This window comes from Oncorhynchus clarkii, unplaced genomic scaffold (genome assembly GCF_045791955.1).
Source record: "Oncorhynchus clarkii lewisi isolate Uvic-CL-2024 unplaced genomic scaffold, UVic_Ocla_1.0 unplaced_contig_8380_pilon_pilon, whole genome shotgun sequence".
NCBI classification, from domain to species: domain Eukaryota; kingdom Metazoa; phylum Chordata; class Actinopteri; order Salmoniformes; family Salmonidae; genus Oncorhynchus; species Oncorhynchus clarkii.
In genome coordinates this window covers 274,746-342,500 of record NW_027257949.1, presented here as the reverse complement: position 1 = coordinate 342,500, position 67,755 = coordinate 274,746, and the positions used below count along the sequence as shown (strand labels likewise).

General features: G+C 45.3%; 1 protein-coding gene across 1 annotated transcript; it reads left to right on the top strand.

Moving 5' to 3' along the window:
- Positions 1-14,359: 14,359 nt before the first annotated feature.
- On the top strand, positions 14,360-63,905 carry LOC139394179 (girdin-like). The gene is made up of 11 exons (XM_071142221.1): positions 14,360-14,428; positions 14,478-14,591; positions 14,772-14,829; positions 17,644-18,561; positions 29,770-29,814; positions 39,800-40,137; positions 54,275-54,291; positions 60,043-60,806; positions 62,741-62,877; positions 62,973-63,082; positions 63,686-63,905. The coding sequence occupies exons 1-11, from the start codon at positions 14,360-14,362 to the stop codon at positions 63,816-63,818; spliced, it is 2,703 nt and encodes a 900-aa protein (XP_070998322.1). The 3' UTR covers positions 63,819-63,905.
- Positions 63,906-67,755: the final 3,850 nt, after the last annotated feature.

Genomic DNA, 67,755 nt, shown 5'->3' with positions numbered 1-67,755 from the left:
CTGGTTCTGAGCCTACAAGGACCGGAGCCTGATGGTTCTGAGCCTACGAGGACCGGAGCCTACTGGTTCTGAGCCTACGAGGACCGGAGCCTGCTGGTTCTGACCCTACAAGGACCGGAGCCTGCTGGTTCTGAGCCTACGAGGACCGGAGCCTACTGGTTCTGACCCTACAAGGACCGGAGCCTGCTGGTTCTGACCCTACAAGGACCGGAGCCTGCTGGTTCTGAGCCTACGAGGACCGGAGCCTGCTGGTTCTGACCCTACAAGGACTGGAGCCTGCTGGTTCTGACCCTACAAGGACCGGAGCCTACTGGTTCTGACCCTACAAGGACCGGAGCCTGCTGGTTCTGACCCTACAAGGACTGGAGCCTGCTGGTTCTGACCCTACGAGGACCGGAGCCTGCTGGTTCTGACCCTACAAGGACCGGCGCCTGCTGGTTCTGACCCTACAAGGACCGGAGCCTGCTGGTTCTGAGCCTACGAGGACCGGAGCCTACTGGTTCTGAGCCTACGAGGACCGGAGCCTACTGGTTCTGACCCTACAAGGACCGGAGCCTGCTGGTTCTGACCCTACAAGGACCGGAGCCTGCTGGTTCTGACCCTACAAGGACCGGAGCCTGCTGGTTCTGACCCTACAAGGACCGGAGCCTGCTGGTTCTGAGCCTACGAGGACCGGAGCCTACTGGTTCTGACCCTACAAGGACCGGAGCCTGCTGGTTCTGACCCTACAAGGACCGGAGCCTGCTGGTTCTGACCCTACGAGGACCGGATCCTGCTGGTTCTGACCCTACAAGGACCGGATGCCTGCTGGTTCTGACCCTTCAATGACCGGATCCTGCTGGTTCCTACCCTATAAGGACCGGAGCCTGCTGGTTCTGACCCTACAAGGACCGGATCCTACTGGTTCTGACCCTACAAGGACCGGATCCTACTGGTTCTGACCCTACAAGGACCGGAGCCTGCTGGTTCTGACCCTACGAGGTCCGGAGCCTACTAGTTCTGACCCTACAAGGACCGGAGCCTCTGGTTCTGACCCTATGAGGACAAGAGCCTGCTGGTTCTGACCCTATGAGATCCGGATCCTGCTGGTTTTGACCCTATGAGGTCCGGATCCTGCTGGTTCTGACCCTATGAGGTCCGGATCCTGCTGGTTCTGACCCTATGAGGTCCGGAGCCTACTGGTTCTGACCCTATTAGGTCCGGAGCCTGCTGGTTCTGATCTATCTGATCTGGTGTCCCATGTCTAAATCAGTCCCTGATTATAGAGGGGTCCAGAGTTGAGTTGGAGGGTTTTCAACGATCCCCATGATAATAAAGGATCCCCTTGATTATAAACGATCCCCTTGATTATAAAGGATCCCCTTGATATTCTACAGTTCTTAGAATGAGTTCTTAGAATGAGTTCATATAATGACTATATAGAATCAGTTCATAGAATCAGTTCTTATAATGAGTTATTTTTCTCATTCTATGAACTCATTCTAAGAACTCATTCTAAGAACTCATTCTATGAACTGTAGAATAGATTCAGCATCCTAAGAACTCATCCTAAGAACTCATTCTATGAACTCATTCTATGAACTCATTCTATGAACTCATTCTATGAACTGTAGAATAGATTCAGCATCCTAAGAACTCATCCTAAGAACTCATTCTAAGAACTCATTATATGAACTCATTCTATGAACTCATTCTAAGAACTCATTATATGAACTCATTCTATGAACTCATTCTAAGAACTGTAGAATAGATTCAACATCCTAAGAACTCATCCTAAGAACTCATTCTAAGAACTCATTATATGAACTCATTCTATGAACTCATTCTAAGAACTGTAGAATAGATTCAACATCCTAAGAACTCATCCTAAGAACTCATTCTATGAACTCATTCTATGAACTCATTCTTTGAACTCATTCTATGAACTCATTCTATGAACTCATTCTATGAACTGTAGAATAGATTCAGCATCCTAAGAACTCATCCTAAGAACTCATTCTAAGAACTCATTATATGAACTCATTCTATGAACTCATTCTAAGAACTCATTATATGAACTCATTCTATGAACTCATTCTAAGAACTGTAGAATAGATTCAACATCCTAAGAACTCATCCTAAGAACTCATTCTATGAACTCATTCTATGAACTCATTCTATGAACTCATTCTATGAACTCATTCTTTGAACTCATTCTATGAACTCATTCTATGAATGAGTTCTTAGGATGAGTTCTTAGGATGCTGAATCTATTTTTCCATACATGAAGAGGCGGTTGTGTTTCCTTGAGTGCCTGGAGGTTGATATGACACTATAGGGTGTGTGTGTGTGTGTGTGTGATATGACTCGGGAAGATGAGAACAAATGGATACCCTCGTTATTCATTCACACACAGCTTTTAGATGACTAAAGAGTAGTCTCTCCAATTCAGGGGCTTTATTGGCATGGGAAACATATGTTTACATCGCCCAATCAAGTGAAATAGATAATAAACAAAAGTGAAATAAACAACAACAAATTAACAGTCAACATTACAGTCACAGAAGTTCCAAAAGAATAAAGACATTTCAAAAGTTATATTATCTATATATACAGTGTTGTAACGATGTACAAATGGTTAAAAGTACAAAAAGGTCAAATGAGATTGTTTGTTCTTCACTGGTTGACCTTTTCTCGTGGCAACGGGTCACACATCTTGCTGCTGTGATGGCACACTGTGGTATTTCACCCAGTTAGATATGGGAGTTGATCACAATCGGGTTTGTTTTTCGAATTCTTTGTGGATCTGTGTAATCTGAGGGAAATATGTATCTCTACAATGGTCATACATTTGACAGGAGGTTAGGAAGTGGAGCTCACTCTCTGTCTCTCTCTCTCTCTCTCTCTCTGTGTGTGTGTGTGTGTGTGTGTGTGTGTGTGTGTGTGTGTGTGTGTGTGTGTGTGTGTGTGTGTGTGTGTGTGTGTGTGTGTGTGTGTGTGCGTGCGTGCGTGCGTGCGTGTTTGTGTGTGTGTGTGTGTGTGTGTGTGTGTGTGTGTGTGTGTGTGTGTGTGTGTGTGTGTGTGTGTGTGTGTGTGTGTGTAATAGAGCTCAATCCTAGCCGGCTACGTCCCCTCTAGCTACGTCCCCTTCACCTGTCTCTACTCTATTCAATACAGAAGATGGATGGTACACACACACACACATACACACACACACACACACACACACACACACACACTAAATACAAGAGATAGATGGTTTCCCCCCAGGCTGAGAATCACAATCATTTTAACTGGATTAGATCTGTCTCTATCTACGGGGCCTTGAGTTTCTGAGGAAGAGGTGTGTGTGTGTGTGACAGAACATGTGTGTGTGTTTGTGACAGAAAGTGTGGATGTGTGTTTGTGTGTGTAACAGAAAGGCTTGTGAGTGAGTGTGTGTGAGCGATAGAGACAGAAAGTGTGTGTGTGAGTGAATGTGTGTGTGTGTGTGAGAGTCAGAATATTTCATTCCCCAGTTTCTATGTGTGTGTATTTCAGGAAATGGCTTCCTGGAAATCTAAAGCAGCTGATTGATGAGCCCCAATCGCTGATTGGAGCTCTGACCCCTCCCTCTCGCCAGGGTACACAACTGTCTCTGCTATTACCAGCTCCTCCTCCAGCTTGATAAAAGCCAGAGTTCCTTCCCCCAGAGAAGAGAGTTTTTCTTTGTATTTCCTGTGTTGGTTGTTGGTCAGTGAAAGTTTTGTTGATACGATTTTGTAGCTGCTCCTTCGGGAGCCCGAAGGACTTAAGTGTTTTTTTTTATTATTGCAATTGTTCACTTAAAGTATTAGTAATTTATTCTGTTTTATTTGTTACTGGGGGGGGGGGGGGGGCACCTTGGGAGTGTTTAGGCCAGAGGCCTGCAGGCATACATAACCCGTAGCATGTACTCTGTCTATGTACACTAGGTAAGACCTGGGCGGCCCCTGTATGTTGGTTAGTGCACCAGGTGGTGCTGAAGGCTAGGTAAGACCTGGGGGGACCACCCCCTCCCTGTATGTTAGTTAGTGCACCAGGTGGTGCTGAAGGCTAGGTAAGTAGTGGGAAGGCAGGTAAGGTAGGAGAGGGGACTCTTTACTTTGGTTCCGTCCAGCCCCTTTTTCCCCAATTTACCGTGTTAATTAAGGGTTCCGTCCAGCCCCTTTTCCCCCACTTTACCGTGTTAATTAAGGGTTCCGTCCAGCCCCTTTTCCCCCACTTTACCGTGTTAATTAAGGGTTCTGTCCAGCCCCTTTTCCCCCACTTTACCGTGTTAATTAAGGGTTCTGTCCAGCCCCGTTCCCCACTTTACCGTGTTAATTAAGGGTTCTGTCCAGCCCCTTTTCCCAACTTTACCGTGTTAATTAAGGGTTCTGTCCAGCCCCTTTTCCCCACTTTACCGTGTTAATTAAGGGTTCTGTCCAGCCCCTTTTCCCCACTTTACCGTGTTAATTAAGGGTTCTGTCCAGCCCCTTTTCCCCACTTTACCGTGTTAATTAAGGGTTCTGTCCAGCCCCTTTTCCCCACTTTACCGTGTTAATTAAGGGTTCTGTCCAGCCCCTTTTCCCCACTTTATCGTGTTAATTAAGGGTTCTGTCCAGCCCCTTTTCCCCACTTTACCGTGTTAATTAAGGGTTCTGTCCAGCCCCTTTTCCCCCACTTTACCGTGTTAAATAAGGGTTCTGTCCAGCCCCTTTTCCCCACTTTACCGTGTTAATTAAGGGTTCTGTCCAGCCCCTTTTCCCCACTTTACCGTGTTAATTAAGGGTTCTGTCCAGCCCCTTTTCCCCACTTTACCGTGTTAATTAAGGGTTCTGTCCAGCCCCTTTTCCTCCACTTTACCGTGTTAATTAAGGGTTCTGTCCAGCCCCTTTTCCCCACTTTACCGTGTTAATTAAGGGTTCTGTCCAGCCCCTTTTCCCCACTTTACCGTGTTAATTAAGGGTTCTGTCCAGCCCCTTTTCCCCCACTTTACCGTGTTAAATAAGGGTTCTGTCCAGCCCCTTTTCCCCACTTTACCGTGTTAATTAAGGGTTCTGTCCAGCCCCTTTTCCCCACTTTACCGTGTTAATTAAGGGTTCTGTCCAGCCCCTTTTCCCCACTTTACCGTGTTAATTAAGGGTTCTGTCCAGCCCCTTTTCCTCCACTTTACCGTGTTAATTAAGGGTTCTGTCCAGCCCCTTTTCCTCCACTTTACCGTGTTGAGGGAGAATCCATTCCCTGTAAACTGTATTAGGTTTCTGTGCCTCTGTCGTCCTTCCACCTACGATCACATACGGCCTTCACTCCACAGGGAGGTGAGATGTAGTAGGGTGTCGCGTTCCCTCCTCCAAGAGCTGTACGTAACTGAGACAACGTGTGTGTGTGTGTGTGTGTGTGTGTGTGTGTGTGTGTGTGTGTGTGTGTGTGTGTGTGTGTGTGTGTGTGTGTGTGTGTGTGTGTGTGAGAGAGAGAGAGAGACAGAAAGTGTGTGTGAGAGAGTGAAGCAGAGAGACAATGAAAGAGGGATAAAGGCACTATGTCTAAAACCAAATGAAGGAAGTGTGTGTTTGTGTGAGTGAGTCTCTGAGGCAGTGCCAGGGGTCACAATAGACTCACAAGTAAACTAAAGTAGGAATCTATCAGAGGGAAGAACTCTGGGGGAGGGAGAGAGGAGGAAAGAAGGGGAGGATGAGAGGAGAGAGGCAGTAGTGGAGAGGATGAGATGACTCACCTTAACCATTCAGAGTTAATGACTCACCTTAACCATTCAGAGTTAATGACTCACCTGAACCATTCAGAGTTAATGACTCACCTTAACCATTCAGAGTTAATGACTCACCTTAACCATTCAGAGTTAATGACTCACCTTAACCATTCAGAGTTAATGACTCACCTTAACCATTCAGAGTTAATGACTCACCTTTAACCATTCAGAGTTAATGACTCACCTTTAACCATTCAGAGTTAATGACTCACCTTAACCATTCAGAGGTAATGACTCACCTTAACCATTCAGAGTTAATGACTCACCTTTAACCATTCAGAGTTAATGACTCACCTTAACCATTCAGAGTTAATGTCTCACCTGAACCATTCAGAGTTAATGACTCACCATAACCATTCAGAGTTAATGACTCACCTTTAACCATTCAGAGTTAATGACTCACCTTAACCATTCAGAGTTAATGTCTCACCTGAACCATTCAGAGTTAATGACTCACCTTAACCATTCAGAGTTAATGACTCACCTTAACCATTCAGAGTTAATGACTCACCTTAACCATTCAGAGTTAATGACTCACCTTAACAATTCAGAGTTAATGACTCACCTTAACCATTCAGAGTTAATGACTCACCTTAACCATTCAGAGTTAATGACTCACCTTTAACCATTCAGAGTTAATGACTCACCTTTAACCATTCAGAGTTAATGACTCACCTTAACCATTCAGAGGTAATGACTCACCTTAACCATTCAGAGTTAATGACTCACCTTTAACCATTCAGAGTTAATGACTCACCTTAACCATTCAGAGTTAATGTCTCACCTGAACCATTCAGAGTTAATGACTCACCATAACCATTCAGAGTTAATGACTCACCTTTAACCATTCAGAGTTAATGACTCACCTTAACCATTCAGAGTTAATGTCTCACCTGAACCATTCAGAGTTAATGACTCACCTTAACCATTCAGAGTTAATGCCTCTCCTTTAACCATTCAGAGTTAATGACTCAACTTAACCATTCAGAGTTAATGACTCACCTTAACCATTCAGAGTTAATGTCTCACCTGAACCATTCAGAGTTAATGACTCACCTTTAACCATTCAGAGTTAATGCCTCTCCTTTAACCATTCAGAGTTAATGACTCAACTTAACCATTCAGAGTTAATGACTCACCTTAACCATTCAGAGTTAATGACTCACCTTAACCATGTTAATGACTCACCTTAACCATTCAGAGTTAATGACTCACCTTAACCATGTTAATGACTCACCTGAACCATGTTAATGACTCACCTTAACCATGTTAATGACTCACCTTAACCATTCAGAGTTAATGACTCACCTTAACCATGTTAATGACTCACCTTAACCATGTTAATGACTCACCTTAATCATGTTAATGACTCACCTTAACCATGTTAATGACTCACCTTAACCATGTTAATGACTCACCTTAACCATGTTAATGACTCACCTTAACCATGTTAATGACTCACCTTAACCATGCTAATGACTCACCTTAACCATTCAGAGTTAATGTCTCACCTTAACCATTCAGAGTTAATGACTCACCTTAACCATTCAGAGTTAATGACTCACCTTAACCATTCAGAGTTAATGACTCACCTTAACCATGTTAATGACTCACCTTAACCATTCAGAGTTAATGACTCACCTTAACCATGTTAATGACTCACCTTAACCATGTTAATGACTCACCTTAACCATGTTAATGACTCATCTTAACCATGTTAATGACTCACCTTAACCATTCAGAGTTAATGACTCACCTTAACCATTCAGAGTTAATGACTCACCTTAACCATGTTAATGACTCACCTGAACCATTCAGACCTTTAACCTTTAAACACTTTTTGACCTTTTGGAACAACTTTGAAATGCAACGTTTGAGAAACGGGAAAAGAACGTCGAATTGTGATGTGAGGCGGTGAGACCTTGTTGTCCTGCTGTTCCCTCATGCAGACCATCTGCCCATGCTGTTATCTCACCTGGACTTTACATAATGGCAGCTCTGTTTACTATCTGTGTGTGTTGCCCTGCTGTGTGTGTTGCCCTGCTGTGTGTGTGTTGCCCTGCTGTGTGTGTGTTGCCCTGCTGTGTGTGTGTGTTGCCCTGCTGTGTGTGTGTGTGTGTGTGTTGCCCTGCTGTGTGTGTGTGTGTTGCCCTGCTGTGGTTGTGTGTGTTGCCCTGCTGTGGTTGTGTGTGTTGCCCTGCAGTGTTTGTGTGTGTTTGTGTGTGTCTGTTCCCTCAAGGCTTGAATTCAGTGGGTTTGAATCGGTGCCATCCGATGAATTTTTGTGCTGACTGTGCAGAAACTGTGCTGATCCATGTGTGTTTGACTTCCTCATTCTCTGGTAATGCTGGTAATAGACACACACACACACACACACACACACACACACACACACACACACACACACACACACACACACACACACACACACACACACACACACACACACACACACACACACACACACACACACACACACACACACACACACACACACACACACACACACACACACACACACACAGAGAATCAGCACTTTTAGAGAACAATGAACTAAAGTGGTCCCAACCTGAAAGTAACAAAGTGAGGAAATGGAAAGGAACTTTAGTACAGAACCCTCAGTTCCCTTTAATAGAACCAACATCAAATATATTTTAGGACAGAACCCTCTGTTCCCTTTAATACAACCAACATCAAAGATATTTTAGGACAGAACCCTCTGTTCCGTTTAATACAACCAACATCAAAGATCTTTTAGGACAGAACCTTCTGTTCCCTTTAATACAACCAACATCAAAGATCTTTTAGGACAGAACCTTCTGTTCCCTTTAATACAACCAACATCAAAGATCTTTTAGGACAGAACCTTCTGTTCCCTTTAATACAACCAACATCAAAGATCTTTTCTCTCTTTTCCCTTTTCTCTTGTTAGTATAGATGTGGTCCCTCTTGTTAAATATAGATGTGGAGTGGTCTCTCTTGTTAAATATAGATGTGGAGTGGTCTCTCTTGTTAAATATAAATGTGGAGTGGTCTCTCTTGTTAAATATAGATGTGGTCCCTCTTGTTAAATATAGATGTGGAGTGGTCTCTCTTGTTAAATATAGATGTGGAGTGGTTTCTCTTGTTAAATATAGATGTGGTCCCTCTTGTTAAATATAGATGTGGTCTCTCTTGTTATATATAGATGTGGAGTGGTTTCTCTTGTTAAATATAGATGTGGAGTGGTCTCTCTTGTTAAATATAGATGTGGAGTGGTCTCTCTTGTTAAATATAGATGTGGTCCCTCTTGTTAAATATAGATGTGGTCTCTCTTGTTAAATATAGATGTGGAGTGGTCTCTCTTGTTAAATATAGATGTGGAGTGGTCTCTCTTGTTAAATATAGATGTGGAGTGGTCTCTCTTGTTATATATAGATGTGGAGTGGTCTCTCTTGTTAAATATAGATGTGGAGTGGTCTCTCTTGTTAAATATAGATGTGGTCCCTCTTGTTAAATATAGATGTGGTCTCTCTTGTTAAATATAGATGTGGTCTCTCTTGTTAAATATAGATGTGGTCCCTCTTGTTAAATATAGATGTGGAGTGGCCCTGTGGCCCACGAGCCCTGTGATCCTCACTGAACTTCTGGAGAGAGTTTGCTGCACTGAAAGTAAAGGGGCTGAATAATTTTGCATGCCCAATTTCTCAGTTTTTGATTTGTTAAAAAAGTTTGAAATATCCAATAAATGTCGTTCCACTTCATGATTGTGTCCCACTTGTTGATTCTTCACAAAAAAATACAGTTTTATATCTTTATGTTTGAAGCCTGAAATGTGGCAAAAGCTCGCAAAGTTCAAGGGGGCCGAATACTTTCGCAAGGCACTGAATATAAACTAATCTACACTGTGGTAAACTAAACTAATATAAACGAAATATACAAACTCATCTTCACTGTGATAAACAAACATGGTTCTCAGAAAATAAGTCTGTGGTCACATGGTGATGGTTGGTGTCGTACTATTGGTTAGAAGGTTTCCCCTTTAATGAGGTTGACTGTTAAAACTGTCTCTGACATTAGACTGAGTCACACAGAGACTCCAGCTGTGCAGCGAACAGACACAAACCTACAACTGAGATATCAGCAGACTTTACAACAGTAGAAGTTACAACAGTAGAAGATACAACAGTAGAAGTTACAACAGTAGAAGTTACAACAGTAGAAGTTAAACAGTAGAAGATACAACAGTAGAAGATACAACAGTAGAAGTTACAACAGTAGAATATACAACAGTAGAAGATACAACAGTAGAAGATACAACAGTAGAAGATACAACAGTAGAAGATACAACAGTAGAAGTTACAACAGTAGAAGTTACAACAGTAGAAGATACAACAGTAGAAGTTACAACAGTAGAAGTTACAACAGTAGAAGATACAACAGTAGAAGATACAACAGTAGAAGATACAACAGTAGAAGTTACAACAGTAGAAGTTACAACAGTAGAAGATACAACAGTAGAAGATACAACAGTAGAAGTTAAAAGAGTAGATGTTTTTTTGGGGACCACAAGCGTATCAAGATGTCAAAGGGAATCTATGAATACACAAATGGATTTGAAGACGAAGAACCTAATGAAATAGAGACCATGGATATTGATGATCATATTTACAACAACAAAAGACCCATCATGCCCCGCAAGAAGGATGGAGCTGGTGAACAACATTCAGGTAACAGTTTATCCTCGTTTAATGCTAGACACTGACACATACTTACACCCCTACACACACCCCTACACACACCCCTACACACACCCCTACACACACACACACACACACACACTCGGCTGCTCTTGTCTACTATCCTGTTACCTAGTAACTTTACCCGTACCTATATGTACAGCGCTTTCAGAAAGTTTTCATCAGTGTTGTGTTCGAGACTGAGACCGGGCTGGAGGGGGCTAGACCGAGTCAAGACTGAGACCGGGCTGGAGGGGGCTAGACTGAGTCAATACTGAGACCGGGCTGGAGGGGGCTAGACTGAGACGGGCTGGAGGGGGCTAGACCGAGTCAATACTGAGACCGGGCTGGAGGGGGCTAGACTGAGACCGGGCTGGAGGGGGCTAGACCGAGTCAAGACTGAGACCGGGCTGGAGGGGGCTAGACTGAGACCGGGCTGGAGGGGGCTAGACCGAGTCAAGACTGAGACCGGGCTGGAGGGGGCTAGACTGAGACCGGGCTGGAGGGGGCTAGACCGAGTCAAGACTGAGACCGGGCTGGAGGGGGCTAGACTGAGACCGGGCTGGAGGGGGCTAGACCGAGTCAAGACTGAGACCGGGCTGGAGGGGGCTAGACCGAGTCAAGACTGAGACCGGGCTGGAGGTGGCTAGACCGAGTCAAGACTGAGACCGGGCTGGAGGTGGCTAGACCGAGTCAAGACTGAGACCGGGCTGGAGGGGGCTAGACCGAGTCAAGACTGAGACCGGGCTGGAGGTGGCTAGACCGAGTCAAGACTGAGACCGGGCTGGAGGGGGCTAGACCGAGTCAAGACTGAGACCGGGCTGGAGGGGGCTAGACCAAGTCAAGACTGAGACCGGGCTGGAGGGGGCTAGACCGAGTCAAGACTGAGACCGGGCTGGAGGGGGCGAGACCGAGTCAAGCCCGAGACCGGGAGGGGGGGGGGGGGGGGACTGAGTCAAGCCCGAGACCGGGCTGGAGGGGGCTAGACCGAGTCAAGACTGAGACCGGGCTGGAGGGGGCGAGACCAAGTCAAGCCCGAGACCGGGAGGGGGGGGGGACTGAGTCAAGCCCGAGACTGCTAGGGGGGAGAGTCAAGACTGAGACCGGAAGGGGGTTGAGACTGAGCCGAGACCGGGCTGGAGGGGGCTAGACCGAGTCAAGACTGAGACCGGGAGGGGGGGGGCCAACTGAGTCAAGACCGAGACCGGGCTGGAGGGGGCAAGACCAAGTCAAGACCGAGACCGGGAGGGGGTGGGGGGGGGGAAAGACCGAGTCAAGACCAAGACCAGAAAAATGCGAGTCCAATGGGGGGGGGGGGGGGGGGGAAGACCGAGTCAAGACCAAGACCAGAAAAATGCGAGTCCAATTCAAGACCATGATTGTAATTTAGTCAAATCACCACCATAATATGAGTTGATGTCCAATATTTCTGTGTTCATATTTCAGAACATCATACAGTTGAAGTCAAAACTTTGTACACACTTAGGAGTCATTTAAAGCTCGTTTTTCAACCACTTCACAAATTTCTTGTTAACAAACTATAGTTTTTGGCAAGTCGTTTAGGATATCTACTTAGTGCATGACACAAGTAATTTTTCCAACATTTACATTTATATTGTTTACATTTTCCAACAATTATTTCACTTACAATTCACTTTATCACTCCAGTGGGTCAGAAGATTACACGCAGAAGGGCACTTTTCGGCATTTGCGCGGCAGGCCGTGCAGCTGGGCCAGATCTTCCAGGAAGTCATTGAACGAAGTCTCTCGGGCATTCGGTTGTCGTTTCATAAAATGTTTACATTTTGGTCATTTTTCCGCTTCCAGATGACGAATGGAATCTTATTGCAAATGTATAAAACATCACCAATTACGACATGGCCATTTCTCCTAAACGGAAAAGACTTTGAAGACGGAACTTGGTGAGCATAGGTTTGGCATAATGGGCAGTTGGCCCCGAACACGATGGTGTCGAGGCCTCAACGCTTTTTTTGAGTCAAGGCCATTTTCCTGGGATTAAAGGTCAAAAACGAAAATAGAGCGCTAATTTGACCACTTCACGTCAAAGTACACGAACCTACAGTGTCAGGAAAAAAAGAAACAGCCATTATTCTATCGTAATTTACGGAATTTGATTTCTGAAATAACACACACTCATTCAACACTCTGTAAATAAGTCAGTTCTTAACGTAAAGACTCAATATACAAATTCAATATTCTGACCCCAAGGAGGATATGTGTTCACTTTCAGCTTCCTGTGTCAACCGGAATCTAAATAGTTAAAATAGTTAAAAAATATCAGATCTTTTCAAAACTTCACGTGTGATTAGGCAACCCTCATGAACTGTAAATCAGTCATTTCTCCCAACAAACGTCACACACACACACACACACACACACACACACACACACACACACACACACACACACACACACACACACACACAGCAAGGAGGGAGTGACACAGTGCGGTGCTTAAAGAAACTCAGAGCCTAGGCCGTGCCGAGTTCAACGAGATGCCCTGCTTGACCGTAGCTTGCTCGGTCTGAGCGCAGCGACCGTGAAAAACTAGGCCTAAAATGAAGCGTGGCCCTAAAATTTCAGGTGCTTTTGGGGGAACCGTTACGGTTAGAAGCACAGTTCAACTTTAAGAATGTTCCTGAGGTCCTCCCGATCTGTGCAAGCCTAACCTTGACTGTGTGGTATTAACCCTTAGAAAACAGTTTGCAATGACTTCTCTCCCCATAGGAATACATTTCCGATGAGTGCTCGGTGAGTTATGTGGCTCTAGAAGGTTCTCAGACCCAGAAACAGCCTCGTACATTTGCAATAACTTCAATTCATTTTGACCTTCACGAAAATGACGACATTTAGAAAAGGCCCAGAGTCGCAAGACTAGGTGCATTGAAACTGCCTCGGCCCGTAGAGACGGACCCTAACGTTTCTGGCACATTGTTTTTTAATGCCTTTAGGGGGGTGCAAGGGGTCCACAGTTGGTGAGGGAGCACCCGGTCATTTGGACATTTTTCAAAAAATCGTTAAAAAAACAACAGAGTCGATAAACTGGGGGGAGAGTTTGTGGGATTCCACCCGTACCTTCTGCGCTTGTCGGCGATGCCTGGAGGTGGTCTTGAGGAGGACTGACTGCGCTCTCCTCCAGGTACGACAACAGTGGCGGACAAACATCTGGGCAGACGATATGCCGACCTCTTCTTCCCGCTCGGGGGAGAGCGGGAGTTGATTCCCCAGGGAACACTCAAATGGCGACAGGCCCGTGGCAGAGCCGGGAAGGGAGTTGCGGGCGTATTCAACCCACACAAGCTGCTGGCTCCAGGTGGTGGGGTTGGCGGAGACCAGGCAGCGCAGAGTAGTCTCGAGGTCCTGGTTGGCTTGCTCTGACTGGCTGTTGGACTGTGGGTGGAAACCAAGAGGACAGGCTGGCCGATGACCCAATGAGGGTGCAGAACGCCTTCCAGAACTGGGACGGAACTGAGGACCCCGGTCGAAGACCATGGCCACGGGCAGTCCATGGATCTGGAACACGTGCTGCACCATGAGCTGGGCCGTCTCTTTGGCAGAGGGTAGTTTGGGGAGAGGAATGAAGTGGGCGGCTTTGTAAAACCGGTCGACCACAGTCAAGATGACAGTGTTGCCCTCAGACAGGGGGGAGACCTGTGACGAAATCCAGGAATATGTGGGACCAGGGACAGTGAGGGACAGGCAGAGGTTGAAGTAAACCAGCTGGAGCTTGCCAAGGAGTCTTGTTCTGCTCACAGACCGTGCAACCGGTGACAAACGCGGCGACATCCGGAACCATAGTAGGCCACCAAAAGCGTTGTCGCACGAAGGCCAGGGTCCGACTGGAGCCTGGGTGGCAGGCAAGCCTGGGAGAATGGGCCTACTTCAGGACCGGAGTGGACAGCGTCAGGCACAAATATTTGGTTATCTGGGACCCCCCAGGGTACGGCTGGGACCACTGTTTCTCCCGGACCTGTTTCCTTATACCCCAGCTGATTGCCGTCGCCAAGCATGAGGTGGGAAGGATGGTCTCGAGCTCTGGGGTGGAAACTGTGGCTATAGCGGCAAAACAGGGCATCCGGCTTGAAGTTCTTAGACTCTGGCCGGTAAGAGAGGGAAAAGTTGAACAGGGTGAACAACAGGGCCCATCTTGCTTGCCTGGAGTTGAGGCGCTTGGCGGTGCGGAGATACTCCAGGTTTTTGTGGTCGGTTCACACAATCAAAGGATGTTTTGCCCCTTCCAGCCAGTGCATCCATTCCTCCAATGCCGTCTTCTCTGCGAGAAGCTCCCAATTCCCCACAGCGTAGTTCCTCTCCGTGGCATTGAGGCGGTGGGAGATGAAGGTGCAGGGATGCAGTTTAACTTCCAGGGCAGAACGTTGTGACAGGACAACCCCCACTCCGACATCCGACGCATCGGCCTCTACCACGAACTAACGGGAAGGGTCATGATGGGGCAGCAGGGTAGCCTAGTGGTTAGAGCTTTGGACTAGTAACCGGAAGGTTGCAAGTTCAAATCCCCAGAGCTGACAAGGTACAAATCTGTCGTTCTGCCCCTGAACAGGCAGTTCAGAACCCACTGTTCCTAGGCCGTCATTGAAAATAAAAATGTGTTCTTAAAACCTGTTGATGCCAGGAGTTCCTCTAGAGGAACTCCCCCCCCCCCCGTTCAGCTCAAACCGTGGCGCATGGAACGCAAAAATATTCTTAGAAATATTTAACCTCCACACATTAACAAGTCCAATAGCTCAAATGAAAGATAAACACCTTGTTCATCTACCCAGCATGTCAGATTGTTTAAATGTTTTACGGCGAAAACACACCACATATTTATATTAGACCAACCCCGAAACCAAGACAAGAGGCAGCCATTTTGTCCCAGAAAATATAAAATTATAAAAGCAGGATTAAAAAATAAATCATTCACTAACCTTTTGAAAATCTTCATCAGATGACAGTAATAGGACATGTTACACAGTACATTTTTTTTTTTCAATAATATGCCATTTATATCCATAAATGTCCATTTACATTGAGTTCATGTTCAGAAATTACTCAAAAATGTCCGCAGGAAATCTAGGTAGCGCGGCAAGATAACGTAAATAGACATCATAAACTTTGACTAAATATACATGTTCTACATATAGTTAGAAAGATACACTGCTTCTTTATGCAACCGCTTTGTTACATTTATTTTTAACGTTACAGAAATCGCACACTATTGAATATGCTGAGACGGCGCTCAGATACAAGCTACATTTCTCCGTAATGTTGGAGTCAACAGAAACACAGATTTAAGCATAAATATTCCCTTACCTTCGATGGTCTTCGTTCAGAATGTTCTGGAAGGCTTCATACTTACCCAATACATCGTTTGGTTTCAAGTCTTGCGTCTTTGTATTAGCTACTGCTAATAACATCAGCTGAAATGCACCCAAAATGTCCTCTGGTCCGGAAAAGTTGCGCATCAAAACTTCAAAATTACATATTATATGTCGACTAAACAGGTCAAACTAAGTGCAGAAGCAAGCTTTATGATGTTTTAAACACACAAAACAAATTTCAATTCAACTGGGCATCGTTTGCTCTTCCCAGGAGTGCTGGAACAAAGGAATGGCTGTGACCAATTCGCGCCCTAACGCACAGGTTTTTTCTCGCGGCACTTACTCAAATCACTCCCATAGGGCCAATTAAACGCTCTACAGAATGAGGACATCTAGTGGAAGAGATAGAAAGTGTCCCCAGATCCATAAGTGGTTGGGAAGGGTGGGGGCGATGACGTCAAAGTTGCTCCAACTTTCATGACCACAAAACTAGTTTGGAAGAATGCATGCCCTGTGAGTTCTGCTATACTTACAGACATAATTCCAACGGTTTTAGAAGCTTTAGAGTGTTTTCTATCCAATAATAATTATTATATGCATATATTAGCAATTTTTGACATTTTGTTTTCAGTTTACTAGGGGTGCCCAATTCCTCCAAAGGGGGCGTAAATCTGCCATGTCCTCAACATTAACTGACTTGCCTAGTTAAATAAAGGTAAAAAAAAGAACTGTAACTCTGCAAACTCCAGCATTGTCATGCCTGCTCCCTTCTCACCCTGGTGCTCGAAGGCGCCAGGCTTCCCAGCATTACGCACTCCTGCCTTTCCCTGTACCGCGTATTCCTCCACTGCTGCAGTGACTGTCGAATGTGGTTGTTCTGCCCGTGTGCTGACTCTGTGCCTGTCTTATTTAATGTCTGTTCCTAATTAAATTTTGACTCCTTATTAATTTGTAAACATTTCTAAAAACATATTTCCAGGAGAGTGACAATTATTTTTTTATTTCATTCAGACTAACACAAAATGGTGGTAAATTCATTTTCGGGTTACCTTGTACCCCTGCACATCCACACTGTATTGTTACCCCCCATGATATTTTTTACTTGTTAATGCTATTCGTTATTTAATCCTCGTCTGTATTTATATTTATTTCTCTCTGCATTGTTGGAAAATGACCCATGGGTCAGCATTTCACTATTAGCATACGCCTGTTGTTTTATGAAGTACTTAACAAATGGAATTTGATCGTGATTGAAATAGCTTCCGGCAGTCATTTTGGGTGCCTGAACTCATGCATGTTTAAGCAAATATTCTGTTAGAGGTTCTGGAAGTCAAGCAGTAGAACATGTGAGGTTCTGGAACTCAGTTCTGGTGTTCTGTTCCATGTTCCTTGTGTATTTCCCTCAGTGATTCAAAGAGCAACTGGAAAGAAAAACATATGTATATACATTGATCAAGTTCTAATGATAATGATATGTACTTCAGTGTATCTTTGGAGGTGGAAGAGACATTTCCCAACTGCTGCAGTGTGTCTGGGGCTGCTGTGTGTTCTCCTACTGGCTTGGATCATAGGCCTGTTACTCTCCCGTGAGTTTGATATGTTCTCATTCAAACATTCTTCATCATCAGTGGTGTAATGACCAGGGATCAATTACATTTCAATACCATTCAATTTAATTCAGAAAAAACACCAAATTCCAATTCCACACGTTTCTAATTGAAAATTATTCCAGTGTACTTCCTGAATTGACTGAAATTGAAATTGACATCAGTCTGGGTCATGTCTCATTAACTTTTCCACTTTTATCTTGGTTGTTGATTGTATTATTTCACAGAGAGAAACCAATTGACCAGTTTCGACACCCTGACCAAAGAGAGAGACCAGCTACAGACCAGTTTCAACACCCTGACCAAAGAGAGAGACCAGATACAGACCAGCTACAACACCCCGACCAAAGTGAGAGACCAGCTACAGACCAGCTACAAAACCCTGACCAAAGAGAGAGACCAGCTACAGACTAGCAACAACATGCTGACCAAAGAGAGAGACCAGCTACAGACCAGATACAACACCCTGACCAAAGAGAGAGACCAGCTACAGACCAGCTACAACACCCTGACCAAAGAGAGAGACCAGCTACAGACCAGCTACAACACTCTGACCAAAGAGAGAGACCAGCTACAGACCAGCTACAACACCCTGACCGAAGAGAGAGACCAGCTACAGACCAGTTCCAACACCCTGACCAAAGAGAGAGACCAGCTACAGACCAGTTCCAACAACCTGACCAAAGAGAAAGACCAGATACAGACCAGCTACAACACCCTGACCAAAGAGAGAGACCAGCTACAGACCAACTACAACACCCTGACCAAAGAGAGAGACCAGCTGCAGACCAGTAACAACACCCTTACTGCAGAAAGAGACCAGCTGCAGACCAGCTACAACACCCTGACCAAACAGAGAGACCAGCTACAGACCAGCTACAACTCCCTGACCAAAGAGAGAGACCAATTACAGACCAGCTACAACACCCTGACCAAAGAGAGAGACCAGCTCCAGACCAGTAACAACACCCTTACTGCAGAAAGAGACCAGCTGCAGACCAATTATAACACCCTGACCAAACAGAGAGACCGGCTACAGACCAGCTGCAACACCCCGACTGCAGGAAGAGACCAGATACAGACTAACAACAACAGCCTGACTGAAGAAAGAGACCAGCTACAAAAAGAGGCAGAATGTCTGAAACATTCTTTAGTTCAGAAAGGTGAGTGAAATTGGCTAACGACTGTTCTGTTATCAGTTCACATGACACGTACAAACAGGCAATTCTACTTCCATTTAAGGAAATATGTGAGAATAAAGCGGACTTCCGGAACCGTCCATTAGTCACGTTGACCTCTCCCCTCCCCCTCACAGGTAACACATTGACCTCTCCCCTCCCCCTCACAGGTAACACGCTGACCTCTCCCCTCCCCCTCACAGGTAACACGCTGACCTCTCCCCTCCCCCTCACAGGTTACACGCTGACCTCTCCCCTCCCCCTCACAGGTAACACGTTGACCTCTCCCCTCCCCCTCACAGGTAACACGTTGACCTCTCCCCTCCCCCTCACAGGTAACACGCTGACCTCTCCCCTCCCCCTCACAGGTAACACGTTGACCTCTCCCCTCCCCCTCACAGGTAACACGCTGACCTCTCCCCTCCCCCTCACAGGTAACACGCTGACCTCTCCCCTCCCCCTCACAGGTAACACGCTGACCTCTCCCCTCCCCCTCACAGGTAACACGCTGACCTCTCCCCTCCCCCTCACAGGTAACACGTTGACCTCTCCCCTCCCCCTCACAGATAACACGCTGACCTCTCCCCTCCACCTCACAGGTAACACGTTGACCTCTCCCCTCCCCCTCACAGGTAACACGCTGACCTCTCCCCTCCCCCTCACAGGTAACACGTTGACCTCTCCCCTCCCCCTCACAGGTAACACGCTGACCTCTCCCCTCCCCCTCACAGGTAACACGTTGACCTCTCCCCTCCCCCTCACAGGTAACACGCTGACCTCTCCCCTCCCCCTCACAGGTAACACGTTGACCTCTCCCCTCCCCCTCACAGGTAACACGCTGACCTCTCCCCTCCCCCTCACAGGTAACACGTTGACCTCTCCCCTCCCCCTCACAGGTAACACGCTGACCTCTCCCCTCCCCCTCACAGGTAACACGCTGACCTCTCCCCTCCCCCTCACAGGTAACACGCTGACCTCTCCCCTCCCCCTCACAGGTAACACGCTGACCTCTCCCCTCCCCCTCACAGGTAACACGTTGACCTCTCCCCTCCCCCTCACAGATAACACGCTGACCTCTCCCCTCCCCCTCACAGGTAACACGCTGACCTCTCCCCTCCCCCTCACAGGTAACACGCTGACCTCTCCCCTCCCCCTCACAGGTAACACGTTGACCTCTCCCCCCCCCCTCACAGGTAACACGCTGACCTCTCCCCTCCCCCTCACAGGTAACACGCTGACCTCTCCCCTCCCCCTCACAGGTAACACGTTGACCTCTCCCCCCCCCCCTCACAGGTAACACGCTGACCTCTCCCCTCCCCCTCACAGGTAACACGTTGACCTCTCCCCTCCCCCTCACAGGTAACACGCTGATCTCTCCCCTCCCCCTCACAGGTAACACGCTGACCTCTCCCCTCCCCCTCACAGGTAACACGCTGACCTCTCCCCTCCCCCTCACAGGTAACACGCTGACCTCTCCCCTGCCCCTCACAGGTAACACATTGACCTCTCCCCTCCCCCTCACAGGTAACACGCTGACCTCTCCCCTCCCCCTCACAGGTAACACGTTGACCTCTCCCCTCCCCCTCACAGGTAACACGCTGACCTCTCCCCTCCCCCTCACAGGTAACACGTTGACCTCTCCCCTCCCCCTCACAGGTAACACGAATGACCTCTCCCCTCCCCCTCACAGGTAACACTCTGACCTCTCCCCTCCCCCTCACAGGTAACACGTTGACCTCTCCCCTCCCCCTCACAGGTAACACTCTGACCTCTCCCCTCCCCCTCACAGGTAACACGCTGACCTCTCCCCTCCCCCTCACAGGTAACACGTTGACCTCTCCCCTCCCCCTCACAGGTAACACTCTGACCTCTCCCCTAACCCTCACAGGTAACACTCTGACCTCTCCCCTCCCCCGGACTTCCATTCCGTCCATTAGTTAGTGTCCCGTCTTCCTTGACTGTCTGATTGATACTTAATTCATTGTTGTATTAACGTGACTAAAGCAAGAAATGTTCAACTTATAGTGTGTCCGGACGGATGGAAGAAGCTTGGTAGCAGTTGTTACTACGTCTCTACTGAGACAAAATCCTGGGAGGAGAGCAGACAGGACTGCAGAAATCGAGGAGCAGACCTGGTGGTCATCAAGAGTGAAGACGATCAGGTGTGTGTGTGACGTAGAGAGAAAAAAAGAGAGATAGAGATAACGAGCAGTAATGACTATGTTTTAACAATGTTGTCTCTCTCCCACAACTACAGACATTTGTCAATTGGTTATGCGGGGTAAAGAACTATGTCTGGATTGGTCTGACTGACTCTGTTTCTGAGGGGACCTGGAAATGGGTGGACGACACACCACTGACCACAAAGTAAGACATTAATGAATTCTGTGTCACTATGACATCACTGTCTGGAGTATGAGGTTTGGAGTGGACAGCCTGATTATATGTGTTGTTTCTTCTACAGGTATTGGAACAGTGGACAGCCTGATTATATGTGTTGTTTCTTCTACAGGTATTGGAACAGTGGACAGCCTGATTCTATGTGTTGTTTGTCCTACAGGTATTGGAACAGTGGACAGTCTGATTCTGTGTTGTTTCTTCTACAGGTATTGGAACAGTGGAAAGCCTGATTCTGTGTTGTTTCTTCTACAGGTATTGTAACAGTGGACAGTCTGATTCTGTGTTGTTTCTTCTACATGTATTGGAACAGTGGACAGCCTGATTCTATGTGTTGTTTCTTCTACAGGTATTGGAACAGTGGACAGTCTGATTCTATGTTTGTCCTACAGGTATTGGAACAGTGGACAGCCTGATTCTATGTGTTGTTTGTCCTACAGGTATTGAAACAGTGGACAGTCTGATTCTGTGTTGTTTCTTCTACAGGTATTGGAACAGTGGACAGCCTGATTCTATGTGTTGTTTCTCCTACAGGTATTGGAACAGTGGACAGCCTGATTCTGTGTTGTTTCTTCTACAGGGATTGGAACAGTGGACAGTCTGATTCTGTGTTGTTTCTTCTACAGGTATTGGAACAGTAAAGACCCTAATGGTGGAGGAGCAGAGAACTGTGTGTATTTCTACTCCTGGTCATCAGACACAGGAGAATGGTGGGACTATGACTGTTCCTATAAATACAGATGGATCTGTAAAAAATAGGATTCTTCTGGGTTCTCTGTCTGAACTGGTAAATTGGATTCTCCTTGGTCGTCTCTCTGAACTGCTAAATAGGATTCTCCTTGGTCGTCTCTCTGAACTGCTAAATATGAATCTCCTTGGTCGTCTCTCTGTACTGCTAACTAGGATTCTCGTTGGTCGTCTCTCTGAACTGCTAAACAGGATTCTCATTGGTCGTCTCTCTGAACTTCTAAATAGGATTCTCCTTGGTAGTCTCTCTGTACTGCTAACTAAGGATCTCCTTGGTAGTCTTTCTGTACTGCTAAATATGATTCTCCTTGGTCGTCTCTCTGAACTGCTAACTAGGATTCTCCTTGGTCGTCTCTCTGTACTGCTAACTAGGATTCTCCTTGGTTGTCTCTCTGAACTGCTAAATATGATTCTCCTTGGTCGTCTCTCTGAACTGCTAACTAGGATTCTCCTTGGTTGTCTCTCTGAACTGCTAACTAGGATTCTCCTTGGTCGTGTCTCTGAACTGCTAAATATGATTCTCCTTGGTCGTCTCTCTGTACTGCTAACTAGGATTCTCGTTGGTCGTCTCTCTGAACTGCTAAACAGGATTCTCCTTGGTCGTCTCTCTGAACTGCTAAATAGGATTCTCTTTGGTAGTCTCTCTGTACTGCTAACTAAGGATCTCCTTGGTCGTCTCTCTGAACTGCTAAATATGAATCTCCTTGGTAGTCTCTCTGCACTGCTAAATATGATTCTCCTTGGTCGTCTCTCTGAACTGCTAACTAGAATTCTCCTTGGTCGTCTCTCTGTACTGCTAACTAGGATTCTCCTTGGTTGTCTCTCTGAACTGCTAAATATGATTCTCCTTGGTTGTCTCTCTGTACTGCTAACTAGGATTCTCCTTGGTCGTCTCTCTTCGGGGCAAAGAGAGGACAACTCGATGGCACCAATGTTTTCTATAGCACAAAACTCCCATCAGGATGTGTAACAAACAGTTTGGCTCCAGTAACAGAGGTGGACGGTGGGGGACGCGGTCCTTCGTTGCTACCGCATCGGGGACCCGCTCAACTGATTCCCCTGGGGGGGGGGGGGGGGGGGGGGGGGGGGAAGAAAGGGCTTCTAACCTAGGGGCACGTCCCCAGTGGCAGTCAGGGGGCCAGCCAACAAATCACACCGTGTCCTGGCCTGTATCCTCTCGGACGGAGCACAGACCCCTTCCCCCGTGCCAAAGCTCTCCCCTCAGCACTTTTCACAAGAAACTGAGACAGGAAGACCTACTTCCTGTCGTCACCAAGCACCGTCTCCAAATCTCATTGTACTGGCCGTTTGTCATACAAGGTCTTTGTCACATCCAGGCGTCATGCCGAAGGCACAGAGCAAAAATATGATGAAAGGGGCAAATATGTTACATGGTAGATACAGTATCTGACATGGTAGATGCAGTATGTTACAATACAGTATGTTACATGGTAGAAACAGTATGTTACAATACAATATGTTACATGGTAGATACAGTATGTTACAATACAGTATGTTACATTGTAGATACAGTATGTTACAATACAGCATGTTACATGGTAGATACAGAATGTTACATGGTAGATACAGTATGTTACATGGTAGATACAATATGTTACATGGTAGATACAGTATGTTACATGGTAGATACAGTATGTTACATGGTAGATACAGTATGTTACAATACAGTATGTTACATAGTAGATACAGTATATTACATGGTAGATACAGTATGTTACATGGTAGATACAGTTTGGTTGCTCCTTTAGCTTCTATCCAATAACAAACTACTTCCTGCTTATGCAGTTTACCTTGTCAAACACATGATAAAACCAAGAGAATGAAAAGAAAACAAAATAAATACAATAACAATACAATGAACTGACATGTCTACTGTATACTAGTTGATCCAAAATGGAGTCTAGAAGGACTGTTCTCTACTATATACTAGTTGATCCAACATGGAGTCTAGAAGGACTGTTGTCTACTGTATACTAGTTGATCCAAAATGGAGTCTAGAAGGACTGTTCTCTACTGTATACTAGTTGATCCAACATGGAGTCTAGAAGGACTGTTCTCTACTATTTACTAGTTGATCCAAAATGGAGTCTAGAAGGACTGTTGTCTACTATATACTAGTTGATCCAACATGGAGTCTAGAAGGACTGTTCTCTACTATTTACTAGTTGATCCAAAATGGAGTCTAGAAGGACTGTTGTCTACTATATACTAGTTGATCCAACATGGAGTCTAGAAGGACTGTTCTCTACTATTTACTAGTTGATCCAAAATGGAGTCTAGAAGGACTGTTCTCTACTATATAATAGTTGATCCAACATGGAGTCTAGAAGGACTGTTGTCTACTATATACTAGTTGATCCAAAATGGAGTCTAGAAGGACTGTTGTCTACTGTATACTAGTTGATCTAACATGGAGTCTAGAAGGACTGTTGTCTACTGTATAATAGTTGATCCAACATGGAGTCTAGAAGGACTGTTCTCTACTATATACTAGTTGATCCAACATGGAGTCTAGAAGGACTGTTGTCTACTATATACTAGTTGATCCAACATGGAGTCTAGAAGGACTGTTGTCTACTGTATACTAGTTGATCCAACATGGAGTCTAGAAGGACTGTTGTCTACTGTATACTAGTTGATCCAACATGGAGTCTAGAAGGACTGTTGTCTACTGTATACTAGTTGATCCAACATGGAGTCTAGAAGGACTGTTGTCTACTATATACTAGTTGATCCAACATGGAGTCTAGAAGGACTGTTCTCTACTATATACTAGTTGATCCAACATGGAGTCTAGAAGGACTGTTCTCTACTATATACTAGTTGATCCAAAATGGAGTCTAGAAGGACTGTTCTCTACTATATACTAGTTGATCCAAAATGGAGTCTAGAAGGACTGTTGTCTACTGTATAATAGTTGATCCAAAATGGAGTCTAGAAGGACTGTTGTCTACTGTATACTAGTTGATCTAACATGGAGTCTAGAAGGACTGTTCTCTACTGTATAATAGTTGATCCAACATGGAGTCTAGAAGGACTGTTGTCTACTGTATACTAGTTGATCCAACATGGAGTCTAGAAGGACTGTTGTCTACTGTATACTAGTTGATCCAACATGGAGTCTAGAAGGACTGTTGTCTACTGTATACTAGTTGATCCAACATGGAGTCTAGAAGGACTGTTGTCTACTGTATACTAGTTGATCCAACATGGAGTCTAGAAGGACTGTTGTCTACTGTATACTAGTTGATCCAACATGGAGTCTAGAAGGACTGTTCTCTACTATATACTAGTTGATCCAACATGGAGTCTAGAAGGACTGTTGTCTACTGTATACTAGTTGATCCAACATGGAGTCTAGAAGGACTGTTCTCTACTATATACTAGTTGATCCAACATGGAGTCTAGAAGGACTGTTCTCTACTATATACTAGTTGATCCAACATGGAGTCTAGAAGGACTGTTGTCTACTGTATACTAGTTGATCCAACATGGAGTCTAGAAGGACTGTTCTCTACTATATACTAGTTGATCCAACATGGAGTCTAGAAGGACTGTTGTCTACTGTATACTAGTTGATCCAAAATGGAGTCTAGAAGGACTGTTGTCTACTGTATAATAGTTGATCCAACATGGAGTCTGGAAGGACTGTTCTCTACTGTATAATAGTTGATCTAACATGGAGTCTGGAAGGACTGTTCTCTACTATATACTAGTTGAACCAACATGGAGTCTAGAAGGACTGTTCTCTACTATATAATAGTTGATCTAACATGGAGTCTAGAAGGACTGTTCTCTACTATATAATAGTTGATCTAACATGGGGTCTAGAAGGACTGTTCTCTACTGTATAATAGTTGATCTAACATGGAGTCTGGAAGGACTGTTCTCTACTATATACTAGTTGATCCAACATGGGGTCTAGATGGACTGTTCTCTACTATATAATAGTTGAACCAACATGGAGTCTAGAAGGACTGTTCTCTACTATATAATAGTTGATCTAACATGGAGTCTAGAAGGACTGTTCTCTACTATATAATAGTTGATCTAACATGGGGTCTAGAAGGACTGTTCTCTACTGTATAATAGTTGATCTAACATGGAGTCTAGAAGGACTGTTCTCCACTATATAAAAGTTGATCTAACATGGGGTCTAGATGGACTGTTCTCTACTATATAATAGTTGATCTAACATGGAGTCTAGATGGACTGTTCTCAACTGTATAATAGTTGATCTAATATGGAGTCTAGAAGGACTGTTCTCTACTATATAATAGTTGATCTAACATGGAGTCTAGAAGGACTGTTCTCTACTATATAATAGTTGATCTAACATGGAGTCTAGAAGGACTGTTCTCTACTGTATAATAGTAGATCTAACATGGAATCTAGAAGGACTGTTCTCTACTGTATAATAGTTGAACCAACATGGAGTCTAGAAGGACTGTTCTCTACTATATAATAGTTGATCTAACATGGAGTCTAGAAGGACTGTTCTCTACTGTATAATAGTTGATCTAACATGGAGTCTAGAAGGACTGTTCTCTCTACTGTATAACAGTTGATCTAACATGAAGTCTAGCAGGGTTCACGGGAAGCCAGGGTAGGCTGTACAAAAACATCACTGGCAGGGGAATTAATGATCATCTTGGGGGGGTCTCCGTTGTGGTATGCTGCTCTGATAGATAGTCCACGGAATTACTCTAGTAACGTCTTAAAACCCTGGTCATGGCGTCCCGACTGTGTATGGAGACCTTCCATAAGCCTCTGAAGTAGCTCCTCATGTTTTTCAATTGGACTCCCTGCAGGGAGACAACTTTGAAGAGCCGGGCTGAGTCGGCTGGGTGAGTCGTGACCAGTTCATTGTGTAATGACAAAGAGACAGAGACAGATACAGGAGGCAGAAGGTTTGAGTCTCTGATATTTATTGAAATACAAGGGTTAGGCAATGGGCAGGTCAGGGACAGGCAGAAGTTCATAAACAAGGTCAGAGTCCGAAAGGTACAGTGGGGGGAGACAGCCTCGAGGTCAAGGCAGGCTGAATGGTCAGGCAGACAGCCTCGAGGTCAAGGCAGGCTGAATGGTCAGGCAGGTGGGCTCAGTGTCAAGGCAGGCTGAATGGTCAGGCAGACAGGCTCGAGGTCAAGGCAGGCTGAATGGTCAGGCAGGTGGGCTCAGTGTCAAGGGCAGGCTGAATGGTCAAGCAGGTGGGCTCAGTGTCAAGGCAGGCTGAATGGTCAGGCAGGTGGGCTCAGTGTCAAGGCAGGCTGAATGGTCAGGCAGGTGGGCTCAGTGTCAAGGCAGGCTGAATGGTCAGGCAGGTGGTCTGGGTGTCAAGGGCAGGCTGAATGGTCAGGCAGTTGGGCTCAGTGTCAAGGACAGGCTGAATGGTCAGGCAGGTGGGCTCAGTGTTAGGGCAGGCTGAATGGTCAGGCAGACAGGCTCGAGGTCAAGGCAGGCTGAATTGTCAGGCAGGTGGGCTCAGTGTCAAGGCAGGTTGAATGGTCAGGCAGGTGGGCTGGGTGTCAAGGCAGGCTGCCAAAATATTTCAAACTACTTTCCTAATACAACGTTAGGTATTTTTAAACGTTAATAATCGATGAAATTGTAGACGGGGCAATCTGTATTCAATACATGAACGGAAAGAAACCAGCTCTGCTTTTCACGTCTTGCGCAACTCACAAAAGTGTCCCCAGTTCCGAGTTGGCCTACTTCTTCATAGCGCAAAGGAATAACCTCAACCATATTCCAAAGACTGGCGACATCGTGTGGAAGCGGTAGGAACTGAAAATAGGTTCCTATTAAATATCCAATGGCAAAGACAATTTAGTGAACGGAGAGGGGAAAGAAAAAGAAAAAAAAATCTGAAAAGTTAGTACTCGGGGTTTTGCCTGCTACATAAGTTCTGTTATACATAATTCAAACAGTTTTAGAAACCTCAGAGTGTTTTCTATCCAAATCTATCCTCTTGCTTGTGCCTGTAGGTTTCCCCTGGTAACGTTGCGACTGTAAAAAGGTTTGTAATTACCTGACAAAATCTTAGTCTGGGATTTAACCCACCGTCTCGCCGTCTCGCAACGAGAGAAGAGAAGAAATATAACTTATAACCAAAACATTTTTTGGGGGGGTGAATTTAATACGGTTTAAATGTTTACAAACTTGATGCTCTGAAATGAAAGCAACTTCTGAAAAGTTATATTACGCTGGCCTGTGTTGAATGGAGCGACGACGGGGGAGGGAGGAACGCTCAACTCAACTCAAACTGTAATCTGTGCCGCTCGGTCATGTTGTCATCAAGGCAGCTAGCTGCATCGCCCAGAGACATCTCTTTTCCATGAAATAAAAGTTTTAATGAATTGGGAAGGCAGATAAATCGTTCTTATCAAAATCAATCACTCCCCCTCCTCCCCAACAGACACCCCCCCCCCCTCACCAACAGACCCCTCCTCCCCGGTCAGTGTAACAGGAGAGGCCCTTCGTATCTGTTCGTTGGGCGTCAGGTGACCTGCTGTAAATACCATGTTGTCATCAAGGCAGCCAGGTGCATCTCTTTTCCATAAAATAAACGTTTTAATTAATTGAGAAGATAAATCGTTCTCATCAAAATCAATCACTTTTTTATGAAAACACAGAATGCTACTCATTACTCCACTCCGCTTAATTTACATAACATCTTTCCAAAGCGGAGCACCTGGCTCACGCCCAGGCGGCAGCCCTGCTCCAAGATGAATGCAAATCACTTCCCCCCCCCCCCCCCCGGTTCAAACTCTCCCCACCTGGGTAACCTGGGCTCACGCCTAGGAGGGAAACTCCTCCCACCTGGGTACCGTGGTAACCCGGGCCAGATAAACAAATCCCCTCACTGACACACTTGTTGAATTAAGCAAGAGAACATGACAACAAAGTTCTTAATGAAACAACACAAGAGAACATGACAACAAAGTTCTTAATGAAAAAACACAGGAGAACATGACAACAAAGTTCTTAATGAAACAACACAGGTGACTGTAAAGAGGGAAGACAGAGAGGGTGACAACACGGTGATGACTGAGACATTCTAGACAGCGCAGGTGAGTGCAGTTAGATAGAGCAAAGTGTTGAGTGGTTGCAGTCATACTCCTCCCAATTTTTACGCACATTTATTCATATATGCGAATCTACCACGTGTGTTTATGCAAATCAGGCACATATAATGTTCTTTATGTTAACAGAACTATTTAAATACTATTTATTTAAAATGTGTGAGTGTGTGAGTGTGTGAGTGTGTGAGTGTGTGAGTGTGTGTGTGTGTGTGTGTGAGTGTGTGAGTGTGTGAGTGTGTGTATGTGAGTGTGTGAGTGTGTGTATGTGAGTGTGTGTATGTGAGTGTGTGAGTGTGTGAGTGTGTGTGTGTGTGAGTGTGTGTATGTGAGTGTGTATGTGTGAGGTGTGTATGTGAGGTGTGAGTGTGTGAGGTGTGAGTGTGTGAGGTGTGTATGTGAGGTGTGTATGTGAGTGTGTGAGTGTGTGAGGTGTGAGTGTGTGAGGGTGTGAGGTGTGTATGTGAGGTGTGTATGTGTGTGAGTGTGTGAGGTGTGAGTGTGTATGTGTGAGGTGTGTATGTGAGGTGTGTATGTGAGTGTGTGAGTGTGTGAGGTGTGAGGGTGTGTATGTGAGGTGTGTATGTGAGTGTGTGAGTGTGTGAGGGTGTGAGGTGTGAGTGTGTGAGGGTGTGAGTGTGTGAGGTGTGAGTGTGTGAGGTGTGAGTGTGTGTATGTGAGGGTGTGAGGTGTGTAGACTGTAATGTATACCTTGACCCCCACTGAAGGCTTCCCTGATAACAGCTGGTCTGGGGAAATGACCGAGACGAGGATGGTAACCAAGAACACACACATTTTCAACCTCTCACTTCCTCTTTCTCTCTCTCCTATTCACACACACACCGTTATTACTGGTGAAGGAAGAGAGGCACTACACACAGGACTCCTCAGACACACCCCTTATTACTGTAAAAGGAACAGGACGCACACACACGCACACGCACACAGACACACACACACACACTTATTACTGGTCAAGGAACAGGGGATTTACACACAGGACTCCTTAGACACACCCCTTATTACTGATGAAGGAAGGGAGGAATTACACACAGGACTCCTTCACACTTCTTATCCTCTGATAAACAGTGAGCTGGTAGTGTTTTGTGCACTTATTGTCTGCCAGCTTGTTTTGATGTAGATAGATAATGAGGAAGAGGGAAGGAGAAGTGAGAGTAATTGTAGACCATAGGCCCTCCCTGAAAAAAGATAGAGACATCTCTGAATAAATATTCTCTCTGGTGTTCATGTCATACAGGAGACAGTAAATATAGATCTCAGGCTCTCTCTGAGAAAGACAGAGACATCTCTGAATAACTATTCTCTCTGGTGTCCATGTCACAAAGGAGACAACAGTTATTCTTTGTGAGTTCACCGTCTTGCATTGAGCTACTGTTCACCCTGCTGTTGTTTTAAACATCATATCAGAGTTTCAGATTAAACCACTGCTTAAAATATAACAGGAAGTGGACCGACTGAGTTTCAAATGGTGTGAATGACATCACCACTGAAAACCCTCTGAGGCAGATGCAGACAAACAGTCTAACACATATCTCTGAGTAACTCTTCTCACTGAGACAGATGCAGACAAACAGTCTACCACATATCTCTGAGTAACTCTTCTCACTGAGACAGATGCAGACATACAGTCTAACACATATCTCTGAGTAACTCTTCTCACTGAGACAGCAGAGAAATCATTAGACTTCTCTGCTGTTTAGATCCTGCAGCTATCAGGTTGTAGCAGTGTGAAGAGTTAGACTAGACTCCTCTGTTGTTTATGTCCTGCAGCTATCACGTTGTAGCAGTGTGAAGAGTTAGACAGGTTGTAGCAGTATGAGAGGGAGATACAGAGAGAGACAGCGAGACAGATATGGAAGGAGAGAGAGACATTTAGACCCCCCTCCCTCCCCGGAAGAGGAAAGGAGAAGTGTGAGTAAAGGTCTCTAAATAACTATTATCTCTGGTGCCCATGTCACACAGGAGACAGTAAATATAGACCATAGGTCCTCTCTGAGAAAGATAGAGACATCTCTGAATAACTATTATCTCTGGTGCCCATGTCACACAGGAGACAGTAAATATAGACCATAGGCCCTCTCTGAGAAAGATAGAGACATCTCTGAATAACTATTATCTCTGGTGTCCATGTCACACAGGAGACAGTAAATATAGATCTCAGGCCCTCTCTGAGAAAGATAGAGACATCTCTGAATAACTATTATCTCTGGTGTCCATGTCACACAGGAGACAGTAAATATAGATCTCAGGCCCTCTCTGAGAAAGACAGAGACATCTCTGAATAACTATTATCTCTGGTGTCCATGTCACACAGGAGACATAGTTTATAAAACTCTACATGGCCATTGATGGCCGCCCACAGATTGCAAGTAACACAGCTTTCCCCAAAACTCGGTCCTGGGAACCCCCAAGAGGTGCATGTTTTAGTTTTTTGACACAACACTACAAAGATAATAATTAATTCATCCTCAATCTTTGATTACTAGAATCAGCTGTGTAGTGCTACGTAACCTCTCTAAACTACACTCATGGTCTGTGACGTGTGAATTCACAGGGTCCCATTTTACTCCATGTGAATATATTGTCACTTCAATGCTTTAATCACATGTATGTACACTGTAGTAAACTAAACTAATATAAACTAAATATACAAACTAATCTATACTGTAGTTAACTAACCTAATATACAACTAAATATACAACTAATCTTCACTGTGGTAAACAAAACTAATATAAACTAAATATACAACTAATCTTCACTGTTGTAAACTAAACTAACAGAAACTAAATATACAAACTAATCTTCACTGTGATAAACAAACATGGTTTTCAGAAAATAAGTCTGTGGTCACATGGTGGTGGTTAGTGTCGTACTATTGGTTAGACAGTTTCCCCTTTAATGAGGTTGACAGTTAAAACTGTCTCTGACATTAGACTGAGTCACACAGAGACTCCAGCTGTGCAGCGAACAGACACAAACCTACAACTGAGATCACAGCAGACTTTACAACAGTAGAAGATACAACAGTAGAAGTTACAACAGTAGAAGTTACAACAGTAGAAGTTACAACAGTAGAAGATACAACAGTAGAAGATACAACAGTAGAAGTTACAACAGTAGAAGTTACAGCAGTAGAAGTTACAACAGTAGAAGATACAACAGTGGAAGTTCCACTGCATTTCAACACACATGTGTAAAGATGTCAGAGGAAATCTATGAAAACTGCGATGGATTTAGTGGCAAAAAAAAGTATAAAATAAATAAAATAGAGACCATGGACATTAATGATCAAATATACAACAACGAAAGACCCATCATGCCCTGCAAGAAGGATGGAGTTGGTGATCAACATTCAGGTAACAGTTTAACCTGGTGTATTGCTAGATGCTGACACACACTTACACCCCAACACACACACACACACACACACACACACACACACACACACACACACACACACACACACACACACACACACACACACACACACACACACACACACACACACACACAGTTCTCATTTACATAAATATTCACACCCAAGTCAATACATGTTAGAATCTCCTTTGGCAGCGATTACAGCTGTGAGTCTCTGGGTGAGTCTCTAAGAGCTTTGTACACCTGGATTGTACAATATTTGCCCATTTATTATTTTCAAAATTCTTCAAGCTCTGTCAAATTAGTTGTTGATCATTAGTTGGCAACCATTTTGAAGTCTTACCATAGGTTTGCAAGAAGATTTCAATCACAACTGTAACTTTGCAAACTCCAGTGTAGATGTGGCCTTGTGTTGTAGGTTGTCTGGTGGAAAGCAGACTGAAACAGGTTTTCTTCTTGGATATTTCCTGTGCTTTAGCTCAATTCTATGATTTTATTTTATCCTGAAAAAACTACCCAGTCCTTAAAAATTACAAGCATACTGATGCACATGATGCAGCCACCACTATGATTAAAAATGTTGAGAGAAGTACTCAGTAATGTGTTGTGTTGGATTGCCCCCCTGTGTTCCGTACAAAAAAGGGAATCGGTCTTTTCTCAAAATCTTATTATGACCTACAAACTATAATGCTCTATTGAAAGATGAAACTCTCACAAACGTGATGGGTTCTCCATTTAGGACGTCCACAAGCCTCACACGACTCTGAAGGTCCACAGTACCACTAAAAAAAAAGTGAATGGAAGTCTATACAGTGCCTTGCGAAAGTATTCAGCCCCCTTGAACTTTGCGACCTTTTGCCACATTTCAGGCTTCAAACATAAAGATATAAAACTGTATTTTTTTGTGAAGAATCAACAACAAGTGGGACACAATCATGAAGTGGAACGACATTTATTGGATATTTCAAACTTTTTTAACAAATCAAAAACTAAAAAATTGGGCGTGCAAAATTATTCAGCCCCCTTAAGTTAATACTTTGTAGCGCCACCTTTTGCTGCGATTACAGCTGTAAGTCGCTTGGGGTATGTCTCTATCAGTTTTGCACATCGAGAGACTGACATTTTTTCCCATTCCTCCTTGCAAAACAGCTCGAGCTCAGTGAGGTTGGATGGAGAGCATTTGTGAACAGCAGTTTATATATATATTTAGTGGACGTATATAGGGAGATAATTTATTTTAGTTATTTATTATATAAGGGGATACATACATGCAAAAAAATAATAATAAAATGATTCCTGATCTTTCTAATATCTCTCAGATAGAGGACAGACACTTCAGAACAAACTTCCTTCTGACTATCTGTTGTTCAATGTGTTTCTATTGGCTAATAGCAGTAATGACTATCTGTTATTCAATGTGTTTCTATTGGCTAATAGCAGTAATGACTATCTGTTATTCAATGTGTTTCTATTGGCTAATAGCAGTAATGACTACCTGTTATTCAATGTGTTTCTATTGGCTAATAGCAGTAAGGACAATGTGTTTCTATTGGCTAATAGCAGTAATGACTATCTGTTATTCAATGTGTTTCTATTGGCTAATAGCAGTAATGACTATCTGTTGTTCAATGTGTTTCTATTGGCTAATAGCAGTAATGACAATCTGTTGTTCCACGTAGTGAATCTGTTATTCAATGTGTTTCTATTGGCTAATAGCAGTAATGACTATCTGTTATTCAATGTGTTTCTATTGGCTGATAGCAGTAATGACTATCTGTTATTCAATGTGTTTCTATGGGCTAATAGCAGTAAGGACAATGTGTTTCTATTGGCTAATAGCAGTAATGACTGTCTGTTATTCAATGTGTTTCTATGGGCTAATAGCAGTAATGACTATCTGTTATTCAATGTGTTTCTATTGGCTAATAGCAGTAATGACTATCTGTTATTCAATGTGTTTCTATGGGCTAATAACAGTAATGACTATCTGTTATTCAATGTGTTTCTATTGGCTAATAGCAGTAATGACTATCTGTTATTCAATGTGTTTCTATTGGCTAATAACAGTAATGACTATCTGTTATTCAATGTGTTTCTATTGGCTAATAGCAGTAATGACTATCTGTTGTTCAATGTGTTTCTATTGGCTAATAGCAGTAATGACTATCTGTTATTCAATGTGTTTCTATTGGCTAATAACAGTAATGACTATCTGTTATTCAATGTGTTTCTATGGGCTAATAGCAGTAATGACTACCTGTTATTCAATGTGTTTCTATGGGCTAATAGCAGAAATGCCAAATTCAATGCATCATGCAATCATTTTTTTTCAATAATTTTTTTGAAACTATAAATCAAATAGCTAAATAATCCTTGGTATCTTAAAACTATTCCATATGTCGGCTCAAACCCTCCCCCACCACCCCCGGCTCAGACCCTCCCCCACCACCCCCGGCTTAGACCCTCCCATCTCCCACGGCTCAAACCCTCCCCCACCTCCCCCGGCTTAGACCCTCCCACCTCCCCCGGCTTAGACCCTCCCATCTCCCACGGCTCAGACCCTCCCCCACTCCCCCGGCTTAGACCCTCCCATCTCCCACCGCTCAGACCCTCCCCCACCACCCCCGGCTTAGACTCTCCCATCTCCCACGGCTCAAACCCTCCCCCACCTCCCCCGGCTCAGACCATCCCCCACTCCCCCGGCTTAGACCCTCCCATCTCCCACGGCTCAAACCCTCCCCCACCACCCCCGGCTTAGACTCTGGAGGGTTAATCACTATAATTGCACACAAAGTGATTCATTGCAACTTATTATGTGACATGTTAAAACCAGTTGAGTCTATGGGGGCGCTATTTCATTATTGGATAAAAAAACGTTCCCTTTTTAAGCGCAATATTTTGTCACGAAAAGATGCTCAACTATGCATATAATTGACAGCTTTGGAAAGAAAACAGTCTGACGTTTCCAAAACTGCAAAGATATTATCTGTGAGTGCCACAGAACTCATGCTACAGGCGAAACCAAGATGAAACTTCAAACAGGAAATGAGCAGAATTTCTGAAGCTCTGTTTTCCATTGTCTCCTTATATGGCTGTGAATGCACCACGAACGAACCTGCCCTTTCTGTCGTTTCTTCAAGATGTCTGCAGCATTGTGACGTATTTGTAGGCATATCATTGGAAGATTGGCCATAAGAGACTACATTTTCCAGGGGTCCGCCCGGTGTCCTTTGTCTAAATTGGTGCGTAATCTTCAGGTGCGGGCATTTTCTCCTGGGATTCAGGAGAGAAAGCACACTTCCACGAACGATATATCATCGAAGAGATATGTGAAAAACACCTTGAGGATTGGTTCTAAACAACGTTTGCCATGTTTCAGTCGATATTATGGAGTTAATTTGGAAAAAAGTTTGGCGTTTTGATGACTGGATTTTCGTTTTTTTTTGGTAGCCAAAAGTGACGCACCAAACGGAGCGATTTCTCCTAAACAAATAATCTTTCAGGAAAAACTGAACATTTACTATCTATCAGAGTCTCCTCATTGAAAACATCTGAAGTTCTTCAAAGGTAAATGATTTTGTTTGAATGCTTTTCTGGTTTTTGTGAAAATGTCGCCTGCTGAATGCTAACGCTAACGCGAAATGCTACGCTAGCTAGCTACTGTTACACAAATTATTGTTTTCCTATGATTGAGAAGCATATTTTGAAAATCTGAGATGACAGTGTTGTTAACAAAAGGCTAAGCTTGAGAGCTAGCATATTTATTTCATTTCATTTGCGATTTTCATGAATAGTTAACGTTGCGTTATGGTAATGAGCTTGAGGCTGTATTCACGATCCCGGATCCGGGATGGCTAAGTGCTAGAGGTTAAGCAAATGATTCATGAGCTTATTTAGGTTGAAGTGGTTGAAGACTTATTGAATAAAGACATTTCAGATTTTCATTTTATATATATATATATATAGCAGAAATGCCAAATGCTAAATATATATATATCTATATACAGTTGAAGTCAGAAGTTTACATACACCATAGCCAAATACATTTAAACTCAGTTTTTCACAATTACTGACATTTAATCCTTGTAAAAATTCCGTGTCTTAGGTCAGTTAGGATCACCACTTTATTTTAAGAATGTGAAATGTCAGAATAATAGTAGAGAGAATGATTTATCTCAGCTTTTATTTCTTTCATCACATTCCCAGTGGATCAGAAGTTTACATACACTCAATTAGTATTTGGTAGCATTGCATTTACATTGTTTAATTTGGGTCAAACGTTTCGGGTAGCCTTCCACAGGTTTCTCACAATAAGTTGGGTGAATTTTGGCCCATTCCTCCTGACAGATCTGGGGTAATTGAGTCAGGTTTGTAGGCCTCCTTGCTCGCACAAGCTTTTTCAGTTCTGCCCACAACTTTTCTATGTTATTGAGGTCAGGGCTTTGTGATGGCCACTCCAATACCTTGACTTTGTTGTCTTTAAGCCATTTTGCCACAACTTTGGAAGTATGCTTGGGGTCATTGTCCATTTGGAAGACCCATTTGTGACCAAGCTTTAACTTCCTGACTGATGTCTTGAGATGTTGCTTCAATACATCCACATAATTTTCTTTCCTCGTGATGCCAGCTTATTTTATGAGGGTGCACCAGTCCCTCCTGCAGCAAAGCACCCCCACAACATGATGCTGTTCGCAAATGTTGTCGGTGGTGAACAGGCGGGACGTCAGGCTTGGTATTCCTAGAACCGGGGCGATAAGTAAGTGTGAAATTGAATCTACCGTTGAAGAACGGCCATCTGGCTTGCATCCACACAATGAATGGGAGGGATAACAGAGCCCTCCAGCCAGTGACACCAAACCTCAAGAGGCAGCTTAACTGCCAGGAGTTCCCGATTACAGACATCAAAATTCCTCTCTGCAGGTGAGAGCTTACGGGAAAAGAATGCACATTTTTGGAGCTTCTGATCAGAGTGGGACAGAACAGCACCTCCCCCGTTGTCGGAGGCGTCCACCTCCATGATGAACTATAGTTCTGGGTCTGGCTGAGTGAGGAGTGGAGGTGAAGCGATGAGTTCCAGGAACGCTCTCTCTGTCTCAGGGGTCCAATGGAACAGAGTGGAGGGGGAGGTGAGAGTGGTGAGAGGTGCTGCCAGACGACTGTAGTTGAGGGGTCCAGTGGAACGGAGTGGAGGGGGAGGTGAGAGTGGTGACAGGTGCTGCCAGACGACTGTAGTTGAGGATGAAACGTCTGTAAAAATTGGCAAACTCCAGGAAATGCTATATCTGCTTCGGGTTAGAGGGCGTAGGCCACTCTGTGACTGCCATGTCTTGGTGGGGTCCGTACGTAACTCCCCCTGTGCAATAATACAACACAGGAAAGACACAGAGGAAGCATGGAACTCACATTTCTCAGCTTTGACAAAAAGCCGTTGGAGAACTTGGCGAAAGTGCTGCTGGTGAGACTCAGGGTCCTTAGAAAACAATCGGAACGTCATCCACAAAGACAAAAACGAAGTGTCCAATCACATCCCTCAGCACATCATTGACCAGGTTCTGGAAAACAGCAGGGGCATTAGTAAGACCTAAAGGCATGACCAAATACTCAAAGTGGCCAAGTGGTGTGTTAAACACAGTTTTCCCCTCGTCCCCCTCTCTGATGCGCACAAGGTGGTAGCCATTCCGGAGGTCCAGTCTGGTGAACACAGTGGCACTGATGAGTGTGCAAGGATACTTGTTCTTGATGTTATTCAGTCTAGGCCTCAGTGACCCATCCTTCTTCACAAAGAAAAACTCAGCACCCACCCCTGGGAGGAAGAAGGCCTGATAAGTCCTGCAACCAGGGAGTCCTGGACGTACCTCTCCATAGCCTCCAGCTTGGGGCGAGAGAGGTTATACAACTGGCTACAGGGGAGAGGAGCTCCAGGCTGGAGGACAATGGTGCAGTTGTACGGCTGATGAGGTGGCAGCGACAGGACGCGGTGCTTGCTGAACATAGGAGCTAGATCGTGATACTCTGGAGGAACTGATGACAGGTCAGGATGTGGTGCTGAACACAGGAGCTAGATCGTGATACTCTGGAGGAACTGATGACAGATCAGGAGGTTCTGGAATGGGGCACAGACAAGGCAGGGGCAAGGGCAGAATGTAGACAATTCTAGTGACAAAATTAATTCCAAGTGGTTACCCTTCCAGCGGTCCAGTCGATCTGAGGGTTGTGCAACTTTAACCATGGATGGCCAAGAACCAGGGGAGAGTGAGGACAGTCGATTATGTGGAAAGTGATCCTTTCCTGGTGGTTTCCAGAGAGATGCAGGATGCCAGGGGCGGTCCTCTCCCAGACACGGGCGAGGAGCTGTCCGTTGAGAGCGTTGGCATCGAGGGGTGAATCGAGTGGAACAGAGTCCAGGCCCAACTGGGTAACGACACCACGGTCCAGGAAACTCTCGTCGGCGCCTGAGTCGATGAGAGCAGGCAGGGGAAGAACCTGGCTCTGCCACACGAGGGCGCCGTCAAGCAGGGGTCTGGGGGAGAGATGGGCAGGCGATTTGGCTCAACGGTAGGTCCCCCACTACTGCCGAGCCACCACTTTTGCTGGACGCAGGGAATAAGTGGAGACAAAGTGACCAACCTGGCCACAGTATAGGCAGCTTCTAGTGCTGATTCACCACTGCCTCTCCCCTGGAGAGAGACGGGCCGAGCTGCACGGAGGCATCCAGTCAGGAAGGATATCTTGACCCGTTCACTAGCATAAGAGTTGGGCTGTTGCTCGAATACTAGTGAACATTGTACCTAAAAGGCTCTGTGTGTGGATTGATGAAGACAATGTTTATGGATTAGGGAAAAAACAACTGAATCCATTTTAGAATAAGTCTGTAACGTAAAAAAATGTAGAGAAAGTCAAGAGGTCTGAAAACGTTCCAAATGCTCTGTAGCCATGTTATTTAGACTTGTTATTCTTCTTTGTTTATTCGCTGTGTATTTATTTATTGTGTCACTATTTTCAATGTTGTATATTTAACTCTGCATTGTTGGAAAAGTCTGTTGTTTACGAAGCAAATGACAAATTACGTTTGGTTTTGATTGAAATAGGTGCCGGCAATCATTTTGGGTGCCTGAACTCTGCACTATGTTTAAGCCAATATTCTGGAAGTAGTTCTGGAAGTCAAGCAGTAGAATATGTGAGGTTCTGGAACTCAGTTCTGGTGTTCTGTCCCTTGTCAATCTTGTGTATTTCCCTCAGTGATTCAAACAGCAAATGGACACAAAATTAGACACAAATACAGCAAGTTTTTCTGGTAATAATTTGTGCTTCAGTGTCTTGTCAGTGGTGGAAGAGATACTCTGGAGCTGCTGCAGTGTGTTTGGGGCTGCTGTGTGTTCTCCTACTGGCTTGGATCATAGGCCTGTTACTCTACCGTGAGTTTGATATGTTCTCACTCAAACATTCTTCATCATCAGTGGTGTAATGACCAGGGATCAATTACATTTATATTCCAGTCAAATCAGAAAGTAAACCAAATTCCACTGTTACCTTGTTCATTGGTCATATTGTTTCACAGAGAAAAACCAATTGACCAGTTCCAACACCCTGACTGAAGAGAGAGACCAGTTACAGACCTGCGGAAACAACCTTACTGAAGAGAGAGACCAGCTACAGACTAGCAACAACACCCCGAACGAAGAGAGAGACCAGCTACAGACTAGCGACAACACGCTGACCAAAGAGAGAAACCAGTTACAGACCAGATACAACACCCTGACCAAAGAGAGAGACCAGCTACAGACCAGATACAACACCCTGACCAAAGAGAGAGACCAGCTACAGACTAGATACAACACCCTGACCAAAGAGAGAGACCAGCTACAGAAAGAGACAGAACGTCTGAAACAATCTTTAGTTGAGAAAGGTGAGTCAAATTGTCTAATGACTGTTCTGTTTGACAGTCTCTGTATCAGTTCACATGTCACTTACAAACAGGAAATTCAACTTACATTAAATAAAAATGTGAGAAAAAAAACGATGACCATTAGTTAGTACCCGTCTTCCTTGAGTGTTTGCTTGATAATTAATTAATTGTTGTATTAAAGTGACTAAAGCAGGAAATGTTCAACTTATAGTGTGTCCGGACGGATGGAAGAAGATTGGTAGCAGTTGTTATTACGTCTCTACTGAGTACAAATCCTGGGAGGAGAGCAGACAGGACTGCAGAAATAGAGGAGCAGACCTGGTGGTCATCAACAGCCAAGAGAAACAGGTGTGTGAGAAAGAGTGAGAGAGAGAGAGAGAGAGAGAGAGAGAGACAGAGAGAGAGAGTGAGACAGGGATGCAGCTTAAGCCCCACCCTCTTCGACATATATATCAACGGATTGGCGAAGGCACTCTAGAACAGTCTGCAGCCCCGGTCCTCACCATACTAGAATCTGAAGTCAAATGTCTACAGTTCGCTGATGATCAGGGGCTTCTGTCCCCAACAAAGCAGGGCCTACGGCAGCACCTAGATCTTCTGCACAGATGCTATCAGGCCTGAACCCTGACAGTAAATCTCAGTAAGACAAAAATTATGGTGTTCCATAAAAGGTTCAGTTGCCGGGAACATGAATAAAAATTCCATCTGGACACCGTTGCCCTAGAGCACACAAAAAAACTATACAGCCCTCGATCTAAACGTCAGCGACACAGGTAACTTCCACAAAGCTGTGAACGATCTGAGAGACAAGGCAAGATGGAGGGCCATCAAAAGGAAAATAAAATTGACATACCAAATAGGATCTGGCAACAAAAATCAGTTTTAGAACCCAAAGAAAGGTTAATCAGTTTTATGGTTGTGAGGTCTGGTGACACCAACCAAGAATTCACAAAATGTGACAAATATCAAATTGAGACTCTGCATACATCATTCTTAAAAAATATCATCTGTGTACAACGTAAAACACAAAATAATGCATGCAGAGCAGAATTAGGCCGATACCCACTAATTATCAATATCCTGGAGAAGAGTCCCCTAAGCAAGCTGGTCCTGGGGCTCTGTTCACAAACACAAACAGACCCCACAGAGCCTCAGGACAGCAACACAATCAGACCCAACCAAATCATGAGAAAACAAAATAATAATTTCTTGACATATTAGAAAGAATTAACAAAAAAACAGAGCAAACTAGAACGCTATTTGGACCTAAACAGAGAGTACACAGTGGCAGAATACCTGACCACTGTGACTGACCCAAATTTAAGGAAAGCTGTGACTATGTAAAGACTCAGTGAGCATAGCCTTGCTATTGAGAAAGACCGCCGTAGGCAGACATGGCTCTCAAGAGAAGACAGGCTATGTGCACACTGCCCACAAAATGAGGTGGAAACTGAGCTGCACTTCCTAACCTCTTGCCCAATGTATGACCATATTAGAGACACATATTTTCATCAGACAACACAAATCCACAAAGAACTTGAAAACAAACCCAATTTACATGAACTCCCATATATATTGAGTGAAATACCACAGTGTGCCCTCACAGCAGAAAGATTTAACTATGTGCAATTAATATTTGAAATTGGAAAACATTTTTTGGAGAAGACTATGTATTAACAATGTTGAATCTCTTCCACAACTATAGACATTAGTCAATTGGTTATGTGGTGTGAGAGAGACAGGGATGCAGCTTAATACCCTCCCTCTTCATATATATCAAAGAATTGGTGAGGGCACTAGAGCAGTCTGCAGCCCCGGTCTTCACCATCCTAGAATCTGAAGTCAAATGTTTGCTGATGATCTGGTGCTTCTGTCACCAACCGAGGAGGGCCTACAGCAGCACCTAGATCTTCTGCACAGATTCTGTCAGACCTGGGCCCTGACAGTAAATGTCAGTAAGACAAAAATAATGGTGTTCCAAAAAAAGGTCCAGTCGCCAGGACCACAAATACAAATTCCATCTAGACACTGTTGCCCTAGAGCACACAAAAAAACTATACTTACCTCGGTCTAGACATCAGCGCCACAGGTAACTTCCACAAAGCTGTGAAGGATCTGAGAGTCATGGCAAGAAGGGCCTTCTAAGCCATCAAAAGGAACATAAAATTGACACACCCATTAGGATCTGGCAAAAAATACTTGAATCAGTTATTCAGTTATTGCACTTTATGGCTGTGAGGTCTGGTGAGGTTGCCGCTCACCAACCAAGACTTCACAAAATGGGACAAACATCAAATTGAGACTCTGCATGCAGATTTCTTCAAACAATATCCTCTGTGTACAACGTAAAACACCAAATATTGCATGCAGAACAGAATTAGGCTGATACCCGCTAATTATCAATATCCAGAAAAGAGTCGTTAAATTCTACAACCACCTAAAAGGAAGCGATTCCCAAACCTTCCATAACAAAGCCATCACCTACAGAGAGATGAACCTGGAGAAGAGTCCCCAATGCAAGCTGGTCCCGGGGCTCTGTTCACAAACAGACCCCACAGAGCCTCAGGACAGCAACACAATTAAACCTAACCAAATCATGAGAGAACTCAATTATAATTACTTGACACATTGGAAAGAAATAACAAAAAATCTAGAATGCTATTTGGCCCTAAACAGAGAGTATACGGTGGCAGAATACCTGACCACTGTGACTGACCAAACTGAAGGAAAGCTTTGACTATGTACCGACTATGTACAGACTCAGTGAGCATAGCCTTGCTATTGAGAAAGGCCGCCGTAGGCAGACATGGCTCTCAAAAGAAGACAGGCTATGTGCAACACTGCCCACAAAATGAGGTGGAAACTGAGCTGCACTTCCTAACCTCCTGCCCAAATGTATGACCATATTAGAGACACATATTTCCCTCAGATTACACAGATCCACAAAGAATTTGAAAAAAAAACAAAAAACAATTTGGATAAACTCTTGGATATATTGAGTGAAATACCAAAGTGTGCCATCACAGCAGCAAGATGTGTGACCTGTTGCTACAAGAAAAGGGCAACAAGTGAAGAACAAACAAAACATAAAAACAACCCATATTTATGTTTATTCATTTTCCCTTTTGTATCTACTTGCTCATAATATCTGAAGTATCTTTAATGTCTTGGAACTGTTGTAAGTGTTTACTGTGCATTTCTATTGTTTATTTCACTTTTGTTTATTATCTAGTTCACTTGCTTTGGCAATGTCAACATATGTTTCCAATAAAGCTCTTAAATTGAATTGAAATTAATTTAGAGAGAGAGAGAGACAGAGGGAGCGAGCGAGACAGCGAGTAGAAATGGCTAGGTATTAACAATGTTGAATCTCTTCCACATCTACAGACATTTGTCAATTGGTTATGCGGGGTAAAGAACTATGTCTGGATTGGTCTGACTGACTCTGTTTCTGAGGGGACCTGGAAATGGGTGGACTACACACCACTGACCACAAAGTAAGACATTAATGAATTCTGTGTCACTATGACATCACTGTCTGGAGAAGTAGGTTCAGAATGGACAGCCTGATTCTCCTACAGGTATTGGAACAGTGGACAGCCTGATTATGTGTGGTGTTTCTCCTACAGGTATTGGAACAGTGGACAGTCTGATTCTGTGTTGTTTCTCCTACAGGTATTGGAACAGTGGACAGTCTGATTCTATGTGTTGTTTCTTCTACAGGTATTGGAACATTGGACAGCCTGATTCTATGTGTTGTTTCTTCTACAGGTATTGGAACAGTGGACAGTCTGATTCTATGTGTTGTTTCTTCTACAGGTATTGGGACAGTGGACAGTCTGATTCTATGTGTTGTTTCTTCTACAGGTATTGGAACAGTAAAGAGCCTAATGGTGGAAGAGCAGAGAACTGTGTGTACTTCTACTCCTGGTCATCAGACACAGGAGCTTGGTGGGACTATGACTGTTCCTATCAATACAGATGGATCTGTGAGAAATAGGATTCATCCTCGGTACTCTCTGAACTGCTAAATAAGATTATGCTAAGTACTATATATCGTAATATATTTTCTACTTATTCAATTTACCTTGTAAAGTACATACAATATATAACAATACAAATGTATAATACATTATAATAAAACTATATGCAATAACAACACAATGAATTGAAGAGAAGGACTGTTCTGTCTGTTGTTGAGGAAATTCACCACTAAGGAATTCACAGTCACAGAGGTTCACTGACTCAATACAATCCTAATGTTAATGTTTATTAATAAATACTTTTTAGTTTAGTCTACTTGCTAAATATTTGTCTTAACTCTTCCCGAACTGCACTGTTGGTTAAGGGCTAATAAGTCAGCATTTCACGGTAAAGTCTACACTTGTTGTATTCGTGGCATGTGACAAATAAAGTTTGATTTGATTTGAAGTCATATCAGCACGGTTGGTTCCTGCATGAGACTGACTGATACCACACCAGGCTTCTTACCTTGAAACTGAGATACTCCTTTTGGTTCCCAGAGCAATGTTCTAGGTGTACTGGGAAATTGTTTATACAGTGACAGTTTAGATTCCGCCCATGTACTGTACATTCAATCAGTTACTCGCATGAATCCAACCAAGTTGGACATTAGAAAAACAGCATAATTCTAAACATACGAGTGGATAAACACAGATAAAATGTCACACTATTATATAATAGTTGATCTGACATGGAGTCTAGAAGGACTGTTCTCTCTACTGTATAATAGTTGATCTAACATGGAGTCTAGAAGGACTGTTCTCTACTGTATAATAGTTGATCTACCATGGAGTCTAGAAGGACTGTTCTCTACTGTATAGTAGTTGATCTGAGACGGAGTCTAGAAGGACTGTTCTCTACTGTATAATAGTTGATCTAAGATGGAGTCTAGAAGGACTGTTCTCTCTACTGTATAATAGTTGATCTAACAGGGACTGCGGTTGAAAATTAGCCGGCTGGCTAAAACCGTCACTTTTACTGAAACGTTGATTAATGTGCACTGTCCCTGTAAAAATTAAATAAACTCAAACTCAAACATGGAGTCTAGAAGGACTGTTCTCTACTGTATAATATTTGATCTAACATGGAGTCTAGAAGGACTGTTCTCTCTGCTGTATCAAATCTCTGACCCTCTAAGACTCAAAATGTGAATGTACCATGTATCAGATTTCAGTTAAGACCCATGTGCAGACTGTGTAGAGGTAACAATGTTTATTGTAACAACAGGGGCAGGCAAACGACAGGTCAAGGCAGGCAGGGGCAGGCAGGGGTCGATAATCCAGAGTAGTGGGGCCAAGGTACAGGATGGCATGCAGGCCCAGGGTCAGGTCAAGCAGAGGTCGGTAATCCAGATTGGTGGCAAATGCACAGGACGGCAGGCAGGCTCAGGGTCAGGTCAGGCAGAGGTTGGTAATCCAGAGTGGGGGCAAAGGTACAGGACGGCAGGCAGGCCCAGGGTCAGGTCAGGCAGAGGTTGGTAATCCAGAGTAGTGGGGCCAAGGTACAGGACGGCAGGCAGGGTCAGGCAGAGTGGTCAGGCAGGCGGGCTCGGAGTCAGGACAGGAAGGGGTCAAAACCAGGAGGGCGAGAAAAGAGAGGCAGGAAAAAGCAGGCGCTGAGACACTAAACGCTGGTAGGCTTGATTGAACAAGACAAACTGGCACAGACAGAAAACACAGGTATAAATACCCAGGGGATAATTGGGGAAGATGGGCAACACCTGGAGGGGGGTGGAGACAAGCACAAGGACAGGTGAAACAGATAAGGGCATGACACTATATATATCTTACAAACACAAACACACCTGGAAAAGTAGCCACCCCCCCACCTGAGAATCTGTTTTTCAGCCATCTATTTCCTGTGTTTCAGGTTTGCAAAATCCATGTCACTTAAATCTCTCTGGATTAATGGTGATTTTAGTGATTACGATAGATAAATGGCTTGCTTTTCTTTCCTTACACCGTAGGTTCATGTACTTTGACGTGATGTGGTCAGATTAGCCGCTATATTACCATTTTTTGACCTTTAATACCTGAAAATGGGCCTTAACTTCTAATGGATAGGGGGCAGCATTTTCACATTTGGATGAAAAGCGTGCCCATAGTAAACTGCCTCCTACTCAGTCCCAAATGCTAATATATGCATATCGTTAGTAGATCTGGATAGAGAACACTCTGACGTTTCTAAAACTGTTTGAATGATGTCTTTGAGTATAACCAAACTCATATGGCAGGCAAAAACCTGAGAAAAAAATCCAACCTGGAAGTGGGAAATCTGAGGTTTGTAGTTTTTCAACTCAGCCCCTATTGAATATACAGTGGGATATGGGTCATATTCACTTCCTAAGGCTTCCACTAGATGTCAACAGCCTTTAGAACCTTGTCTGATGCTTCTACTGTGAAGTGGGGCCGAATGAGCGGGGAATGAGTCAGAGGTCTGCCATCAGTCAGGAGCTGACCATGCACGTTCACATGAGAGGTAGTCCCCATTCCATTTGCTTTTCTGAAGACAAAGGAATTCTACGGTTGGGACATTAATGAACATTTATGATAAAAACATCCTAAAGATTGATTCTATACATCGTTTGATTTGTTTCTACGACCAGTAATATAACTTTTTTGAATTTTCATCTGACATTTCTGCAGTACTTGTCCGCACCTCGTGAGTTTCAATTTGTTTTCTAAACGCCCTAACAAAATGAGTTATTTGGACATAAATGATGGACTTTATGGAACAAATCAAGCATTTATTGTGGAACTGGGATTCCTGGGAGTGCATTCTGACGAAGATCATCAAAGTTAAGTGAATATTTATAATGCTATTTCTGATTTATGTTGACTCCAACATGGCGAATATCTTCTTGGGTTGTGAATGTCTCTGAGCGACAAACTCAGATTATTGCGTGGTTTGCTTTTTCCGTAAAAAAAATACAAATAATCTGACAAAGCGGTTAAATTAATTGAGGATAGCGAGACGCTAGCGTCTCAACTGGCCAATTGCCAGGGGAAATGTAGAGCGCCAGATTCAATTAAAATCCTATAAAATTCAAACTTTCATTAAATCACACATGTAAGATACTCAATTAAAGCTACACTCGTTGTGAATCCAGCCAACATGTCAGATTGAAAAAATGCTTTTCGGCGAAAGCATAAGAAGCTATTATCTGATAGCCTGCAGCCATCTGCACCAGTAGTAAACAAAAGAGCTAGCGTAGCAGGCGCTACACAAAACGCTGAAATAAAATATAAAACATGCATTACCTTTGACGAGCTTCTTTTGTTGGCACTCCAATATGTCCCATAAACATCACAATTGGTCCTTTTGTACGATTAATTCCGTCCATATATATCGAAAATGTCCATTTATAAAGTCTGTTTGATCCAGAAAAAAACAGCTTACAAAAAACAAAACATTTCAAAAGTTGCCTATAAACTTTGCCAAAATATTTCAAACTACTTTGTAATACAACGTGAGGTATTTTTAAATGTTAATAATCCATCAAATTGGAGACGGGGTATTCATGAACGAAAAGAAAAAAAAAACTCTGCTCTACACGTCTTGTGCAACTCACAAAAGGGTCCCCTGTTCAGAGTTGGCCTACTTCCTGCTAAGACAAAGAAATAACCTCAGCCATATTCCAAACGCGACATCGTGTGGAGGATGTAGGAACGGAAAGTATATTTCTATTAAATTTTCAATGACAATTTAGGGAAGAGAGATGGGGAAAAAAATATAATAATTCTGAAAAGTTAGTCCTCGGGATTTTGCCTGCTACATAAGTTCTGTTATACTCACAGACATGATTCAAACAGTTTTAGAAACTTTAGAGTGTTTTCTATCCAAATCTAATATGCATATCTTATATTCTTGGCATGAGTAGCAGGAAGTTGAAATTGGGCACGCTATTTATCCAAAAGTGAAAATTCTGCCCCCTAGCTTTAAGAGCTTTTAAGGAGAAGTATATATATTTAAATCTGTGAATAACACTTGTATCTTTTATTAATGTTTATTATGTTTATTATTTTAATGTTTATTATGAGTATTTCTGTGATTTGATGTGGCTCTTGATTCCACTCTTCAAGATTGCTTCGATCACATGGACTGGGATATGTTCTGGATAGCATCGGACAACAACATTGATGTATACATTAATACAGCTGCGCAAACCAAACCAGCTGGCTGGTGTGTTTACGAACATATTCGTTGAACAGACCTGAGCACGGGCGTTTCCTGTTTTAGTTTCTGTCTATAGGCTGGGAGCAACAAAATGGAGCTGTGGTCAGATATGCCAAAAGGAGGGCGAAGGAGGGCTTTGTATGCATCGTGGAAATTTGAGTAGCAATGATACAGGGTTTTGCCAAACCCCCAGTTACAATAAATGCAGCCCCAAGGTATGTGGTTTCCAGTTTACATAATTTGACTCTAAGTTCTTTCAGGGCCATCGAGGTGTCTGCTTGGGGGGGATGTACACGACTGTGATTATGATCGAAGAGACTTCTCTTGGTAGATAATGCGGTCGGCATTTGAACGTAAGGAATTCTAGGTCAGGTGAACAAAAGGACTTGAGTTCCTGTATGTTGTTATGATCACACCACGTCTCGTTAATCATAAGGCATACCCCCCCGCCCTTCTTCTTACCAGAGAGATGTTTGTTTCTGTCGGCGCGATGCGTGAAGAAACCAAGATGCTGTACCAACTCTGATAATGTATCCCGAGTGAGCCATGTTTCCGTGAAACAGAGAATGTTGCAATCTCTGATGTCTCTCCGGAAAGCAACTCTTGCTCGAATTTCGTCTACCTTGTTGTCAAGAGACTGGACATTGGCGAGTACTGTACTCGGGAGCGGTAAGCGATGTGCCCGTCCATGGAGCCTGACCAGGTGACCGCTCCGCCTGCCCCTTCTGCGGCGCCGTTGTTTTAGGTCTCCTACTGGGATCCGATCCGATGTCCTGGTGGTGTTTTAAACATAGGTGTTTTACACTAAACTAATATAAACTAAATATACAAATGAATCTACACTGTGGTAATTTAAACTAATATAAACTAAATATACAAACCTATCTACACTGTTGTAAACTAAACTAATATAAACTAAATATATAAACGAATCTACACTGTTGTAAACTGTTAAACTAAACTAAAAAACTAAAAATACACACTAATCTACACTGTGGGAAACAAACATGGTTTTCAGAAAATAAGTCTGTGGTCACATGGTGATGGTTGGTGTCGTACTATTGGTTAGAAGGTTTCCCCTTTAATGAGGTTGACTGTTAAAACTGTCTCTGACATTAGACTGAGTCACACAGAGACTCCAGCTGTGCAGCGAACAGACACAAACCTACAACTGAGATATCAGCAGACTTTACAACAGTAGAAGATACAACAGTAGAAGTTACAACAGTAGAAGATACAACAGTAGAAGATACAACAGTAGAAGATACAACAGTAGAAGATACAACAGCAGAAGATACAACAGTAGAAGATACAACAGTAGAAGATACAACAGTAGAAGATACAACAGTAGAAGATACAACAGTAGAAGATACAACAGTAGAAGTTACAACAGTAGAAGATACAACAGTAGAAGTTACAACAGTAGAAGATACAACAGTAGAAGTTACAACAGTAGAAGATACAACAGTAGAAGATACAACAGCAGAAGATACAACAGTAGAAGATACAACAGTAGAAGATACAACAGTAGAAGATACAACAGTAGAAGATACAACAGTAGAAGATACAACAGTAGAAGATACAACAGTAGAAGTTACAACAGTAGAAGATACAACAGTAGAAGTTACAACAGTAGAAGATACAACAGTAGAAGTTACAACAGTAGAAGATACAACAGTAGAAGATACAACAGTAGAAGTTACAACAGTAGAAGATACAACAGTAGAAGATACAACAGTAGAAGATACAACAGTAGAAGATACAACAGTAGAAGATACAACAGTAGAAGATACAACAGTAGAAGTTACAACAGTAGAAGTTACAACAGTAGAAGATACAACAGTAGAAATTACAACAGTAGAAGTTACAACAGTAGAAGTTACAACAGTAGAAGATACAACAGTAGAAGTTACAACAGTAGAAGATACAACAGTAGAAGTTACAACAGTAGATGTTTTTTTGGGGAGCACAAGCGTAAAAAGATGTCAAAGGGAATCTATGAATACACAAATGGATTTGAAGACGAAGAACCTAATGAAATAGAGACCATGGATATTGATGATCATATTTACAACAACAAAAGACCCATCATGCCCCGCAAGAAGGATGGAGCTGGTGAACAACATTCAGGTAACAGTTTATCCTCGTTTAATGCTAGACACTGACACATACTTACACCCCTACACACACCCCTACACACACCCCTACACACACACACACACACAGACACACTCGGCTGCTCTTGTCTACTATCCTGTTACCTAGTCACTTTACCCGTACCTATATGTACAGCGCTTTCAGAAAGTTTTCATCAGTGTTGTGTTCGAGACTGAGACCGGGCTGGAGGGGGCTAGACCGAGTCAAGACTGAGACCGGGCTGGAGGGGGCTAGACTGAGACCGGGCTGGAGGGGGCTAGACCGAGTCAAGACTGAGACCGGGCTGGAGGGGGCTAGACCGAGTCAATACTGAGACCGGGCTGGAGGGGGCTAGACTGAGACCGGGCTGGAGGGGGCTAGACCGAGTCAATACTGAGACCGGGCTGGAGGGGGCTAGACTGAGACCGGGCTGGAGGGGGCTAGACCGAGTCAAGACTGAGACCGGGCTGGAGGGGGCTAGACTGAGACCGGGCTGGAGGGGGCTAGACCGAGTCAAGACTGAGACCGGGCTGGCGGGGGCTAGACCGAGTCAAGACTGAGACCGGGCTGGAGGGGGCTAGACTGAGTCAATACTGAGACCGGGCTGGAGGGGGCTAGACCGAGTCAAGACTGAGACCGGGCTGGAGGTGGCTAGACCGAGTCAAGACTGAGACCGGGCTGGAGGTGGCTAGACCGAGTCAAGACTGAGACCGGGCTGGAGGGGGCTAGACTGAGTCAATACTGAGACCGGGCTGGAGGGGGCTAGACTGAGACCGGGCTGGAGGGGGCTAGACCGAGTCAAGACTGAGACCGGGCTGGAGGGGGCTAGACTGAGTCAATACTGAGACCGGGCTGGAGGGGGCTAGACCGAGTCAAGACTGAGACCGGGCTGGAGGGGGCTAGACCGAGTCAAGACTGAGACCGGGCTGGAGGTGGCTAGACCGAGTCAAGACTGAGACCGGGCTGGAGGGGGCTAGACTGAGTCAATACTGAGACCGGGCTGGAGGGGGCTAGACTGAGACCGGGCTGGAGGGGGCTAGACCGAGTCAATACTGAGACCGGGCTGGAGGGGGCTAGACTGAGACCGGGCTGGAGGGGGCTAGACCGAGTCAAGACTGAGACCGGGCTGGAGGGGGCTAGACTGAGACCGGGCTGGAGGGGGCTAGACCGAGTCAAGACTGAGACCGGGCTGGAGGGGGCTAGACTGAGACCGGGCTGGAGGGGGCTAGACCGAGTCAAGACTGAGACCGGGCTGGAGGGGGCTAGACTGAGACCGGGCTGGAGGGGGCTAGACCGAGTCAAGACTGAGACCGGGCTGGAGGGGGCTAGACTGAGTCAATACTGAGACCGGGCTGGAGGGGGCTAGACCGAGTCAAGACTGAGACCGGGCTGGAGGGGGCTAGACCGAGTCAAGACTGAGACCGGGCTGGAGGTGGCTAGACCGAGTCAAGACTGAGACCGGGCTGGAGGGGGCTAGACTGAGTCAATACTGAGACCGGGCTGGAGGGGGCTAGACTGAGACCGGGCTGGAGGGGGCTAGACCGAGTCAAGACTGAGACCGGGCTGGAGGGGGCTAGACTGAGTCAATACTGAGACCGGGCTGGAGGGGGCTAGACCGAGTCAAGACTGAGACCGGGCTGGAGGGGGCTAGACCGAGTCAAGACTGAGACCGGGCTGGAGGTGGCTAGACCGAGTCAAGACTGAGACCGGGCTGGAGGGGGCTAGACTGAGTCAATACTGAGACCGGGCTGGAGGGGGCTAGACTGAGACCGGGCTGGAGGGGGCTAGACCGAGTCAATACTGAGACCGGGCTGGAGGGGGCTAGACTGAGACCGGGCTGGAGGGGGCTAGACCGAGTCAAGACTGAGACCGGGCTGGAGGGGGCTAGACTGAGACCGGGCTGGAGGGGGCTAGACCGAGTCAAGACTGAGACCGGGCTGGAGGGGGCTAGACTGAGACCGGGCTGGAGGGGGCTAGACCGAGTCAAGACTGAGACCGGGCTGGAGGGGGCTAGACTGAGACCGGGCTGGAGGGGGCTAGACCGAGTCAAGACTGAGACCGGGCTGGAGGGGGCTAGACCGAGTCAAGACTGAGACCGGGCTGGAGGTGGCTAGACCGAGTCAAGACTGAGACCGGGCTGGAGGTGGCTAGACCGAGTCAAGACTGAGACCGGGCTGGAGGGGGCTAGACCGAGTCAAGACTGAGACCGGGCTGGAGGTGGCTAGACCGAGTCAAGACTGAGACCGGGCTGGAGGGGGCTAGACCGAGTCAAGACTGAGACCGGGCTGGAGGGGGCTAGACCAAGTCAAGACTGAGACCGGGCTGGAGGGGGCTAGACCGAGTCAAGACTGAGACCGGGCTGGAGGTGGGCGAGACCGAGTCAAGCCCGAGACCGGGAGGGGGGGGGGGGGGGGGGGACTGAGTCAAGCCCGAGACTGGGCTGGAGGGGGCTAGACCGAGTCAAGACTGAGACCGGGCTGGAGGGGGCTAGACTGAGTCAATACTGAGACCGGGCTGGAGGGGGCGAGACTGAGTCAAGACTGAGACCGGGCTGGAGGGGGCTAGACCGAGTCAAGACTGAGACCGGGCTGGAGGGGGCTAGACTGAGTCAATACTGAGACCGGGCTGGAGGGGGCTAGACTGAGACCGGGCTGGAGGGGGCTAGACCGAGTCAATACTGAGACCGGGCTGGAGGGGGCTAGACTGAGACCGGGCTGGAGGGGGCTAGACCGAGTCAAGACTGAGACCGGGCTGGAGGGGGCTAGACTGAGACCGGGCTGGAGGGGGCTAGACCGAGTCAAGACTGAGACCGGGCTGGAGGGGGCTAGACTGAGACCGGGCTGGAGGGGGCTAGACCGAGTCAAGACTGAGACCGGGCTGGAGGGGGCTAGACTGAGACCGGGCTGGAGGGGGCTAGACCGAGTCAAGACTGAGACCGGGCTGGAGGGGGCTAGACCGAGTCAAGACTGAGACCGGGCTGGAGGTGGCTAGACCGAGTCAAGACTGAGACCGGGCTGGAGGTGGCTAGACCGAGTCAAGACTGAGACCGGGCTGGAGGGGGCTAGACCGAGTCAAGACTGAGACCGGGCTGGAGGTGGCTAGACCGAGTCAAGACTGAGACCGGGCTGGAGGGGGCTAGACCGAGTCAAGACTGAGACCGGGCTGGAGGGGGCTAGACCAAGTCAAGACTGAGACCGGGCTGGAGGGGGCTAGACCGAGTCAAGACTGAGACCGGGCTGGAGGGGGCGAGACCGAGTCAAGCCCGAGACCGGGAGGGGGGGGGGGGGGGGGGACTGAGTCAAGCCCGAGACTGGGCTGGAGGGGGCTAGACCGAGTCAAGACTGAGACCGGGCTGGAGGGGGCGAGACCAAGTCAAGCCCGAGACCGGGAGGGGGGGGGGAGACTGAGTCAAGCCCGAGACTGCTAGGGGGGAGAGTCAAGACTGAGACTGGAAGGGGGTTGAGACTGAGCCGAGACCGGGCTGGAGGGGGCTAGACCGAGTCAAGACTGAGACCGGGAGGGGGGGGGCCAACTGAGTCAAGACCGAGACCGGGCTGGAGGGGGCAAGACCAAGTCAAGACCGAGACCGGGAGGGGGTGGGGGGGGGGAAAGACCGAGTCAAGACCAAGACCAGAAAAATGCGAGTCCAATGGGGGGGGGGGGGGGGGGGGAAGACCGAGTCAAGACCAAGACCAGAAAAATGCGAGTCCAATTCAAGACCATGATTGTAATTTAGTCAAATCACCACCATAATATGAGTTGATGTCCAATATTTCTGTGTTCATATTTCAGAACATCATACAGTTGAAGTCAAAACTTTGTATACACTTAGGAGTCATTTAAAGCTCGTTTTTCAACCACTTCACAAATTTCTTGTTAACAAACTATAGTTTTTGGCAAGTCGTTTAGGATATCTACTTAGTGCATGACACAAGTAATTTTTCCAACATTTACATTTATATTGTTTACATTTTCCAACAATTATTTCACTTACAATTCACTTTATCACTCCAGTGGGTCAGAAGATTACACGCAGAAGGGCACTTTTCGGCATTTGCGCGGCAGGCCGTGCAGCTGGGCCAGATCTTCCAGGAAGTCATTGAACGAAGTCTCTCGGGCATTCGGTTGTCGTTTCATAAAATGTTTACATTTTGGTCATTTTTCCGCTTTCAGATGACGAATGGAATCTTATTGCAAATGTATAAAACATCACCAATTACGACATGGCCATTTCTCCTAAACGGAAAAGACTTTGAAGACGGAACTTGGTGAGCATAGGTTTGGCATAATGGGCAGTTGGCCCCGAACACGATGGTGTCGAGGCCTCAACGCTTTTTTTGAGTCAAGGCCATTTTCCTGGGATTAAAGGTCAAAAACGAAAATAGAGCGCTAATTTGACCACTTCACGTCAAAGTACACAAACCTACAGTGTCAGGAAAAAAAGAAACAGCCATTATTCTATCGTAATTTACGGAATTTGATTTCTGAAATAACACACACTCATTCAACACTCTGTAAATAAGTCAGTTCTTAACGTAAAGACTCAATATACAAATTCAATATTCTGACCCCAAGGAGGATGGATATGTGTTCACTTTCAGCTTCCTGTGTCAACCGGAATCTAAATAGTTAAAATAGTTAAAAAAATATCAGATCTTTTCAAAACTTCACGTGTGATTAGGCAACCCTCATGAACTGTAAATCAGTCATTTCTCCCAACAAACGTCACACACACACACACACACACACACACACACACACACACACACACACACACACACACACACACACACACACACACACACACACAGCAAGGAGGGAGTGACACAGTGCGGTGCTTAAAGAAACTCAGAGCCTAGGCCGTGCCGAGTTCAACGAGATGCCCTGCTTGACCGTAGCTTGCTCGGTCTGAGCGCAGCGACCGTGAAAAAATAGGCCTAAAATGAAGCGTGGCCCTAAAATTTCAGGTGCTTTTGGGGGAACCGTTACGGTTAGAAGCACAGTTCAACTTTAAGAATGTTCCTGAGGTCCTCCCGATCTGTGCAAGCCTAACCTTGACTGTGTGGTATTAACCCTTAGAAAACAGTTTGCAATGACTTCTCTCCCCATAGGAATACATTTCCGATGAGTGCTCGGTGAGTTATGTGGCTCTAGAAGGTTCTCAGACCCAGAAACAGCCTCGTACATTTGCAATAACTTCAATTCATTTTGACCTTCACGAAAATGACGACATTTAGAAAAGGCCCAGAGTCGCAAGACTAGGTGCATTGAAACTGCCTCGGCCCGTAGAGACGGACCCTAACGTTTCTGGCACATTGTTTTTTAATGCCTTTAGGGGGGTGCAAGGGGTCCACAGTTGGTGAGGGAGCACCCGGTCATTTGGACATTTTTCAAAAAATCGTTAAAAAAACAACAGAGTCGATAAACTGGGGGGAGAGTTTGTGGGATTCCACCCGTACCTTCTGCGCTTGTCGGCGATGCCTGGAGGTGGTCTTGAGGAGGACTGACTGCGCTCTCCTCCAGGTACGACAACAGTGGCGGACAAACATCTGGGCAGACGATATGCCGACCTCTTCTTCCCGCTCGGGGGAGAGCGGGAGTTGATTCCCCAGGGAACACTCAAATGGCGACAGGCCCGTGGCAGAGCCGGGAAGGGAGTTGCGGGCGTATTCAACCCACACAAGCTGCTGGCTCCAGGTGGTGGGGTTGGCGGAGACCAGGCAGCGCAGAGTAGTCTCGAGGTCCTGGTTGGCTTGCTCTGACTGGCTGTTGGACTGTGGGTGGAAACCAAGAGGACAGGCTGGCCGATGACCCAATGAGGGTGCAGAACGCCTTCCAGAACTGGGACGGAACTGAGGACCCCGGTCGAAGACCATGGCCACGGGCAGTCCATGGATCTGGAACACGTGCTGCACCATGAGCTGGGCCGTCTCTTTGGCAGAGGGTAGTTTGGGGAGAGGAATGAAGTGGGCGGCTTTGTAAAACCGGTCGACCACAGTCAAGATGACAGTGTTGCCCTCAGACAGGGGGGAGACCTGTGACGAAATCCAGGAATATGTGGGACCAGGGACAGTGAGGGACAGGCAGAGGTTGAAGTAAACCAGCTGGAGCTTGCCAAGGAGTCTTGTTCTGCTCACAGACCGTGCAACCGGTGACAAACGCGGCGACATCCGGAACCATAGTAGGCCACCAAAAGCGTTGTCGCACGAAGGCCAGGGTCCGACTGGAGCCTGGGTGGCAGGCAAGCCTGGGAGAATGGGCCTACTTCAGGACCGGAGTGGACAGCGTCAGGCACAAATATTTGGTTATCTGGGACCCCCCAGGGTACGGCTGGGACCACTGTTTCTCCCGGACCTGTTTCCTTATACCCCAGCTGATTGCCGTCGCCAAGCATGAGGTGGGAAGGATGGTCTCGAGCTCTGGGGTGGAAACTGTGGCTATAGCGGCAAAACAGGGCATCCGGCTTGAAGTTCTTAGACTCTGGCGGTAAGAGAGGGAAAAGTTGAACAGGGTGAACAACAGGGCCCATCTTGCTTGCCTGGAGTTGAGGCGCTTGGCGGTGCGGAGATACTCCAGGTTTTTGTGGTCGGTTCACACAATCAAAGGATGTTTTGCCCCTTCCAGCCAGTGCATCCATTCCTCCAATGCCGTCTTCTCTGCGAGAAGCTCCCAATTCCCCACAGCGTAGTTCCTCTCCGTGGCATTGAGGCGGTGGGAGATGAAGGTGCAGGGATGCAGTTTAACTTCCAGGGCAGAACGTTGTGACAGGACAACCCCCACTCCGACATCCGACGCATCGGCCTCTACCACGAACTAACGGGAAGGGTCATGATGGGGCAGCAGGGTAGCCTAGTGGTTAGAGCTTTGGACTAGTAACCGGAAGGTTGCAAGTTCAAATCCCCAGAGCTGACAAGGTACAAATCTGTCGTTCTGCCCCTGAACAGGCAGTTCAGAACCCACTGTTCCTAGGCCGTCATTGAAAATAAAAATGTGTTCTTAAAACCTGTTGATGCCAGGAGTTCCTCTAGAGGAACTCCCCCCCCCCCCCCGTTCAGCTCAAACCGTGGCGCATGGAACGCAAAAATATTCTTAGAAATATTTAACCTCCACACATTAACAAGTCCAATAGCTCAAATGAAAGATAAACACCTTGTTCATCTACCCAGCATGTCAGATTGTTTAAATGTTTTACGGCGAAAACACACCACATATTTATATTAGACCAACCCCGAAACCAAGACAAGAGGCAGCCATTTTGTCCCAGAAAATATAAAATTATAAAAGCAGGATTAAAAAATAAATCATTCACTAACCTTTTGAAAATCTTCATCAGATGACAGTAATAGGACATGTTACACAGTACATTTTTTTTTTTCAATAATATGCCATTTATATCCATAAATGTCCATTTACATTGAGTTCATGTTCAGAAATTACTCAAAAATGTCCGCAGGAAATCTAGGTAGCGCGGCAAGATAACGTAAATAGACATCATAAACTTTGACTAAATATACATGTTCTACATATAGTTAGAAAGATACACTGCTTCTTTATGCAACCGCTTTGTTACATTTATTTTTAACGTTACAGAAATCGCACACTATTGAATATGCTGAGACGGCGCTCAGATACAAGCTACATTTCTCCGTAATGTTGGAGTCAACAGAAACACAGATTTAAGCATAAATATTCCCTTACCTTCGATGGTCTTCGTTCAGAATGTTCTGGAAGGCTTCATACTTACCCAATACATCGTTTGGTTTCAAGTCTTGCGTCTTTGTATTAGCTACTGCTAATAACATCAGCTGAAATGCACCCAAAATGTCCTCTGGTCCGGAAAAGTTGCGCATCAAAACTTCAAAATTACATATTATATGTCGACTAAACAGGTCAAACTAAGTGCAGAAGCAAGCTTTATGATGTTTTAAACACACAAAACAAATTTCAATTCAACTGGGCATCGTTTGCTCTTCCCAGGAGTGCTGGAACAAAGGAATGGCTGTGACCAATTCGCGCCCTAACGCACAGGTTTTTTCTCGCGGCACTTACTCAAATCACTCCCATAGGGCCAATTAAACGCTCTACAGAATGAGGACATCTAGTGGAAGAGATAGAAAGTGTCCCCAGATCCATAAGTGGTTGGGAAGGGTGGGGGCGATGACGTCAAAGTTGCTCCAACTTTCATGACCACAAAACTAGTTTGGAAGAATGCATGCCCTGTGAGTTCTGCTATACTTACAGACATAATTCCAACGGTTTTAGAAGCTTTAGAGTGTTTTCTATCCAATAATAATTATTATATGCATATATTAGCAATTTTTGACATTTTTTTTTTCAGTTTACTAGGGGTGCCCAATTCCTCCAAAGGGGGCGTAAATCTGCCATGTCCTCAACATTAACTGACTTGCCTAGTTAAATAAAGGTAAAAAAAAGAACTGTAACTCTGCAAACTCCAGCATTGTCATGCCTGCTCCCTTCTCACCCTGGTGCTCGAAGGCGCCAGGCTTCCCAGCATTACGCACTCCTGCCTTTCCCTGTACCGCGTATTCCTCCACTGCTGCAGTGACTGTCGAATGTGGTTGTTCTGCCCGTGTGCTGACTCTGTGCCTATCTTATTTAATGTCTGTTCCTAATTAAATTTTGACTCCTTATTAATTTGTAAACATTTCTAAAAACATATTTCCAGGAGAGTGACAATTGTTTTTTTATTTCATTCAGACTAACACAAAATGGTGGTAAATTCATTTTCGGGTTACCTTGTACCCCTGCACATCCACACTGTATTGTTACCCCCCATGATATTTTTTACTTGTTAATGCTATTCGTTATTTAATCCTCGTCTGTATTTATATTTATTTCTCTCTGCATTGTTGGAAAATGACCCATGGGTCAGCATTTCACTATTAGCATACGCCTGTTGTTTTATGAAGTACTTAACAAATGGAATTTGATCGTGATTGAAATAGCTTCCGGCAGTCATTTTGGGTGCCTGAACTCATGCATGTTTAAGCAAATATTCTGTTAGAGGTTCTGGAAGTCAAGCAGTAGAACATGTGAGGTTCTGGAACTCAGTTCTGGTGTTCTGTTCCATGTTCCTTGTGTATTTCCCTCAGTGATTCAAAGAGCAACTGGAAAGAAAAACATATGTATATACATTGATCAAGTTCTAATGATAATGATATGTACTTCAGTGTATCTTTGGAGGTGGAAGAGACATTTCCCAACTGCTGCAGTGTGTCTGGGGCTGCTGTGTGTTCTCCTACTGGCTTGGATCATAGGCCTGTTACTCTCCCGTGAGTTTGATATGTTCTCATTCAAACATTCTTCATCATCAGTGGTGTAATGACCAGGGATCAATTACATTTCAATACCATTCAATTTAATTCAGAAAAAACACCAAATTCCAATTCCACACGTTTCTAATTGAAAATTATTCCAGTGTACTTCCTGAATTGACTGAAATTGAAATTGACATCAGTCTGGGTCATGTCTCATTAACTTTTCCACTTTTATCTTGGTTGTTGATTGTATTATTTCACAGAGAGAAACCAATTGACCAGTTTCGACACCCTGACCAAAGAGAGAGACCAGCTACAGACCAGTTTCAACACCCTGACCAAAGAGAGAGACCAGATACAGACCAGCTACAACACCCCGACCAAAGTGAGAGACCAGCTACAGACCAGCTACAAAACCCTGACCAAAGAGAGAGACCAGCTACAGACTAGCAACAACATGCTGACCAAAGAGAGAGACCAGCTACAGACCAGCTACAACACCCTGACCAAAGAGAGAGACCAGCTACAGACCAGCTACAACACCCTGACCAAAGAGAGAGACCAGCTACAGACCAGCTACAACACTCTGACCAAAGAGAGAGACCAGCTACAGACCAGCTACAACACCCTGACCGAAGAGAGAGACCAGCTACAGACCAGTTCCAACACCCTGACCAAAGAGAGAGACCAGCTACAGACCAGTTCCAACAACCTGACCAAAGAGAAAGACCAGATACAGACCAGCTACAACACCCTGACCAAAGAGAGAGACCAGCTACAGACCAACTACAACACCCTGACCAAAGAGAGAGACCAGCTCCAGACCAGTAACAACACCCTTACTGCAGAAAGAGACCAGCTGCAGACCAATTATAACACCCTGACCAAACAGAGAGACCGGCTACAGACCAGCTGCAACACCCCGACTGCAGGAAGAGACCAGATACAGACTAACAACAACAGCCTGACCAAAGAGAGAGACCAGCTGCAAACCAGCAACAACACCCTGACTGAAGAAAGAGACCAGCTACAAAAAGAGGCAGAATGTCTGAAACATTCTTTAGTTCAGAAAGGTGAGTGAAATTGGCTAACGACTGTTCTGTTATCAGTTCACATGACACGTACAAACAGGCAATTCTACTTCCATTTAAGGAAATATGTGAGAATAAAGCGGACTTCCGGAACTGTCCATTAGTCACGTTGACCTCTCCCCTCCCCCTCACAGGTAACACATTGACCTCTCCCCTCCCCCTCACAGGTAACACGCTGACCTCTCCCCTCCCCCTCACAGGTAACACGCTGACCTCTCCCCTCCCCCTCACAGGTTACACGCTGACCTCTCCCCTCCCCCTCACAGGTAACACGCTGACCTCTCCCCTCCCCCTCACAGGTAACACGTTGACCTCTCCCCTCCCCCTCACAGGTAACACGCTGACCTCTCCCCTCCCCCTCACAGGTAACACGCTGACCTCTCCCCTCCCCCTCACAGGTAACACGCTGACCTCTCCCCTCCCCCTCACAGGTAACACGCTGACCTCTCCCCTCCCCCTCACAGGTAACACGTTGACCTCTCCCCTCCCCCTCACAGATAACACGCTGACCTCTCCCCTCCACCTCACAGGTAACACGTTGACCTCTCCCCTCCCCCTCACAGGTAACACGCTGACCTCTCCCCTCCCCCTCACAGGTAACACGTTGACCTCTCCCCTCCCCCTCACAGGTAACACGCTGACCTCTCCCCTCCCCCTCACAGGTAACACGTTGACCTCTCCCCTCCCCCTCACAGGTAACACGCTGACCTCTCCCCTCCCCCTCACAGGTAACACGTTGACCTCTCCCCTCCCCCTCACAGGTAACACGCTGACCTCTCCCCTCCCCCTCACAGGTAACACGTTGACCTCTCCCCTCCCCCTCACAGGTAACACGCTGACCTCTCCCCTCCCCCTCACAGGTAACACGCTGACCTCTCCCCTCCCCCTCACAGGTAACACGCTGACCTCTCCCCTCCCCCTCACAGGTAACACGCTGACCTCTCCCCTCCCCCTCACAGGTAACACGTTGACCTCTCCCCTCCCCCTCACAGATAACACGCTGACCTCTCCCCTCCCCCTCACAGGTAACACGCTGACCTCTCCCCTCCCCCTCACAGGTAACACGCTGACCTCTCCCCTCCCCCTCACAGGTAACACGTTGACCTCTCCCCCCCCCCTCACAGGTAACACGCTGACCTCTCCCCTCCCCCTCACAGGTAACACGCTGACCTCTCCCCTCCCCCTCACAGGTAACACGTTGACCTCTCCCCTCCCCCTCACAGGTAACACGCTGATCTCTCCCCTCCCCCTCACAGGTAACACACTGACCTCTCCCCTCCCCCTCACAGGTAACACGCTGACCTCTCCCCTCCCCCTCACAGGTAACACGCTGACCTCTCCCCTGCCCCTCACAGGTAACACATTGACCTCTCCCCTCCCCCTCACAGGTAACACGCTGACCTCTCCCCTCCCCCTCACAGGTAACACGTTGACCTCTCCCCTCCCCCTCACAGGTAACACGCTGACCTCTCCCCTCCCCCTCACAGGTAACACGTTGACCTCTCCCCTCCCCCTCACAGGTAACACGAATGACCTCTCCCCTCCCCCTCACAGGTAACACTCTGACCTCTCCCCTCCCCCTCACAGGTAACACGTTGACCTCTCCCCTCCCCCTCACAGGTAACACTCTGACCTCTCCCCTCCCCCTCACAGGTAACACGCTGACCTCTCCCCTCCCCCTCACAGGTAACACGTTGACCTCTCCCCTCCCCCTCACAGGTAACACTCTGACCTCTCCCCTAACCCTCACAGGTAACACTCTGACCTCTCCCCTCCCCCGGACTTCCATTCCGTCCATTAGTTAGTGTCCCGTCTTCCTTGACTGTCTGATTGATACTTAATTCATTGTTGTATTAACGTGACTAAAGCAAGAAATGTTCAACTTATAGTGTGTCCGGACGGATGGAAGAAGCTTGGTAGCAGTTGTTACTACGTCTCTACTGAGACAAAATCCTGGGAGGAGAGCAGACAGGACTGCAGAAATCGAGGAGCAGACCTGGTGGTCATCAAGAGTGAAGACGATCAGGTGTGTGTGTGACGTAGAGAGAAAAAAAGAGAGATAGAGATAACGAGCAGTAATGACTATGTTTTAACAATGTTGTCTCTCTCCCACAACTACAGACATTTGTCAATTGGTTATGCGGGGTAAAGAACTATGTCTGGATTGGTCTGACTGACTCTGTTTCTGAGGGGACCTGGAAATGGGTGGACGACACACCACTGACCACAAAGTAAGACATTAATGAATTCTGTGTCACTATGACATCACTGTCTGGAGTATGAGGTTTGGAGTGGACAGCCTGATTATATGTGTTGTTTCTTCTACAGGTATTGGAACAGTGGACAGCCTGATTCTATGTGTTGTTTGTCCTACAGGTATTGGAACAGTGGACAGTCTGATTCTGTGTTGTTTCTTCTACAGGTATTGGAACAGTGGACAGTCTGATTCTGTGTTGTTTCTTCTACAGGTATTGGAACAGTGGAAAGCCTGATTCTGTGTTGTTTCTTCTACAGGTATTGTAACAGTGGACAGTCTGATTCTGTGTTGTTTCTTCTACATGTATTGGAACAGTGGACAGCCTGATTCTATGTGTTGTTTCTTCTACAGGTATTGGAACAGTGGACAGTCTGATTCTATGTTTGTCCTACAGGTATTGGAACAGTGGACAGCCTGATTCTATGTGTTGTTTCTTCTACAGGTATTGGAACAGTGGACAGTCTGATTCTATGTTTCTCCTACAGGTATTGGAACAGTGGACAGCCTGATTCTGTGTTGTTTCTTCTACAGGGATTGGAACAGTGGACAGTCTGATTCTGTGTTGTTTCTTCTACAGGTATTGGAACAGTAAAGACCCTAATGGTGGAGGAGCAGAGAACTGTGTGTATTTCTACTCCTGGTCATCAGACACAGGAGAATGGTGGGACTATGACTGTTCCTATAAATACAGATGGATCTGTAAAAAATAGGATTCTTCTGGGTTCTCTGTCTGAACTGGTAAATTGGATTCTCCTTGGTCGTCTCTCTGAACTGCTAAATAGGATTCTCCTTGGTCGTCTCTCTGAACTGCTAAATATGAATCTCCTTGGTCGTCTCTCTGTACTGCTAACTAGGATTCTCGTTGGTCGTCTCTCTGAACTGCTAAACAGGATTCTCATTGGTCGTCTCTCTGAACTTCTAAATAGGATTCTCCTTGGTAGTCTCTCTGTACTGCTAACTAAGGATCTCCTTGGTAGTCTTTCTGTACTGCTAAATATGATTCTCCTTGGTCGTCTCTCTGAACTGCTAACTAGGATTCTCCTTGGTCGTCTCTCTGTACTGCTAACTAGGATTCTCCTTGGTTGTCTCTCTGAACTGCTAAATATGATTCTCCTTGGTCGTCTCTCTGAACTGCTAACTAGGATTCTCCTTGGTTGTCTCTCTGAACTGCTAACTAGGATTCTCCTTGGTCGTGTCTCTGAACTGCTAAATATGATTCTCCTTGGTCGTCTCTCTGTACTGCTAACTAGGATTCTCGTTGGTCGTCTCTCTGAACTGCTAAACAGGATTCTCCTTGGTCGTCTCTCTGAACTGCTAAATAGGATTCTCTTTGGTAGTCTCTCTGTACTGCTAACTAAGGATCTCCTTGGTCGTCTCTCTGAACTGCTAAATATGAATCTCCTTGGTAGTCTCTCTGCACTGCTAAATATGATTCTCCTTGGTCGTCTCTCTGAACTGCTAACTAGAATTCTCCTTGGTCGTCTCTCTGTACTGCTAACTAGGATTCTCCTTGGTTGTCTCTCTGAACTGCTAAATATGATTCTCCTTGGTTGTCTCTCTGTACTGCTAACTAGGATTCTCCTTGGTCGTCTCTCTTCGGGGCAAAGAGAGGACAACTCGATGGCACCAATGTTTTCTATAGCACAAAACTCCCATCAGGATGTGTAACAAACAGTTTGGCTCCAGTAACAGAGGTGGACGGTGGGGGACGCGGTCCTTCGTTGCTACCGCATCGGGGACCCGCTCAACTGATTCCCCTGGGGGGGGGGGGGGGGGGGGGGGGAAGAAAGGGCTTCTAACCTAGGGGCACGTCCCCAGTGGCAGTCAGGGGGCCAGCCAACAAATCACACCGTGTCCTGGCCTGTATCCTCTCGGACGGAGCACAGACCCCTTCCCCCGTGCCAAAGCTCTCCCCTCAGCACTTTTCACAAGAAACTGAGACAGGAAGACCTACTTCCTGTCGTCACCAAGCACCGTCTCCAAATCTCATTGTACTGGCCGTTTGTCATACAAGGTCTTTGTCACATCCAGGCGTCATGCCGAAGGCACAGAGCAAAAATATGATGAAAGGGGCAAATATGTTACATGGTAGATACAGTATCTGACATGGTAGATGCAGTATGTTACAATACAGTATGTTACATGGTAGAAACAGTATGTTACAATACAATATGTTACATGGTAGATACAGTATGTTACAATACAGTATGTTACATTGTAGATACAGTATGTTACAATACAGCATGTTACATGGTAGATACAGAATGTTACATGGTAGATACAGTATGTTACATGGAAGATACAAAATGTTACATGGTAGATACAGTATGTTACATGGTAGATACAGTATGTTACATGGTAGATACAGTATGTTACAATACAGTATGTTACATAGTAGATACAGTATATTACATGGTAGATACAGTATGTTACATGGTAGATACAGTTTGGTTGCTCCTTTAGCTTCTATCCAATAACAAACTACTTCCTGCTTATGCAGTTTACCTTGTCAAACACATGATAAAACCAAGAGAATGAAAAGAAAACTAAATATATACAATAACAATTCAATGAACTGACATGTCTACTGTATACTAGTTGATCCAAAATGGAGTCTAGAAGGACTGTTCTCTACTGTATACTAGTTGATCCAAAATGGAGTCTAGAAGGACTGTTCTCTACTGTATACTAGTTGATCCAAAATGGAGTCTAGAAGGACTGTTGTCTACTATTTACTAGTTGATCCAAAATGGAGTCTAGAAGGACTGTTGTCTACTGTATACTAGTTGATCTAACATGGAGTCTAGAAGGACTGTTGTCTACTGTATAATAGTTGATCCAACATGGAGTCTAGAAGGACTGTTCTCTACTGTATACTAGTTGATCCAACATGGAGTCTAGAAGGACTGTTCTCTACTATATACTAGTTGATCCAACATGGAGTCTAGAAGGACTGTTCTCTACTATATACTAGTTGATCCAACATGGAGTCTAGAAGGACTGTTGTCTACTGTATACTAGTTGATCTAACATGGAGTCTAGAAGGACTGTTGTCTACTGTATAATAGTTGATCCAACATGGAGTCTAGAAGGACTGTTCTCTACTATATAATAGTTGATCTAACATGGAGTCTAGAAGGACTGTTCTCTACTGTATAATAGTTGATCCAAAATGGAGTCTAGAAGGACTGTTCTCTACTGTATACTAGTTGATCTAACATGGAGTCTAGAAGGACTGTTCTCTACTATATAATAGTTGATCTAACATGGAGTCTAGAAGGACTGTTCTCTACTGTATAATAGTTGATCTAACATGGAGTCTGGAAGGACTGTTCTCTACTATATACTAGTTGAACCAACATGGAGTCTAGAAGGACTGTTCTCTACTATATAATAGTTGATCTAACATGGAGTCTAGAAGGACTGTTCTCTACTATATAATAGTTGATCTAACATGGGGTCTAGAAGGACTGTTCTCTACTGTATAATAGTTGATCTAACATGGAGTCTGGAAGGACTGTTCTCTACTATATACTAGTTGATCCAACATGGGGTCTAGATGGACTGTTCTCTACTATATAATAGTTGAACCAACATGGAGTCTAGAAGGACTGTTCTCTACTATATAATAGTTGATCTAACATGGAGTCTAGAAGGACTGTTCTCTACTATATAATAGTTGATCTAACATGGGGTCTAGAAGGACTGTTCTCTACTGTATAATAGTTGATCTAACATGGAGTCTAGAAGGACTGTTCTCCACTATATAAAAGTTGATCTAACATGGGGTCTAGATGGACTGTTCTCTACTATATAATAGTTGATCTAACATGGAGTCTAGATGGACTGTTCTCAACTGTATAATAGTTGATCTAATATGGAGTCTAGAAGGACTGTTCTCTACTATATAATAGTTGATCTAACATGGAGTCTAGAAGGACTGTTCTCTACTATATAATAGTTGATCTAACATGGAGTCTAGAAGGACTGTTCTCTACTGTATAATAGTAGATCTAACATGGAATCTAGAAGGACTGTTCTCTACTGTATAATAGTTGAACCAACATGGAGTCTAGAAGGACTGTTCTCTACTATATAATAGTTGATCTAACATGGAGTCTAGAAGGACTGTTCTCTACTGTATAATAGTTGATCTAACATGGAGTCTAGAAGGACTGTTCTCTCTACTGTATAACAGTTGATCTAACATGAAGTCTAGCAGGGTTCACGGGAAGCCAGGGTAGGCTGTACAAAAACATCACTGGCAGGGGAATTAATGATCATCTTGGGGGGGGGGTCTCCGTTGTGGTATGCTGCTCTGATAGATAGTCCACGGAATTACTCTAGTAACGTCTTAAAACCCTGGTCATGGCGTCCCGACTGTGTATGGAGACCTTCCATAAGCCTCTGAAGTAGCTCCTCATGTTTTTCAATTGGACTCCCTGCAGGGAGACAACTTTGAAGAGCCGGGCTGAGTCGGCTGGGTGAGTCGTGACCAGTTCATTGTGTAATGACAAAGAGACAGAGACAGATACAGGAGGCAGAAGGTTTGAGTCTCTGATATTTATTGAAATACAAGGGTTAGGCAATGGGCAGGTCAGGGACAGGCAGAAGTTCATAAACAAGGTCAGAGTCCGAAAGGTACAG

Bases quoted from the DNA above. Each gene is read 5' to 3' on its own strand.
- LOC139394179 (XM_071142221.1), top strand. From the start codon at position 14,360: ATGGGCCTACTTCAGGACCGGAGTGGACAGCGTCAGGCACAAATATTT. The intron at 14,592-14,771 runs GTAAGAGAGGGA...CTCTGCGAGAAG, and splicing joins AAGTTCTTAGACTCTGGCCG to CTCCCAATTCCCCACAGCGT. The intron at 63,083-63,685 runs GTAAGACATTAA...TTTCTTCTACAG, and splicing joins GACACACCACTGACCACAAA to GTATTGGAACAGTAAAGACC.